Source organism: Dipteris shenzhenensis, chromosome 17 (assembly GCF_047967505.1).
Source record: "Dipteris shenzhenensis isolate YYH24624 ecotype China chromosome 17, Dip_SZ_1.0, whole genome shotgun sequence".
NCBI classification, from domain to species: domain Eukaryota; kingdom Viridiplantae; phylum Streptophyta; class Polypodiopsida; order Gleicheniales; family Dipteridaceae; genus Dipteris; species Dipteris shenzhenensis.
This window is the reverse complement of record NC_141612.1, coordinates 52,692,372-52,764,460: the sequence shown is the minus strand read 5'-3', so window position 1 is coordinate 52,764,460 and position 72,089 is coordinate 52,692,372. Positions and strand designations below refer to the sequence as shown.

Sequence of the window (72,089 nt, the reverse complement as noted above, 5' to 3'; positions counted from 1 at the left end):
TGCACCTGAGTCAACATACGCATCATTGCTTTCTTCTGCACTTGTCACAAAATTGGTCATATGTTGCACCATAAATAAATGCTCATTTCTATCATCGCCCTGTCTATTAGAGGATGCATAATTGCCTTGCTATAATTTTCCATTCATGATGTCATTTTGCTTTTTGTAGCAGTCTAGTCATATGACCCATTTTACCACAATAGTAGCATTCAACATTGTTGCTTGCATTTTGGCCTCTTTGCCATCCACCATGACCTCTTTGGCTCCCCCTACCTCTAAAGTTACCATGTCCTCCTCCATAGGACTAGTTTTCTTAAATTTGTTGCATATTCTGATTTCTACCATGGCCTCTAGATCGGTTTGCTCTACCTCTGCCTCTATCTCTTTTAGCATTTGAGTAGAAGATATTTTCTTTTGAAGTTCCTCCTGAAGAAGATACACCACCATATATCTGCTCTTCAGAAATTAGAAGAGCAATCAACTCCTCAAAATCAGGAAATTTTTCTAGGATGGCAATGGATGTCTGGAATTGTGCATAATCCTTTCCTAGACCATTCAAGGTCACAGAAACTAAATCATCATCTTCCACTAGCGACCTAATGGAAGCAAGTGCATATGCAATCTTCTTCACCTTCATGTGGTAGTCATTGATGCTCATATTTTCTCTCTACACATTATGCAACTCCTGCTTCAGCTTCATTTTCCTAGCTTGTGTATTTGTGTTGTACATTTTTGTCAAAGTATCCCATGCCTCCTTCGGTGTGCTTGCATCCTGAATATGCACAATCATAAAATCTAAATTTTTGATAGACAGCCAGTACATAACTTTTCTGGCTCTCTCATACCATCCTTTAAATGCCTGCAACTCCTATTGATTGAGAACATTAGGAATTATTAGTTCTTGTTCAGCTCTAGTAAGGAACTCCCAATAGCCTTTTCCCTTAAGGAAATTCATCATTCTAAGCTTCCATGCTTGGAAATTGTCCTTATCAAGCTTTTTAGTGACTATCTGTGAAAGAGCATCAGAAGCCATGACAGAACATTGCAAAAATATTCTGTCACTACAAAAAACACAACTTCTGCCTCATAAGGGCAAATCTGCAAAACTCAAGAAAGTGGTATTTAACCACACAGTCACTACCTAGTGATGATCTTGCATCAACAGGCAATAAGAATGATTCTATCACTCCCAATATCTCTACGCACAGGCATACGATGCAATTTCTATGGCAACTTTTCACCAACCTGCAGAACAATGGTCGTACAGTAAAAACAGGGCACTTTTCTGAGTGCCTGCGAAAAACTTCCACCACCAAAATGGGCCTCGAAATGGCCTCGAATCAAAAAATAATGTCACCAAGGGCTTTGCCCTTGCCTGTAGCATATACTACCCTCTCGCTACACCACGAAGGGCGTCCCAATCTGAGACAGTGTACTCTTGCACTTTTCGGTTGTGCTACCTGCAAAGATTTGCTCCCAAACTCGAAAAAGGAAAGCAACATTGATTCTCTTACCACATGCATGCACACACACACACACACACGTGCATGCGTGTGCATGCACGCATGCACATGCACATGCACACACATGCAGGCACACACACACACATACACATGCACACACTTCTCTACCTTGGTCATACATACTCTTGCTTTATTTTATTATTTTATTTTCAAAATAATTTTATGGCTTTGTTATTTACTCCTATTTATCTATAAATTTTGGCAACTCCTAAATTTTTATTTCAAATTATTAATGTATATAATGTTTACCCAACCTAATTATTATCTAAAAGCTTCACTCCAGGCTTATTATGGATTGCACTTTAAAGAATTTTTATATAGAATTCCATTCAACGATCCGTTAACATGATAATCTAAGTTAGTTTGATATGTTTTGTGTTTCTCTTTATTGGTTAGATACTCAAGCCCCAAGCCATGACTTGTAAAGGCAATACCCTTTTGCCTTTGTCTTTCTGGTTATTAGTTGAATACCTAGCCCCAAACCCTGGCTTATAAAGGCCCCATGTCTAGTATTAGAAGGGAGGCAATGTAATAATACATATGGTTAGGCCTCTTTATAAGACACCACGAACTTGGTTTGCTTTCTTGAGCTCCTTACCACGAACCAAGTTCTGATACCATGTGAAGAGAGTGGGAGAGAAGTAAGGAGTCTCACTTGCAGCTTTCTCACATACACAATGGGGGAATACACACAAAGGTGGAGGCTGAAAACAGTTTTTCTCTTTTTAGTTGTGAAAGCCAAAAGAACTCTCTCTTAGTACAAAAGGAATAGGTGAACCCTATATGTGGGTCTCAAACCAAACTCAGCTAACCTAGGTGGCAAACTAACTAAGCCACTAACTAGAGTACATAAAGATAGCTGTCATCCAGCGATTATTCATGTGCGGTGTACCAACCGCATCTGCAGCTAATAAGTCGGTGACATAAATGCACAACGGTCACCTGGCATATCACGAGTGGAGCTCGATATCTTAACAAGTGCCGTCAACTGAGCTCCAAGTGTACTACCTTGTAGACGAGCCCTCAGCATAGCCGTCTATCTACAACTACACCTAAGAGCTTCTCTATAGTCAATGACATGGGCCTTTGCAGCTTGACTACTATCTCTCCTTTGGCCACTGATAGCAGCATCAAGTGCCTTCTACATGGCCCTCTATAGCTCACATGCATCGACAGAACCTCCTTCAAACCACGTAGCTTGATGGCCGACCATCATGCAGCTTGCCTACTTGCTTCTCCCATGGAGTGCATCAACCCGCCTCACCAGACCTCACAGAGAAGAAGATGAGTCTTCAGAGAGAGAGAACCTTGCAACGATGACTGACCTTTAGTACAATTGTTGCTCCAAACAACACGATCGACATGAACACAACAACTTTAAGGCCTTTAAGGCCTCTTCTACCATCCCTTCTGCAAGACAAAAGCTCACAAGACTTCTATGACTCAACAGCTCCCATCAATGCTCCAAGTGTGCTTCCTCTCCAACAAGAGTAGTGGACAACTCTCCAGTGACCTCCACACTAAGCACACAGGTACCTCTACGTTCTTGCATGCAAGTCTTCAATGGAATTATGAGATCCAAAGCTCCAAGCATCGTCCGAGTTGTTGCAAGCCTATCTCCTTAATCGACCCACCTTGCAAATAGCTACATCAACCTCCATCGATGGACCAGCTATTCTCCAATGCCACGACCATCTACTCTCAGCCAAGCCTCTTAGATGGCCTCCCTATTGCTGCTTCTTCACAAAACCTTCACAAAATGAAGCCTTCATGATGCATGCATCGAAGCGACTCTAGCCTTGCTTCTCCATAGCCAAACAATGGCAAGTTGACAAATAGTTGCCTTTTGTCGATGGATCTACACCTAGACCATTGGACGATTCAGCCACCAGTAGCTCTACTCCACCTATTATCACAGCACCAACAGTGGGGTCTACAATGAGATCTACAGCTACACAAATAGTTTCTGCACCTGTAGCAGATCCTGCCATTGCCTGAGCTCAGGCAGAATGGGATAAGAAAGATAAGTATGCATATCATTTGATAAAGAAGAATGTGCAAGATGTCATGCTAGGATAGCTCAACACAATCAAGACATCAAAAGAGGTGGATATGTTCAAACCCTCTACAAGTCCAAGAACACATCTAGGATTATCGAGACTTTGGTTCATCCAGACACGTACCACAGAACCCATACTTCCCCCCGTGGCACATTCGATTGAGCGGGTAATCTTTTCACCTACCACAGAACCCATACTTCCCCCCGTGGATTGAAAGTCCGTAACACCATCTCACACTGAGAAACCAAATCAACCAGAGTTTTCGCAATAACAGCAACGAAACCAATCATGCTTACATACTCTAGATAAAAGACTACAATAATCGACTCGCAGTAGTAGGAGAGACTATGAACCCAAAAGATTTGGTTCAAGTAATCCTGAATGGACTAGGAGAGGGATACGAGAATCTAGTCCAGAGTATTGCCATCCAACAGCAAATACCGACACTAGAAGAACTTCAATCAGTCCTACTTGGTGAAGAACTCAGGATGCAGGCCATTCAAGCTCGCAAAGGTCATTCTAATGAGATCAAGCATTCATAGCTTCAGAAAAAAGTAGAGGCAAAGGTAGATCATTCTAGATAAGTGGTCATCATTAGCAACAACAAAGTAATCAGCAAAGTCAGCATCATCCTCAGCAACATCAGAATCAGCAAAGAGGAAATCATTCCAACCAAGAAAGATTCCAAGGACGAGGGAATGCATCCACCAATGTGTCAAACATTCAGTGCAACTACTTTCATAAGTTTGGACACTATGAAAGAGATTGCTGCAAGAAACAGTATGACCAAGGTGATAAATCTAGTAGTAATCGAGGGAATTTTCGTGGAAGATGAAATCATTGTGATGGACATTCTAGTCACAATCATTTTGCAAATGAACATGGAAATATGTTTCTTGCAAGCGAGGAAATGCAGCAAACTAATACAGTGTACCTAGACATTGATTTCAATACAAAAGAGGATTTTAGCTATCAAGTTGACCAAGTAGAACACAAACCTTGGTATATCGACAGCAGTGCATCATCTCACATGACAAATCATCAAGAATGCTTCATAGATATGAAACCATTAGAAGGTTAGAAAAATGTCATCTACACAACAGATAATACATCGAATCCAATTCAAGGGATAGGTGTTATCCCTATGAACAATTTCACTGGTACGAAAGGTTTGGTGAAAGATGTGCTCTATGTTTCGAAGCTCAGCAAGTACCTTTTATCAATAGGTCAAATGACAAAACACAATTATCGAGTCATCTTTGATGGAGATGAATGCACTATCAAAGACAAATCCAGAAGATGTCAGCTAGTAGCAAAAGGTGTCAAGGAAGGATGCTTGTACAAAATGCTAGCTATAGTACCAGATAAGCATGCCATGTCAGCTCAACCACAACAGATGCCAAGATCTACAAAATGGCACAAGAGATATGGTCATGTCAATTTCAAGTACTTGTTAGATCTCAGGAATCAAAATATGGCAATTGGGATTCCGAAGCTACAGTTTCTTGGAAAAGTTTACGAAGCATGTTGCTTCGGCAAACAAAAGCGAACCAACTTTGGCAGAAGTACCTCTCGTACACAAGGTATTCTTGATTTGATTCATACAAATGTATGGGGTTATGCTCAGATGGATAGCATCAATGGTTCACTTTACTACTTGACTTTCATCCATGACTACAGCAGATATTGTTGGTTCTACTTTCTGAAATAGAATTTTAAAGTGTTTTCCAGATTTCAAGAGTTCAAAGCCATGGTAGAAACCAAACAGGTAGAAAGATCAAAGTCATGAGATCAAATAGAGGAGGTGAATACATGTCTTCAGCATTCATGAACTTTTGCAAAAGTCACGGCATTCGAAGACAATTCACTTGTGCAGATACTCCTCAACAGAATGCAAGAGCTGAAAGGAAGAATGGGACTTTAGCAAACAATTTAAGAGCAATGCTTATTGAAAAGCATCTTCTGAATCAGTATCAGGTAGAAGCAATATCCACTACAAACTATTTGCTTAATCAGCTTCCTACCGAACCGATACAGGGTATGACTCCTTATGAAGCATTCACTAGACACAAGCCACACATTGGGCATCTCCACATATTTGGTTGCAATATCCACTACAAACTATTTGCTTAATCAGCTTCCTACCGAACCGATACAGGGTATGACTCCTTATGAAGCATTCACTAGACACAAGCCACACATTGGGCATCTCCACATATTTGGTTGCATAGCATATGCCCACATACATGATGATCATCACAAGAAATTGGATGCAAAGTCACACAAATGCATCATGGTTGGTTACAATGAAGAAAGCAAAGCATACAAGTTGTATGATCCCATCAACTTCAAGATCATTATCTCTAGAGATGTAATCTTTGATGAGGAATCAGAATGGAAGACCTAAAATACACAAGAAATAGAAGCATCAACTTCATAGTCATCTACAGAATAGGTTGATGAAGAAGAGCAAGAATTGCTAGAAACACCCTGAGCAGAGCCACGGCAGCTCCGATAGTCTACTATGGAAAGCAGACCTCCATCCAAATTGACATATGCTCAGAAAGGCAAAGCAATTCAAGTTGAAACTACCAACTATGCTCTTATGACTACCATCATGGCTACAAAAGAGCCAGTGTACTTCGAAGATATAGTAGACAAGCCAAAATGGCAAACTGCTATGAATGAAGAAATGGATGCTTTGTTTAAGAATAATACTTGGGAATTATGTGACCTTCCACTAGGAAAGAAGGCCATAGCAAACAAATGGGTATACAAAGTGAAGTACAATCCAGATGGAAGTATTCAAAGATACAAAGCCAAACTAGTTGCAAAAGGATTTGCACAGTAATATGGTCAGGGGATTATGATGAGACTTATGCTCCAATAGCAAAGATGGATTCCATATGGTTCTTGATATCACTAGCGACACTCAACAGATGGAATGTGTACCAGCTCGATGTCAAGAATGCATTTCTTAATGGTTATCTAGACGAGGATGTCTACATGCAACAACCAATAGGTTATGTTGAACCAGGAAAGGAGAATAAGGTTTGCCATCTTAAGAAAAGTCTCTACGACTTAAAGCAAGCACCCAGAAGTTGATACAATAGAATCGACAAGTATTTTGCCAATCTAGGATACATGAAATCCAATGCATATCATACTCTCTACTACAAAGTTCAAGGGGAAGACATTACTATTGCACTTTTGTACGTAGATGATCTAATTGTGACAGGAAGCAAGGATAGCTTCATTAGAAAGCTAAAACAAGACTTATCTCTAGAGTTTGATATGATAAATCTTGGACTTATGCACTATTGTTTGAGTTCTGGAAAGATTGAGATAGCACATTCACGAGTCATCTCAAGTATGTTGATAGCCTCTTGAAGAAGTTTCATATGGCAAATTACAAGATTGCAACCACTCCCATGGAACAAAGTTTGAAACCTACTAAATCTTCAAAAAAGCCTACAGTCAATGACAGATACTATAGGCAGCTCATCAGATCTCTTATATATCTAACTATCGCACGGCAAAATATTTATTATGCAGTAAGCTCACTAGCACAGTTCCAAAATAGTCTCACTAGAATGCAGCCAAAAGAGTCTTGAGATACATCAGAGGTACAAGATATTTGGGATGGAATACAGAGGAAGTCATCCACAGTTGCATGGATATTGTGACAGTGACTATGCCAGAGATCATGAGACTAGGAGATCGACACAGGGATATGCATTTTTCCTTTGTCAAGGTGCTATATCATGGTTGTCAAACAAACAATCAACTGTTTCTTTGTCTTCAATTAAAGCCAATTAAAGCAGAATATGGAGCACTCACTATAGGTGCATGTGAGGCTATATGGCTCAAAAGACTATTGTCAAAAACAGATTACTTTGATGAGTCAAAGCCAACAACAATATACTATGATAATCAATCGGCTCAAGCATTGGCCAAGAATCTAGTATATCAGTCAACGACAAAGCACATTGATGTCAGAGAGCACTTCATCAGAGAAAGAGTGTTACTTGGTGACATCACACTACAGCATTGTGATAGCAAAGAGAATGTTGCAGACATCTTTACCAAACCACTCGATAAAGAGCTTTGTAAGAAACATAGACTAGCTCTTGGTTTGATGCAAAGGAAGGACATTCCCATTAAAGAGGTGTGATGGAATGTAATGTTCAGTCTTTCTTCAATTCCCAAGAATCATCATCTTGAGGGAAGGCCTACTTCATGATGTTGATCTCGAGGAAAGGTGTTGAGAGTTCATGGTCAACATCATGTGATCATGTGTGCATAGCACCATCATGTGATCATATGTGCATAGCACTAACCCAATAGAGTGCTATGAAGGAAGGAAAGGGTTAGGTGCCCTAACCCTAATCCTAAATGGGTTTGTATATATTCTACATTTTCAACTAAATCTAGTCTACAGTTAGTCATTTGTGGTGCGCTCTCTAGCTGTGTCCTCTCTCCTCATCTACACTCTTCTCTCCCCTCTTCATATTTTGTCATTTTCACCCTACCCACTTTTTTCACTTGCATTTCTACATCATGTTGCTCAAGTTTGCAGTTAAGCTTCTATTTTATTGTGACCCTGATAACAAGAGAGGGGTGTTTATTACACTTGTATTCCCAATTAAAGTTAAGTTGGTTCTTACCACGTTTGTTGTTGGATGATGGTGGCAGGTGTGTAGACTCTACTCTTCAATAAAATTGACACTTGCCAGGACTTTCTCATGCTCCAATTTGTTACAATTATTTTTGCAAAAACAATCTATCCTTTCTTACCAAAAACTCTTATTTACTTTTTACTAAAATCAGTAAGTTTTTTACCTACTTGCTCTAACTCTTCCTAATGTCTATGCACTTCTCTATCTTTTCCATTGTCCTCACTCTTTTCTCTATGCACAAGTCTTCTCTTCCACACACATGTCCTTTCCCGTGTGACTTTGGACGGTTGCACTCAAACCTAAAGGTAATTATCTTCAACACAAGTTCACCACTTAATCAATTGGAGAAGAAGAACATAATCACACCACAAAAGCGACAACAGGATGGGTACAATCTCCCCCCTCCTAGATGAGTGGCTCATGCTTCCTCATCTAGAGTATTTATGATATTTCATAAAAGCACAAGGAGCCAAAATTATCCCTCTCTTCCAAAATGAGGGATTCGCTTTACATAGCCATCTTAGGGCCCAAAAATGAATTATGTCCACTACAAAATATATTGCTCAAACTTGCAATAATAAAGCAAATACAAAATTGACCCATGGCCATATATAATGCGCTATGCGACATCTCAATCAATACCCTCGCACTAGCTCCAATCCTCGCTATGAGTTTCATCACGTGTACTCAAGCCACCAATTACATTAGTTTTATTAACAATCAATTAAAAAAATCACCAAATCAACCGATCCCAACATAACCGCACTCAAAGCATGATAATCAAGCACAACACCAACAACACTAGCGACATCAGTATTAACATGGAATCACCCACAATACCGACCATCTAGCATGGCAAAACACAAGCTAGTTGGGCGTCCCCAACTAACCACACAAAGTATCCACTAGGACTCCTACCATGTCCGGTGCACTCCTATGAGTACTTTGCCATAGTCACACTTGACTAAAATAATAATGTCCAAAGCAAGATATACCAAAAATATAATTTCCATAACATCCCTCTTACTTGCATTGCAACTAAGCTCAGTTGTGTGTTTGATTATAGGAACTAATGAGGTCTAGAAAAGTTCGAAAGAATGGCTCAGGCATCCATTGAGCATCCTTTCTCGGATGATTCTTAAATTTGAGCAAGTATTTAGTATAGACATTTCCTTTTCGGGTCGAGGTTGATGATCAATAATGCATTCGGGTTCTAGAATTTCTTCTTCATCAACAATCAATGGAGCCTCTTCATAAATAGGATGAATAGGTAAAGGTCCTTTGAAAGGCTTTAAGAGGTTGATATGAAAAGCATTATGTATTTTCCAATTATCAGGTAATTCAAGCCTATAAGCTAGATCATTGATTTTCTGAATCACCTTGAAAGGTCCATAAAAACGAGGGGACATCTTGATTACTAGCCATTTCTCAACACTCTTCAATCTTCTCTTCTCAATCTGAAGAAATACATAATCACCTTCTTTAAAAACCATATCTTTCCATTTCTTATTAGCTTGTTTTGTGTACTTCTATGATTGCAATGGCTTCTCGAACCTCTTTGAGAATATTTTGATAGTCATGGGTAAATGCATGTGTTGCCTCCACTCTATGGGTCAATCGTGTGATAGGAATAGGTAAAACCTTCCCATAGATAATCTCAAAGGGTGCTCTTCCAATTGCAGAATGAGGAGTATTATTATAAGCAAACTGTAAGGTGAAGATATTTGTCCCAAGTCTTTGGCTAACTTCCCGCATAAGCTCTTATCATGTCCAGAATAGTACTATTTGTGACTTCAATTTGTCCATTCGATTCTGGATGAAAAGCTGATGAGAAATCTAACTTAGGGCCTAGATTATGAAAATAATGCAGTACAAAAATTATTGGAAAACTTCAAATCTCTATCAAACAGTATAATCTTTGGCAAGCCATGATGAACAAAGATATGCTTGATGAATAAATGTGCAGCTTGCTGAGTTGTTAAAGCTTCTTGCATGGGATGAAATAAGCTTGCTTACTAATGTGACCTACTATCATCCAAATCATATCATTTTGATTCACTATAGTAGGAAAACCTATTAAGAAATCCAAGGATATTTGTTCCCAAGGTTGCATAGGAATAGGCAAGGGCATTAGCAATCCTGAGGTCTTTCCTTTATAACTCTTAATCTTTTGGCAAGTGATGAATTCGGCTACAAACTTAGCCACATCTTTTCTTATAGTAGGCCAATGAAACTCCCTTGCTATCACTTGTAAAGTGGCAGTCACTCCCGTATGTCCCATAGATGGGGGTTGGTGCATTTCTTCTATTACAATTTGTCTAAAGGGGTCAAGTGATGCATAATTTCTTTTGATAAAAGAGGTATCCATCATTGCATGAATAGTCCAACATAGGATTCCAATTATTATTCTCTGATTTGTTCCATGTATCAAAAAAGTTTGGATCCTCTTGATAAGAATTCTTCATACCTTCGAAAGGCTGGGTCTCTATAGCAGTGATGTGATTAATACTTGGCTTTTTGCTAAGAGCATAAGCAACTACATTTTCTTTTCCAGGTTGATACTGAATCATGGGCTAAAAACTCTGTATAAAGGATGCCCACTTGATGTGCCTATCGGATATTAGTTGGCTGAGTCAACAAATGCTTGATACTTTGATGATCAGTTTTGATAAGAAACTCAACTCCCATCAAATAATGTTTCCACATTCATAAGGCATGCACAACAACGGTTAATTCTTATCATATGTGCTATAATTGCATTCCATTGGTTTTAATTTTTGGCTCTCATATGGCTCCAATTCCATATCCATTAGCGTCAGTTATAACTACAAAACATGGGAGCTTGTGTGAGAGCTTCTTTCAATGCAGTAAAAGATTTATCTTGATGCTCGGTCCATAAGAAATCCTTAGCTTTCCTAAGAAGGTTTATCAATGGATGTGCAATGTATGCAAAATTCTTGACAAACTTTTTGTAAAAGCTACACAATCCTAAGAATGATCTTAATTCGTGTATATCTTGGGGTTTAGGCCATGTGACTATACATTCAATCTTCTTTGGATCTACTTGAATCCCATCAGTGTGATACAATGTGACCCAAATACTCTATTTGATCTTGAAAGAAACTACTCTTTTTAGGATTTATGTACAATCGATTTTCTTTCAAGAATGAAAAGACTAGCTTCAGATGTTCTCATGCTCCTTAATATCTTTGCTAAACGCTAGAATATCATCAAAAAATACTACCACACAATCTTGATGTTTAAGAAAGATTCGGTTCATCATACTACTAAAAGTAGCTAGAGCATTAGTTAGCCCAAAAGGCATAACTAGGAACTCATAATGTCCCGTTTAAGTTCTAAAGGCAGTCTTGTATATATCCTCTTTTACCATAAGGACTTGATGATAACCGAATTTGAGATCTATCTTATTAAAAACCTTGACCCCTTTCAATTTGTCCAAAAGATCATTAATCCTAGGGATTGGATATTTGTTCTTCACTGTGATTTTGTTTAGTGCACGATAGTCTATGTGCATTCGATAGGTTCCATTTTTCTTTTTGACTAATAAGACAGGTGCTCCATAAGGAGAACTATTGGGTCTTATCAATCCTTTCTCTATCAGTTCCTCAACTTGCTTTTGAATTTCCTTTTGCTCTAGTTGGTGGTTAGCTCTATAAGGAGCTTTGCAAGGTGGAGTATTCCCAGTAGAATTTCTATCCTATGATCTTCAGGTTGAGAACATGGTAGTCCAAGCAATAAATCCTCTAAGAAACAATCAAAAATTTGAGAAAGAAACTTTTGGTATATAGGCTTAGTGTTTGGCTGAGTAGTCATCATTACCATATTTAGCAAAATCAGATATGTCTTCTCACATTTCCTAATTGCTCTCTTGGCTTGTGTGTGGTTGAGTAAAGGATTGATCTTAGGTTTCATAGAGCTTTTTAGACATATTTCTTGTTTGTCCTTCTCAATCCACATCCGGTGTGAATCATAATTTATCTTAAGATTATATTAATGTCTCCATGGCAATGCTAAGATGATATCCATTCCCTATAGGAGTGCCACTAGAAAGTCTTATCTATCCTTGTATGGTTTGATTGAAAGTACTTTGTCTTGATAAAAGCAACTTTGACCTTATAGTTGGATGGGAATGACTCTAGGTTTAGCTTTGCTAAGGCTCTTTTCAAAATGAAATCATGTGTACTACCATTGTTATGTAGAATAACAACCTCTTTGCCATTAATAAAACCTTTCATTTTTAGAAGAGCATGACAATTATACTTACCTCCTTCTTGCTTGGTTGCTTCATCGTCGATCATGTGCACTTTCGCCACCGTCGGGGTCTTCTTTCTTTCAAGACATTCAATGGCTATGTGTCCCACCTTATTGCACCTAAAACACCTTATTTCTTTCTTTGGAAAATTTCCACCATTCGCCTTCAAAGAAGAATCTATCTTTTGTGGAACAAAACCATTTTTAAAATTAAAGAAGAGCATTTTATCAAACCTCTTTTTCTTATGAAGGGTGCATGCCATTCCAAATCTTTTCGTTCCTTTAGGATCCCATTCTTCCTCTCACAATTCAATGCAAGAGAAATCGTAGAGTTCAGTGAGCGAGGATGAAACATATTAATCTCGGCTCTCAACTTAGATTTTAGACCTGCCACATACTTCCTTCATTTATCTTGCTCATTCACTTTTTCTAAGGACTATAATTGGATCAACATTTGCCAAAATCTATTCATGTATGTGGAGATTGTTTTCTTATCGAATTGCTTGAAAGTATCCCACTGTTGCTTGGCTTTTGCTTTGAAATGTAAGGGAAGGAAATCTCTCTTTATGAGCTTTTGAAAAGACTTCCAAGATTTTGGTCACCTTTTACTGTGCTTAGTGGTGTTCCACCAAAGTGTAACACTCTCCACTACATGATTTGCAGCACATTTAATCTTATCTTTTTCAGAGAATTTCTCCCTTGAAAAGTAATCATCTAGCTGATTGATCCAAGACAAGACAATGCATGCTTCTTTATTTCCATTGAATTTTAAAATGAGAAAGCTTTTCTGCTTATCTTACTCTCCTTTCTCGAATTATGTACTCTCAGTGTGGCTTTGACTGTCCTGATAATAGGATCATCGTCGGAATCATCATCGGATGACTCATCACCAAATGAATCCCTCTTCCTTTTCTTACCATTGATTTTCTTCTCCAATCTCTCCCTATGCTCACGCTCATCGGCCAACTGTGCTTGAAGTGCGTCTAACTACTCTTGGAGCGTGGGTGGTTGTGGCTTATGCACCATGATAATGCGATAAACACAAATAACGCGGAGTGGAGGGAAATAAGGATAATAAGTGTATGAGAATTAAATGGATGAAAAAAAAATGTGATTCAAGTGTATGGTAAGAAACGGATGGCAGAAGATACTAAGTGTATGAAATATAAAGCAAAACAAATCACTTATCTCGCTCTTTGATCATAGGTAGAAAGACTAGAGTGGGAGATATGTGACCAATGATGTCGCTTATTGTCATCTTTGCGCTCGACCGTAATTGCACGGTGATTTCATGGTTCCAAATCTCCTTCTTGATTCAAGCTTCTTCAGATTTTGCTTTGCTCTATTTTTTTTTTAAAATGCCTTTGCTAGTCGGTGGAGTGGCCTTGCACTTTGTGTTGAAAATTCTTTAGAGGGCCTTTGAACCTTGGGGTCCCTTGCTTTGTAGTGAGTCAAAGGAAACTTTGACTTGAAAAAGAAAACGCTAAAAAATGGTGCAGCCTGCAGGAATGATGTCGCCAACTCCGGCACTACTGATTGTGGTCACCATTGGTCAATGGACAAAGGATCGTATAGTGTGGGCCCATAGATATGTAGAAGGGTGTGTGGGGCAAAATTGAGGCTGCCAGGGTAATAAAGGCAGCACGATGGCACTGCCGTAGGTAGAGGCTAGGTTGCCAGTGACAATAGAGGTGGGCAAAGACGATAGAGGCGGCCTCTATGCAGATGGTTGCACTGCGCGCAGACAGAGTACAGACCCACAAAGATCCACAGACGTTGAGGCTATAGTGAGGTGCACATAGAGGGAAATTCCCAAGACTAGAGGCAGCCATTTTTTTAATGCAGGGCTTGGTACTATGGGTGAACAAGACTGCGGGCGTCAGGCTGCTAACTCGGTGCTGAGTTACTACTTACTGATGACTCTTGAGTGCTCCCAAGTCCTAAGGGTCCTGACTCCACGAGGGCACGGAATGCAGGCTGTGCACTAGGAGTCGACTTCAAAGTTCACACGAATAAAAAGTAAAGGAATTGTTGTAAGGCTCCCGAGATGATGACGCCAGGTTGAATACTTGGTGCAGTCTTCAAAGTTCAAAGCCTAAGACTAATGCACACATCCCTCGATGCAAGATTTCTATCCCCCACGAACTCTGTTTTTGCATGTGTCATGTAGTCCTCTTCAAGACTTCTCTCCCTTTCAATTTCCACACGAGGGAGCTTCTCTTTAATTCCTTCGCAAGAGCATGACCAAAGCTCTGATACCACTGAAACCTTAAAGGTAATTATCTTCAACACAAATTCACCACTTAATCAATTGGAGAAGAAGAACACAATCACACCACGAAAGCGATAGCAGACTAGGTACAATCTCCCCCCCTAGATGAGTGGCTCACGCTTCCTCATCTGGAGCATTTATGATATTTCATAAAAGCACAAGGAGCCAAAATTATCCCTCTCTTCCAAAATGAGGAATTTGCTTTACATAGCCATCTTAGGGCCCAAATATGAATTATGTCCACTATAAAATATATTGCTCAAACTTGCAATAATAAAGCAAATACAAAATTGGCCCATGGTTATATATAATGCACTATGCAACACCTCGATCGGTATCCTTGCACTAACTCCAATCCTCGCTATGAGTTCTATCACCTGTACTCAAGTTGCCAATTACATTAGTTATTAACAATCGATTAAACGAATCAACCGATCTCAACATAACCGCACTCAAAGCACAACAATCAAGCACAACACCAATAACACCAGTGACATTAGTATTAACATGGAATCACCCACAATACCAACCATCTAGCATGGCAAAACACAAACTAATCAGGCGTCCCCAACTAACCACACAAAGTATCCACTAGGTTCCCTATCTCGTTCGATGTGCTCCTATGGAGTACTTTGCCATAGTCACACTTGACTAAAATAATAATGTCCAGAGCAAGATATACCATAAATATAATTTCTGTAACATGCACATAGTACACTTAAGCCCTTATGGCCTTTTTCGACTTCTTGTCTCACTTAATTAAATTTGTTTTAACCAAACTTTGATTTAATTGTTTTACTAATCCTCTTCTTGTCTTTTCAAAAGTATTCCTACAAGGTTTGCCGAACCTTTGTCCTTCCCCTCCTCTATTCTTGTTCGAACAGTTTAAATATTTTTTTCACTTATCTATTCTTAGTGATATTTGCAAACACTATGGCTTCTAACCTCATTAATTTAGATTGATCACGCATGATTACATCTCTTCTAATACCTTTCCTAAACTTAAACTAGATGTATTTACACTTCTTTCCCTTTTCGGTAGACAATAAGTAATCAAAATAGATGATGACCTACTGTTTGACCTAGTGTGATGTACCCTACTGGGGCAAAGGTGGGTACACACACACATGCACACACACTTCCTATTCATTTGTTCCCTTATAGTTACTTTACATTTTTTCCTTCCCCCTCCCTAACCCCTCCTCCCTTCTCTCTCTAAATTCCTCTACCCCCTTACATTTACACTCTCCGTCCTTCCTCTCTGATTTACACTCCCCAACCCCCTTTTTTTCCATTAATTTCCCCTAATTTCCTAACCCCCTATTAATTTTTCCCTATTTTCCTATTTTTTAGTCTTTTCTATTTCTCTAATTGCCCTATTTTCCTATTCTTTCTAATTTCTTATTTTCCCTAATTCCATTTTTTTCTAAATTCCCTATTTTTTCCTATTTTTAAATTTTTCTATTTTTCCCACTTTCCTACTTTCCCTATTTTCCTATTTTCCCCTATTTTTCTATTTCCTTATATTCCCCTAATTTCCTATGTTTGCAATTTCCCTTTCTTTCTCTACTTTTCTAAATTCCCTAATTTTTATTTTCCTAATCTCCCTATTCTCCTATTTTTCGCAAAGCTCTCTAACTACCCTTGAACTCTCCTACGATTAGTCTACCTACAGTCCGGTTTCCCTACACATGCAAAAAGCTGACCTATTAACTACAACTAATTAACTCACACTCTTCCTTTGTGCCCCTTGACTGTTCGCCTTCCCAACTCTTCAAATAACCCCCTACCTGCCAATGCTCTTGTCCCCGATTCTCGACTACCTTGACCTCCCCTCCTATATAATACACTATTCTTTAAGCTATTATGTCCTACCCCACAACCTTCAAGCCTCTCCAGTACACCTCCTCGCACCTCGTGCTCCAAATTTCCTCACTACATTCTGACACGGCTCTAGTGCTGCTATCTACCCCCGCCCGTCACTTTCCTAATCGTCGTACTGACTATCACCTCACTTGCGACTACTTTGTCTCCCTCGACTCTAGTCCACGCCATCACATTGCTTTCGCATGGCTTCCCCCTTCAAAGCTCTCTTGACCTTTGTACTTCCAAGCTCTGCATGGATGTCGCGCTCGCCATGGACTCTCAGGTCTCTTCTTTTTTATTAATTTTTTACTTTTTCATTTAACAAACCCCCCCTGCCCTCTCTCTCTCTCTTACCACTCTCCCCTCGTTATTTCTCCTCTTTTATGCTAGTCCTTCTCATTTTAATCATTTTTCCTCTCTCTTATATTAGTCTTTTCTAGTCATGCTCCTCTCTTAATATTAGTCATTCTTCTTGAAATTTCAATTCTAACCCTTCCCTTTTAGTTCCCGCTATAATTATTTAGCGTTATTTTTTATTTGTATTTCTTCTCACTCCCTGTAATCCTTTTTCCATTAATTCCTTTTTATACTTCTAATTTATCACACAACAAAATCTTTCTTTAAACTTGCAAAATTTATTTCTAAACCTTATCACGGTTTTTTCCCTTCCCTCTTCTTTGCTCAATATTGAAAAACTTTTTCTAAATGGTCTCTCCTAAAAAGTGTCTTTCTCTCCCTATTTTCTATATGTTCATAACCATCAATTTGTCCATTTAACTTAATTTTTCTTTTTCATTCTGCTTACCTCTATTTTTTTTCATTGTACCCCCACTTTATCACCCCCTTAACATAATTCCTCACACCCCTAGTGATCACACCATTACTCCATACAGTTTTGCATCTATAGTTTTTTCAACTAGCTTTGTAAAGTCAGTGGTTTAGTGTTTATTTTTATTGAGACTTCGATAACAAGGGAGGGGTGTTTATGACACCTGTCTCCCCAACTAAGGTTTAACTGGTTCTCACCATGTTTTTCTTGTTAGATGATGGCAAGTAGGCAAACTTCCCTCTTCAATAAAAGTGATGCTGCCAATGACTTTTCAAAGCTCTACTGCTCGCTTTTTCTCTTTTGGAAAGATTGTTCATTCTTTAACGATGTTACTTCGTTTTTTGTGGATATTTATTGCAAAGTATTTCTATTAAAATGTTTCTCTTTTCCACTCCAAATTTGTATACTCTTCACTATGGAAAGGGGTGTTGTTAATGTCTACTACACACACACACACACACACTTTCCCCTGCAACTTTGGATGGTTGCACATAGGACCTTTAAGACATCAAGGCCATTTTTTGGCTTTTTGACTCCTTGTTCTAACTTATTTTTTTCTCCTCTCCCCTCGTTTACAGAAACATTCCTAGGAAGTCTCGCTCCAGGCAAAGACTCTCAACAACCCACTTCCTGCTCCCTCTTCTGCTTCTTAGATTGCCCCTTCTGATTCACCCGAGGTATGCACTACTACTCTTCTCAACAATGGTTTACTGCATTTACAGTTGTCTCCTATTCAAAAGAATCTAAAATATTTTCATGTTCTGTATGCTAATAGAATTCTAACTAAAATCCCTCCCAAGTCCCTTTATAGAAATACTCTACTTTTACATTTCAATTCCTTTTCAGACACTGTTCAAACCTTTGACACTTTTGCCTTTAGTTGGAAATATATGCCTGCCCTTAGATCCCTTCTCTACAAGCCTAAACTTACCTTCTTAGCAGAAAACTTCACCTCGTCTTGTCTTTGCACTTCTCTCAAAAGGTTTAAACCTTTTCTCAAATCCTTTGATAACAAACTTCATATTTGTACCTTTGACCCTAGCTTCTTTCATCACCCTTCTCTGCTCCCACATTCGTTATGGCCTCAATCACATTCCTATCACACCCTTAGATCCATATCTTGCTCTTCAAGCACTCATCCAAACCTTCCATGACATCTGTTTCTCCCTAAACTTGGACCCTACTCCCCTTTTAAAAAGCCTCTCCCATCTTTTTTGGAAAGATTTCCATGCCCTCTTTCCCCTCCTTAAAAGTCTCCTCTTGAAGATAAAACTCATCTTAGGACGAAGTTAACTGGCTTCTTGGCCATGTTTTCATCACTGGTCTAGATAAGGCCTCCCAAACCCCCATCATTCTTTGCAAATTTTTTGTACACACCCTGACCCTTGAAAGATTAAACTCCCTTGAATTTCTACCCTCATCCAACCCCCCTTCCACTACTCTTTCATCCCTTGTTACTACCCTTGAGTCCCTCAATCTTCCTTTTACTTTCAACTCTTTACCCTATCTCATGTGTACCTATAAGGCACACAAACATAGCTTTCATTGGCTTACCAATGCCCATAACTGCATCTTCTCCTCACTTATTGATCTCTTAGCCTCAGGGCTCAGAGAGCTAAAAAACGTCATCTCCTTAGAGGGAGAAAAATGACATTCCACTTATAAAAACTTTATCAATATATCCACAAACATGCTTTGGGGCATTGATTCTAACTTATAGTTCCTCGTTAATTTACCCCTTGAGATTTACTTCTTATATTCTACTGACATAGCAAACTGCTACGAAGCTATTCCCCACTTTGGCCCTCTTAGCCTTATGGAATCCCTCACCTATTTTTGCAAACTTGCTTCAAAAGTAGGCTACAAAGGCTTCTATCTCAAATTTGGTAGTTTGTACCTCACAAAAAGGGTTAATGTAAAAACTCTTTTTAGCTTTGATACATTTCTAAGCTACAACCACCTTCTTCTTGATTCATGTGTTATCCAGGCTGGCTCTCTTTCCTGGACCCAATCTAAAGGCATCCCCATGGGCTTCTCTTGTTCACCTCTTGGGTGCCACTTATATCTCACTTCTTTTGAGTTCAAGTTCATAAAGAAGTTAGCATGTCTTGGCCTTTCCCACTTTCTCTCTCTCTTTCTCCTTACCTTTAGGTATGTTAACGACATCCTCTTCATCAATAATCCCCTCATCACTCATTTCCTTAACCCCTCGAGACCTCTCAATGAGGATGATCCCCTTACCATCTACCCTCTTCACATCATTTCCCTCAAATGGAGCTTCACCTCCTCCTTTATCAACACCAACCAAAATCTCATAGGACTCTCCTGTACCTTTTAAAACACTCACATCTCTCTTTCCCCCCCTTTCTTGGAGATTTTTCTTCCACATTTGTTTGGAAGAAAAAACTTCTCAACACACACCACACACACACGTGCACATGAGCACGCTTTCTACTCTTTCCCCCTTTTCTCTCTCTTTTTTTTTCTTTCGCCACCCCCTTCTCTCCCCTCCTCATATCTTCACTGAATTGTTCCCCCTATTTTCCCTAAGTTACCCTTGGTTTCCTTAATCATTCCTTATTTTTAAGTTTTTGTTCCCTTTTTCCTAAGACTTCCTCCCGATCTTTTTTCCATAATTTTCTTTCCTTCTATTTTTTCTCCCTACTTTTTCTTAATACTTCAAAAAGTAAAATTTCCATTTATTCCCTATTTTTTCTTGAGTTCCTTAAATTTTACTTAAATTTTTTAATTTATTTTTTCTTATTTTTCCCCTTATTATTTCTTATTTTCTTAAATTTTTCCTTTTAAAAAAATCCCTATTTTTCCTTTTTCTTATCTTTTATGGTCCTTAATTTCTCCTTATTTTTTGTTTGTATTTTTCATATTTGTCACATTTTCTTAACGTTGAAACTGATTTACAATTTTGTTTATATATTTTATACTTTTTTCATGTTTATTTTCTTACATTTTTTCTAAGCTTTGGGTGTCCTTTCTCCTAATTTATATTTCTAACTTTTATCCCTTTTTTATTCAATTTAGTTATCCCTAACCCACCTACCCCCCACCCCTCCAACTTCTATGGCTTTCCTACTCCTGACTACTCTTCCCCACCCTGACTATGCACCCTATTTAAACCCTCTTTTCGCTCCTCTATCCTCACTTCCTATCATCACACCACTCGATCGTTTTACCCCTCCCTCAAACCCAAGTCTCTCTACTCCCCCCTGTAAGAAAATAGTACGCAGCGGAAGATAACAACAAAACGCAAGTACACGATGGAAAGCTGGAGAGAATACAAAAATTCTGATATACCAAACTGCTGATACAACTGATGGTTGGCTGTCCACCCGTGCGCTCTATAGACAGAGCTTCGATGGTGATCTAGACAGATGCTGGACGGAGGACTATGAGCGTGAAGAACTGGTGATCTGATGATAGGGGGTGGCCACTTATATAGTGTAAGTGGTTGACGGTCGGTAATAGGCAGTCGGCCTAATAGACAGTCGGCCTGGAAGACCAGCCGACCCTTCAGAAAACATGCCGGCGGGCAGATGAAGGATCGCGCATAGGTCATACCGTCGGGCCTGGGGCTACCGACAGCCCCCGGACCCTGCCGCTGGGGGCTTTGCCCCCAGACCCCCACCGGGGGCCTGCGCCCCCCGGACCCCCTGCTATCGGGGGGGCTATCGCCCCTCCGAACCCCCCCTTTTTGCAGACGGGTATCTACTCTTGGCTCCTAAGCCGTCTCATAACCATCTGGTCTACTCTAAGACCCCTTCCAGTGTCTAAACTGGGGATCCCTCCCAATATCTGATACCCATCATGGCTTCTCCTCATATGGGGGCCTTACAACATTGGGTACACAGAATATTGGTGGGTTACATGAGAGGTGGACATTTGAGCTAACTCTAACACCCCCTCGCAGTCTACTCGCCCTAGCCTACCTCCGCTCTCCCCCCCTCGTAGGTATATGCTATCCCCATGCAGTTTCTAGTTCTGTTCTGGTTTGCATGTCCTCCAAGGGCTCCAACTTTATCTCCATGCTTGGTTCCTCCTTCACTGGTAGAGGCGGGCTCGAAGACATCTTGCGTCCCTTCCATGCGTCACTGAACTAATTGGATAACTCCAACTATCTTTCTAGGGGCTCCTGAAAAAAATCAATGTTCACTAATGTCTCCACTCTCATATCTACATTGGGGAGAAGGAGCGGCTGAGGCTTTGTGTATATCTCCTACGGCCACGGTCCCATCTGCACTGGCAGTGCTAAGAGAAAAACGCGATCCTTTTTTTTTAACTTTTTATTAAAAGTAATAGGTTTTTTACTCTATGACCTTCTGTGTCCTTTCCATTGTCCTTGCTCTTTTCTCATTTCACTATGCAAAGGAGTTTTGCCTTGTCTTCCAAACACATGTCCTTTCCCCTGCAACTTTGGACAGTTGCACATAGTACATTTAAGTCATTAGGGCTTTTTTTGGCTTCTTTACTCCTTTCATTAAACTTGTTTAAACCAATTTTTAATTTATTGTTTTACTAATCCGCTTCTTGTCTTTGCAAAAGTATTCCTACAAAGTCTGCCTAACCTTTGTCCTTCCCTTCATCTATTCTTGTTTGGACAGTTCAAAGCTTTTTTTCACTTATTTATTCTTATCGACATTTGCAAACAAAATGGCTTCTAACCTCACTAATTAGAAAGATTGCGTCCAAGATTACATGTCTTCCAATACCTTTCCTCAACTTAAACTAGATTTATTTACACTTCTTTCCCTTTTCGATAGACAATAGGTCATCACACTAGGTGATGACCTACTGTGTCACTTAGTGTGATGTACACTACTGGGGCACACACACACACACACATATACACACACATAGAGGTGTGCGCGCACACTTTCTACCCCTTCCTTCTTTTCTCTCACTATTTTTTTCTTCCCCCCTCCCCCCTCTTTTGTCCCCTCCTCATATCTTCACTTAATTGTTCCCCCTAATTTTCCCTACTTTTCCTTGAGTTACCCTTGCTTTCCTTAATTATCCCTTATTTTTAAGTTTTGCTCCCTTTTCTTAAGACTTTCTCCCAATCTTTTTTCCATAAATTTATTTCCTTCTATTTTTTCTCCCTACTTTTTATTAATACTTCAAAAAGTACAATTTTCATTTATTCCCCATTTTTCTTCGGTTCTTTAAGTTTTGCTTATTTTTTAATTTCTTTTTTCTTTTTTCCCCTCATTATTTCTTATTTTTTAGAATTGTTCCTTTTTTTTAAATCCCTATTTTTCATTTTTCTTATTTTTTATGGTCCTTAATTTCTCCCTACTTTTCCTTCATATTTTTCATGTGTCACTTTTTTTCGTAAAATCAAAACTCATTCACAATTTTGTTTATATATTTTATACTTTTTTGTATTTATTTTCTTACATTTTTTATAAGCTTTAGGTGTCCTTTCTCTTGATTTTTATCCATTTTGTATTCAATTTAGTTATCCCTAACTGACCTAACCCCCCCCACCCCACCCCTCCAACTTCGATGACTTTCCCACTCTTCCCCACCTTGACTACACACCCTATTTAAACCCTCTTTTCAGTCCTCTATCCTCACTTCTTGTCATCACACCACTAGGTTGTACTACCCTTTCCTCAAACGTGTCTCTCTGCTCCCTCCATGAAGTCTAATTACCCTAGCCTACCTCTGCTTTCCCCCCCGCAACCGCCTGTGCTATCCCCTTGCAATTCCAAGTGTGAGCCTCTCCTATCCATGCATGTTGCTCCAAATGGTGGTGCCAGTGTCTACCCATTACTTTGGCATTACAGCTACCTCTCGCCAATGTCGCCAAATTAACTCGGCCCTCGTGCACCTACATGCCCAGCTCCGAACCACGTGCTGCCACATCCAATCCGCACAAGCATGAACTCATTGGTCTCTTCAATTTTCATTCATTCTCCTCGTTCTTACACGTGGATCTTTATTTCGTTATCCCTACTGTCTAAACTACTTCTTTATCCCTACCTTCTAAAACCACGCTGTAACCCCCCTCTACTTCATTCATTAAAACTACTCTTTTTCTCTCTTTCCATTAAATTCAAACCCCCCTCTCTATGTATATATTTTCCCCTCTTATCCCCCCCCCTTTACCTACTTCCTCTAACTCTTCCTAAACTCTATGAGCTTCTCTATCTTTTCCATTTTCCTCGCTCTTTTCTCATTTTACTATGCAAAGGGGTTTTGTCTTGTCTTCCCCACCCCCCCAGACATACACATGCACGCACACACATATAGACTCTATGTAATCTTCTTGTTCTTACACGTGGATCTTTATTTTGTTATCCCTACTGTCTAAACTAGTGCTTTATCCCTACCTTCTAAAACCACACTTTAACCCCCCTCTACTTCATTCATTATAACTACTCTTTCTCTCTCTTTTCATTAAATTCAAACCCCCTCTCAATGTATATCTTTTCCCATTATATTTTCCCCTCTTATCCCCCCCCCTCCCCTTTACTTACTTGCTCTAACTCTTCCTAAACTCTATGAGCTTCTCTATCTTTTCCATTTTCCTCGCTCTTTTCTCATTTTACTATGCAAAGGGGTTTTGTCTAGTCTTCCCCCCCCCCCACACACACACACATGCACATGCACACATGTAGACTCTATGTATAAATTTTAAAATAATCCAATCAAAATAATTAATAAATTCTCAATAAATTAACTGGACATCTAAAGTAACACAAATACCAAGAACAAAAATCAAGATTAAAATTGCATAGTTAAATACATAATAAACTCCTTATCCTTTTTACCTAATCAATTACTAATAAATTAAAAACTAGAACATCTTAGTAATATCATGCACATCTTAGACATAAATGATAGTTTCATTCCCCTTAAAAAATTATAATAACTTTAACTCTACCAAAATATAAACAACCAACTATATAAAACTACCTTTACAACCAAATACACACACATACCTCCAAGAAAAAATATAAAGATTGAATGAAAGACAACAAGATGGGACAATATAACTAATTAATAATCACTAGAAAGAAAAAACCTAATCAGTAACCAAATATAACCTAGAGATGAGAGGAAAAATAACTAAATAAGGAAAATTCAAGGCAAAAGCTAATAACTATGCAAATAAATGCTAAAATCTACTATGTCTTCCACTTGAGCAAATTGCCTCTATAACCCCCACTACCTTCTACAAAATAAACCATTGATGCCTTTAAAAACCACATGCAACTACTAAAAGTCTAAACACCCAAGCCAGTCAAGAATCCCAAAAAAGAAATGAAGGGTTAAACCCTTCCATCCTAAAAGGAAACAAGGAAATGAGAACACGAATGACTGAATGGAGCTCAATCGATAAACCTTATAACAAAGGGAGAGACTAAGAGCATATTGAATGGGAGTCATGAATATCTTCAAATGATTCCAAACAAAGCAAACCCAAAGGTTCAATGACCTCCTGATGACTCAACTAAAGAATAACTAGAGGCATGCCAGAGCTAAGACCCATGCAAATAACTACCAAAAAGTGAGAAGGCAAAAAGAGGAACAAACATACTTCACTATTAGGCAATAGACAAAACTTTTTGAGGAATGAGATCAACAAAAAAGTCAATTGATGTGTAAAAACCAAGTTTAACTAATTAATATGAATATGATAAGAAATACACTTTAGCTATAATGAACACTAACATTTATCCCACTTTAATTGTAAAAGAAGATCCATACATAACAAATCCTCACATTGATAGATCCTTCGAAAGGAATTCCAAAAAACAAACAGTTAATGTTGATGATTCCATTGATAGCTTGGATTCAAGCATTGGTCTAATCCTATAGTGAGACGTATCAATTACCAAAAAATCTATACAATATGCATATTAAAGTTGTTTTATACAATGACAAAAGGTAGTGGAGAAAGAAGGCATGACAAATAACCTGTAATTGAAGTGATTAATATCAACTAAAATGCTAATGATGTTCCTAAAAATTGAGATGATTATATTCCGTCATGTTCTAGGAAAAAATACAAAGGTGTACATATTGACTATTCATAGTGTCATGAGTCTCAATACGATATTTGTTTGTAGCATGCCAAATAGTTGTTTTCATTCAATATGAATTTTCTATCATTCTATAGTGACAAAAGACAAACCATTCTTGATTCTACGTTATACATGTTAAGATACAATCTTTGAAAGATTGAGAGAATTACATGCATTAAGAGATTAGTTTTTTTAAAAACAAATATGATTAGTCTATGTCAACTTACACAAAGGACATTCATCTCTTAATGCATGTTGTATACATGCATTAAGAGATTAGTTTTTTTAAAAACAAATATGATTAGTCTATGTCAACTTACACAGAGGACATTCATGTTTTAACATGGGAAAATGATTATAGAAGGGGTGAACAATTATGTTGATTTAATTCACACTAATTCATTTTAATTCATGTTAAGGTAGGTGCACTTGGCAATGAACTTAATAAACTAAACTAAATTAAAGAAATTGGACTAAAGAAACTGATCAATGTCAAATAACGAGGATAGGCCACTATAGTGCCCCATGATCGTTGAGAGAGGGGGAAGGGGATAGGGACGGGGACAGAAGGTGAGGGGAAGGGTAGGCAAGGGGGGAGGGATGGGGGACACAGGGCACCGGGCAAGGGAGGGGAGACAAGTGGTGGGCAGGAGAGGAGAGGAAAAAAGTCCCCCCCATTCGTTGTGAACAGCAAGCTGCAAGGCCATCCTATGAGAGGGCATGGGGACGTTTCCCCTTCCACTACTTTCCACTATCGTTCCACTCATTAGCTCCGTCTATGGGCACGAGGATCTATGCTTCAACTTATATTGCACAAGGGAAGGGGGCCAAGTAAGGGAAGGGAGAGAGAGGTGGTGAGTCTAGTTGAAGGGGATGGGAGGTAGGAGGGCTAGGGAGGGGGGGAAAGAAGGGGTTTGTGCGATGGATGGGGAGAGGAGAGCTCGAAGGGGTGGACGGAGGGATTGGTAGGGGAGAGAAAGGGAGAGATTCATAGGTGGAATGCGAATTGCAAGGCGGAGGGCTTGGTAGGGGAGAGAAAGGAAGAGATTGGCAAGCGGAAGCCGGAGGCGAAACACTAAGGGGAGTGAGATGGTAGGATGCGAGGGAGAGCTTAATTTTTCGAGGGGAGGGGAGTTTTTAAATGTAGACTTAAGTTAATAACTTCCAAATTTTTGGGGGGCATGAACTTAGATTAAAACTTTTGATTTTGAGGGGATGGCAACTAATTAATTGGAAAAGTTTATGAGGGGCACATATGCACATAGATTTCCCATCCGTTACAAGGATGGAGATGGAGTGCCTCAAGGGGATGGATGATGGAAAGAAAGGCAATATGACTTGTGTACATGGTATTAATACTATTAGTTAGGGGGCTATGTTCCCATCGTGGAGACTTCGTGCTCCCTTCAAAGTAAAAGCATTTTGAGTGTCCGTTCGAGGGAGAGCTTGTGACAGCTGGCGCCCACCACGCGTCGACTGCCGAATGGCAAGGGAAGCCACGTCAGCGTGAATGCCCTAATAAGTAGCTGCCCTTCAGCCTCCACGTCACATGGGTCATCTCGATGCTCCCAAATCTCGCATTGGCATAGTCCTGCCACTACGTACCCTCAAGTCGCTCTTTCTAAGAGCTGCAATCTTTTAGGTCGATGAACTCGGTCATGCGGGACAGGGCCATGCGACGAGTCTGTGACGTCATCCTGATTGCTGCATCTCTCCGTCAGTTACACATTGTCTAGGCCACGTTGCTGGGAATTGAGGGCAGATAAATACAAGATGCAGCGACATACATCATTTCCATTATGCAGAAAGAGGATAAGAACAGGAGGCTTTTGGTTTCGATTGATTTGGATTGTCGCCTATCTTGGCGTGACAATGGCGGCCTTGTTCGCGACTTTCCTTTTTCCAGCTCTTCTGTCTATATTCAAGTCTCATGGCATCTATTCTCAGCCATATAGAATTCACAAGGTTAGCTCTTAATTCGCTTGCATCCTTTTTCTAGGAGTTTAATGTCTGCAAAATCAAGATATCCAGGCGATTCAATTGTCCGTCTTAAATGACCATCTAATTTCCTATCGACTCTTACAAGACAACTACTTATGCTTAACGAAATTTGCGATAAGCACATAGAGGCGATGTTTGAGCATTGTATTGCTACCTGGTAAACTTGTCGTCATGGGCATAAATGGGCCGTTTGTGTGGGAGTTTGCAGTGTTTTGTTTCGCATGAAGCTTACAGTGTTTTTTAGTTTTCATCAATTGGAAGGAGATGGCTGGTGTTCCAAAAAAATTTCATTTTTTTCGTGGAAAATAGGATGGTATCCTTGGTGCACCCGAATCCCTCGTGCTACACCCGGAACGGCAATCCATTTGAGTGAATTTTCTGTGTGTTTCGAGGGTCTCATCGTTGTGTATTTCACAAAATAAGATTTTGTACAGCTTAAGTCTGCTTTTGTTAAGCTAAAGTGAATCTTGTTAAGCTAAAATGAGATTCACTGTCTTGTGCAGCAAGGAGATCTTGGCAGGGTTGATCGCTTCAGGTGGACTCGAGAGATATCACCACCTCATTTGTCAAGAAATGCACAATTCATGCAAGAACCAGAGGCTTTCGACCATAAAAAGGTGATACCCATCCCATCCTTGGCTTGGACATTGCACAAAGAATAATTCCTTTCATATGCATCCTTCTTGCTTAGTGGGTCTACGCTGATGAAGCTCTACCATCAAAACCTAAACGAGAGACCGCTCACCTGCAATTTTTTTAATGGTTCTAGTCTTATGAAGGTATATATTTAATAGCTTGCTGGCCTGGAAATTCTTCACAGCAGTCCATGGTTGTCTGCAATGTTGTCTTCTATCCAACAATGGCGGCATCAGATTAGATCAAACTTAGAGCACTGATGTTAGAGTAGTGGACGATTATGTGTTAGAAAATACCCAACAGAGGGTACACGCAGCGGAAGACTTATAGTAATGCCTAGGAGCTCACACAGTGTGCGGTGTGGGTGTGGAATCACAAACTTCTTTACTTATGTGCATACAATAGGTGTGCAGACTCATCAATAGACAATAAACCAACCAGATAGAGAAACCACCAAAATATATATTTCCGTCCACAACTATGGACACAATACAAAAGAGACAGATCCAGAGTCCCACCAATTATGTGGTCCCCTGATCTTACCACAAGGTCCTTCTCCTATTTGCTGGCTATCTCTAGACTCGAGCCCGCGTGCTCCACCTCGAGCGTTTGTAGACTTTCTGTCGAGTGTGTTCTTCTCCACCTTACTGCCCGTGAATCAGCCTAGGTGGGCAGCCCCTACCAAGCTTTGTCTGCAGCACACAGGTCCCTGTTCCACTGCTCCAACCTGCTTGTGAATGGCTGCTCCATGATGATCACAACACCTTGCTGCCCTAGAAGACAGCCAAGGTCCCAGCCCTTAGGGAACTCAGTCTGCAGCACTCCAACTCTCCTTTACCTCCAAGATGAGGCTGCTCCTGTCTGCTCCACTTTCTGCTGGATATTGGATAATGAAATGAGGCCACAAGCCTCTCCTTTTATAGGGCTCAAGGCCCCCTTGAACCAACCGACCAGCCAGCCCTAAATGGGCCGACTGGCTGGTCTGTAGCAGCCCTAACCAACCGACCAGTTGGTTGGCTGGTTGGCTGCCTATCCAGCCCTATTTAGGGCCCTTTGCTGGCCCTTTGTTCCATGCAGGGTCCAGCCCCTTTGCTGCTGCTGTCCTGCGACCTGCCAGCCCTGCTTGCAGGCCATAGACCTGCCCATATACTTTGCTAAGGACCCCATCATGCAAGCGCCTCTGCCAGGCCCTTCTCCAGCGCTGTACAGTTCCGTACATTGCTGATGTCATCGCTCCTTTCATAGGGTCCTGCTGCAGTCCACTGAGTGCCTCATGCCAGGCCTGATCCAAGACACTGTGTCCCCGCCATCTTCCTGCACATGAGCTGCTCCTGATGCAGCCTTTCATCCTTGGGATACCCCACCAACCATGAATGCTCCAGATCTGTCCCAGATCCACACATCCAGGTAATCTCTCTTTGGGCACATTCTGCCCTAGGTCTCCCTCCCCCACGCTCTCCTCATTTGGGGGCTTACAGATGGGGAGGTGACCTTTCCAACATTATGCTGATAGAAGAATTTCTTGTTATAGAGATAACGTAGGTGCGTGCTACAGGCACATAATTGGAAATTTGAATAATGGCCAGCAAAATGTGCGAGTAAAGGGGCTACAGATTTCTGCTGAGATGTTACATCTTCTAGGAAACAGATAAGCAGTAAAGAAGCAATTGGCATAATTGCCGAGAGAGAGACTTGTCGGTAAACAGAAGAAGGCAGTTATAAAAACAGTAGCATGCTCAGTGTAAGCCTTGAACTCTGCTAAAAGTTATACAGAGAGAGCTGTTTGCAGACAGCGGCCAATTCATATGCAAGCTTCTTATTACAAGCTTGGGATGAAGAAGATTCTTACAAAATAATTGCCACATTTTGAGAAGCCTCTGTATGCTCAATTGTTAGTACCAGGGTTCCAGGCTTCACTGGTTATTTTCAGCAATCAGTTTCAGGGACTGTCCTCAGCCTGATCATTGTTGGGCCGAGGTCTGATGGACACATTAAAAGTGTGCATCAACAAGTAGTTCATGTGCTACGTTTTTATCTAGCTCAAAAGTCGAATATTTAGACATATGGAGGAGCCTGTCTATACACATTTATTAGTAGGAGGGATCTTCAGATAGAACAAGAATTCAACAAAGCGGAAAGGAGAAGCATGAAGCCAGCACCAAGGAGCAAAGAAAAGAACTCCAATCGGTATGAGGAACTACTCTGAGTATGCAAATTTCACGTTGTGAAGTTTTCGTCCAAGTTGCGGCCTGCTGGTATTGCGATAATTCTTTCTATCTTAAATGGTGCGTTGCCCTATCAGCTAGATTTAGATTTAGATGCTCGTTTGGGAGAGACTAAAATGAAATCGTTTAGACTTCATAAGCAGTTGTAGCTTGAATGAAGAGATTTGGACTACTTTTTGATTAGCCTTCTCCTTCAGTGCTAGCCTTCGTCATGGCTGAGTTTGCCCTTCACCTCCGGAGTGCCGACAAGACTTTGTATAAATGGATGCTCAAGTATGTGTGGGTGTGTGGATTTGTATGTGTGAGAGCATACTTTGATACTATGGTCTACACCCACTGTTGGGCGCTGATGACGTCAGTGGGGATGTCATAGTAGCTAGTCCCTGCTATGCATGATGGAGTTTATGGTTTTCAATCTTATGAGTGACTCTCGTGAGATTGAAACGGCACTATGTTGTGTTTTTAGAGGATGAGTTTGGGAATGTTCCTAGATTCATCTAGGTATATGCTTCTGCCGTATTAGCGGACATGCAAATTTCACGTTGTGAAGTTTTCGTCCAAGTTGCGGCTTGCTGGTATTGCGATAATTCTTTCTATCTTAAATGGTGTGTTGCCCTATCAGCTAGATTTAGATTTAGATGCTCGTTTGGGAGAGACTAAAATGAATTCGTTTAGACTTCACAAGCAATTGTAGCTTGAATGAAGAGATTTGGACTACTTTTTGATTAGCCTTCTCCTTTAGTGCTAGCCTTCGTCATGGCTGAGTTTGCCCTTCACCTCTGGAGTGCCGACAGAAACTCAGTACGAAGACTTTGTATAAATGGATGCTCAAGTATGTGTGGGTGTGTGGATTTGTATGTGTGAGAGCATACTTTTATACTATCACTGTTGGGCGTTGATGACATCAGTGGGGATGTCATAGTAGCTAGTCAGTGCTATGCATGATGGAGTTTATGGTTTTCAATCTAATGAGTGACTCTCGTGAGATTGAAACTGCACTATGTTGTGTTTTTAGAGGATGAGTTTGGGAATTCATCTAGGTATACTTTGAGTATGCCTAGTGACGAGTATAGTTGGCCGAGGTCCAATGGATAGATTGAAAGTGTTCATCGAGTAGAACAAATGCTATATTTTAAGTTATTATTGTTAGAGTTTCAACAAGCATTCTTACACAGCGTATTCTATTATGAAGTATGAACTTCCGATTCATGTGGATGATGATTGTATACATGATGCCAAAACGTTCTTCAAAATGTGCAAAGTGTGTTGCTTCTGTAAGCTGTGAAAAAACTAGGTTTAGCTTGAGAGATTAGACTTTGTTTCCCTGCTATATGAAGCTACTACCTTGGTAGGGCAGGCTTCCTTTGATGCTTCAAAAAATCAGCGAGGTAGCCCGATTTGTGCTGCTGAAGAGCTTGTGGTATAACGCAACGTATGTACTCTGCAGATATTTATAATTGATGGTATGGTTGAATTCCATGAGGTGCCTTCACATTTCTTATGCTTGAGAAACCGATGATGTAGCCCATTGGTTAGAATTGCCATCAGGCTGAAGAATGCACCCAATGTTCCATGCCATTGTTGAACATGACATTTGCACTCTGTAGACAACCATGAATGATGGTATGGTTGTGAGAGGTGCCAATGGCACTAGATGTGACATCATTGTTTTGGTTTCTGTGAGAACTGGTTCATTGATCTAGATACTTGGTTTCTGTGAGAACTGGTTCATTGATCTAGATACTTGATCAAGTGAAATTATTTGTGGGTAGGAGATCCTGTAAATTTAAGACTGCAAAAAATTGAAGGCGATTAATGATCAATAACCTTTAAAGTGGACTACCAAGGAGCTAGAGATGATATATTTTGGTCAAGGATTTTTTTGAGGATATTAAAGCTGGGAAATTGACAGGGATGGAATTAAATGGGGACGGGATGTTTTAATACAAAAATGAATTAGTATAGGGCAGCAGTGTCTGAGACTACTCAGTAGATACCTTTTAAACAAGGCAGTTGGGGTAATATTTCACTTGTCCATTTAATCTGAATGCAAAGATTTGATCCTATGCAAGCGTGCTATTTTTAATCCCTAGTATATCCATATTAGAGTGATATACATTATTTTTGGAAGTTTAGTTGTTACTTTTGGGAAGATTAGTCATTTGTGGCCTTAGTACAGTGCTTCTACGATGCTCAACAAGATGGCATTTCCTAATCTACTTCAATCTTGACATCAAACTTTGCAAATTTGGGTCTTAGCTACTTTTTTTGGGGGGTTGATGAAACGGGGAGTCTAAAGCTTTTATATTGTCTGTTTTGTTTTCTCTTTTCCAAATCTCATTTACTCATAATTTTGTCTAAAGTTTGCTTACAAACTCCTTTCTTTCCTTTGTTCTTTCCCTTGTTCTATAAAAAAATTTGAATTTGTAAGATTGCATATATTCTAGCCTTGTGAAGATATATGTAGAATTCAGCAAGACAACGTAAGATTCTGTGAAATTGTCTGGATGAAATTCTGGATGAAACTGTCTTGAAAGTTCGACTCTTGTGTATTAGCCTGCATCTCAGAGTTTATACATTCGTATGTCGGCATAGACTTGACAGTTGGATTATTTGATGAATGGCGGGGATTGAAGAAGCTTTGGAAGCGTCCACCAAATCGAGGATTTGAACCGTGTGTCCTTCCAAGGAAATCTTACAAGGGTAAGCTCTCTCTCTCTCTCTTCCTCGCAGTGGTGCATCTCTACTACTGGAAACATAGTTAGGGGAAACAAAAACGGAAAACAGGGAAACAAAAATGGAAACGGAAATGTCTCGGGTGTGCCGAAACAGGAAAACGCCACATCAGCAACGGGGTTTAGAAAAGGGAGTTTTGAATTGAGATTAAATTTAGTACAATGAGGTTCACATTTAGAATGCTACAGCCTATAGCCTACCTTTAATTTAAACATAGTGCATAGTACATAATACAAAGTTAAAATGATTGAAGATTCACTTAGCTGTAAGTCTGAAATCAATGAAAAAAGTTGAAGCCCTATGGCAATATAATATATATCACGTATTATATTTTCTGACAAAAGTACAAAACCCAAAAAGCCTTAGGGCTACATTAATGATAATATGAATAGAGTCCAATATTTGGCTCATCCATGGGATCCTTGTCCTCCAGGCTCTGGCTCAACCTCCACCTCCTCTTCCTCCTCCTCCGCTGCTGCCGCCTTCTCCCCCTTATCATCAGGGCGTCATCAGGCTTATGAAAACCAATAAATTTGTTATGTATGTACTCTTGTCTCATCTTGTTAAACAAACACAAGTTTGCATTAACAAAGACAAGATCGTTGGCCTTTGTGGTTTGAGACTGCTCCTTTTCTTTTATGAATATGAGCAAAGCTGCTTTACAAGCACGGAGCTACAATGCTGGCTAAGAATCCAAATGGCAAGCAATTGCAGCGCAGGGGAATCAGCTCCATAATCTTCTCGCCATGTAACAGCCCCAGCTCAAAATCTGAAATTGCAAAGCTCATAAATTTCAAATGTATGCATAGCATTTGTAATGTATAACGAATCATGCTGTGCATTGGCCATCCAAATATGCCCTCCTCCTTGAGATAATTGTCAAGCTGGTCGTTAACCGTTTGTCAAGCATCCGGCGTTGGCACCATCTTTTGAAGAGTGATGTTCCAATCATAGACCACCTCTGCCTTTCTTGCATCACTCTGCTGTGCATTTGCCTTGTGTTGAAACTCCCGGTCCAACACAAAGACAGGAGCATGAATGGGAGAGTAATATCGGTTCCACGTGCTCATGGCTAACTCTCTCAACCTTTGGGGATCTTTCTCTAAACACTCTTAAGATTTTCAATCATGTGATCCATCCTCTCATATACCTTTCCAATAAGTATATCTCTATCAACCTTTGTCAGCAACTTCATAATCAGCTCACACAAAAGCAACAACGTGTGATGCTTCAGCCCAAAAATCATTGCTGACTATATACAAGTCATAGCACACTATCCCAAGGGCCTACTTAGAAGCGGGGCATGCATCCCCCACTCCTTGAATCTCTCCTTCAGCCCTTCTTCAAAGTTCAGCTATCTTTCATCCCCCTCTTTCAGCCCTCTTTCAAGTTTCAACCCTCTCTTTTCTACGTGTGGCCATGGCTTCAGCAATTAGAATCTCCGAGTCTGAGCGCGAGGGAGAATTCGCCCAACTAGATTTTTGGTGGAGTCAAGTTGATTTGCAGGGCACGTACAGCACCAAGAAAGAAGGCGCTCACAAGTTTATGTCTAGGTGGTGTGGATTGAGAAGAGGTGGGGCCCCTGATAGGGTGAAGGCCCAACTTCTCGGCATTAAGGGAGAGGGGATTACAATATGAAACATAATCAGAAAGAAAGGAGGCATTTCCTCCTTCAGCCCTCCTTCAGCCTCTACTCCTTTAATCTCTCCTTCAGACCTTCTTCAAAGTTCAGCCATCCTTCATTCCCCCTCTTTCAGCCCTCTTTCAACTTTCAACCCTCTCTTTCTATGTGTGCATTCAGGAACTAGAATCTCCGAGTCTGAGCTTGAGAGAGAGTTCACCCACCCAGATTATTGGTGGAGTCAAGTGGATTTGCAGGGTACGTACAGCACCAAGAAAGAAGGCGCTCATTAGTTTATGTGCAGGTGGTGTGGATCGAGAAGAGATGAGATGAAGGCAGTTAATGAAGCCATTCAACCTGTGAAGGAGAAATGGCGTTAAGTATGGAGCCTCTTTAGTGCAGATGGTTGGAGTGATGTACAAAGTCACTCACTTGAGGGCATTTTGGTGTATTGTAGAGGATCTGCCCTCTACATACACTCCATAGACTGTGGAGTACAAGAAAAAATAGCGGATGTTTTGATGCAAACATGGGCAGATGCAATGGAATACGTGGACCCATCCAATGTTGTGCAGCTTATTTCAAATGTGAAAATACAAGAAGGCTACAGGTGCATTATTGGAGCAAAGGTATCCTCATATTCAAAGGTTTGAAGAAGAATAGAAAATGATGCTCTATATTTCAAAGATTTCTTCAATCAATGATGCAACAACAACAACAACAACAATAGCAATGGAACAAGACACTTTGGTAAATTAGAAATGCCAAAGTACAATGGACAAGGGATCCTACTAGATTCCTTCAACTCTTCAATACAGCATGTTGTTCTAGAGGTGACCAATGCTCTCTTTGAGTGTTTTGTCATAACTACCTCACATCTGTAATGCATGTTTGTCCAAGGCTTTGATGAGTGTTTCTTGGCTTGTCCATTTGACCTTGGAATTTCTATTGATTAAGGGCCAATTTTGAGGAGCATCTTCCTTGTCTAGATCATGTTGATTGGCATCCCACCCATAGTGATGGGGTACGGCATCAAATGTACGATGTGTTCAAAAGGAAGAAGGAGATTGTAAATACTCAAGGAGGTACTTTTCTTTGAGCAGTTTTGATCTACGCCAGGGATACTATGGCTCCAATTTTTTGCTTATGTCTAGAGTGGTTTATGTTTGGCAAATGTGCATGGAAATCTTGGAAGATCCTGTCCTCCTCTTGAGTGCATATCTGTGAATTGCTGCCAAAAATCACCAATGGGATTACCAGGCATGGGAATCGTGTTTGTATCCTTATCCAACTCTTGTGTGGGTGTTTGATTTGGATTTGGATTATCCATTTCATGATGCTCATTTATGGAATCATTGATGGCACCCTCCATTGGAAATTCAAGTGAGATCTGAGGAATATGTGGTCTTGGGGCTGTATTATCCCATGACTCCCAAAGTATTTTTCTTCATCGTTGGTTAATATGAACTCTCTTCTCTTTCTATCTTAACACTGAGCTAGCTAGGTTCAAGTGAGTACACTGAGCTAACACGGGAAGGAATCACATGAAGGGGGGGCATTTGGTGGTTGGTTGTGCAGGCTCACACTCTGTTGTCGTACCACCTCATGGGTTAACCTAGTACTCCCTTCATAGTCATAGGCACTCACTTAAAAGAGACAACTTAGCATTGTGTATGCATTGACATCTGGAAAAAGGTTGGCGTCTTCCTACTTTTAAGAACTTTCTTCTACCCTCTAACGCTCTCCAAGAATTCAACTTCTTACCAGAGGTTATAGTGGACAAACATGAGATGGAAGCAAGGAGTGAAGTAGAGAAGGGGGAAGTAGGGACGTTGATGGAAAGTGGAGGAAGAGCAGGAAAAATGGAATTTGTGACTTGATAGTCCTGAAGGGAAGGGTTTTCAAGCGGTCAAGAAAAGTCAGGTTACTAGATGGTAGGAGTTAGATTCTTGGATTAGGAGGTAGTGTTGAGAGGCATGGGCAAAGAGGCATAGCAAGGAATATGGGTTAGCATGGATGGAGTTCTTGTGTTGCACATAGTTTAAATAATGTGCTGAAAGACCTTGGCAAATTGCCTTTGAGTAAAGAATGTTATTGAAAGTGGAAGAGTGGTTGGTTGAGTTTATCACACGCCATCATTTTTCTCTTTCTTTACCGCAAGTTTGCAAGAAAGGAGCTTTTGAAGTGTACAGAGACAAGGCTTACCTATAATTTTTCGATGCTTCAAAGACTCCTTGAAATGCGACCTGCACTTAAACAAAATGTGGCAAGCCCAGAGTAGGCTGAAGAAGTGGATGGGTTGAAGGAGGGCTGAAGAGTTGAAGGAGTGTAAGGAGGGCTGAGACAAGCTCCAACAAGCTGGAAACGGTGAAATGGAGGCAGCGGCAAATATGTTAAGAGCAACCAGTCCTAAAGGGCACGTTTCCCCCCTTAAGAAACATTTCACGTCCCCTTCAGAAACGTCTCAGTGCTGTTTTTGTATGGGGAAACAGTGTTTTGGGGAAAAATAGGGGCTAAAAGGATAACTGAGAGTTTGAAAAGTGGCCTTGCTGAGATTGATAGATAAAAATCACACTTTCTTGTCTTGTTGGGGGCCGAATCTACTTTGAATGCCTGAGTTGTATTAGATAAAAGGGAAAGGGATATGCCCATTAGATCCATCCGGATGTATGTTAATTGAATAAGCAGATGGGGGTCTGCCTGTTGGAATCGTCGCCTCCCCATCTGTAAGCCCCCATATGAGGGGAGCATGGGGGAGGTAGACCTGGAGATATTAGGGCTGCCACATGGGCAGCACATGAGCTGCCATGTGGGCAGCTTTCAAGGCAATTGGCAGGGCATGGACCTGCAAAAGAGGCAGCAGATGAGCAGGCTGGAGGCAGCCACGTGGCAAACTGTCTAGCAGAGGATATGGGCAGGCTCGGGGCCTGCATCAGGTCTGACAGGACGGAACAGCCTCTGGCCATGGCGGCCTGCTTGGCGCAATAAATGGGCAGGTATAAGGCCTGCAAACAGGCCTGCAATAGGTGCAGGAAGGGGCAAAGGCAGCAGCCCAAAAGGGGCTGCCAAAGGCCCTTTTATAGAGCTGGTTGGACCAGCCAACCAAGTCAGTTTGTGACAGACCAGGTTGGCCAGTCTGGTCGGCCCAAACAGACCTAGGGGTCGGCCCTACCAGGTCGGTCCATTTCAGGGCCCCTTGGGCCTATAAAAGAGGAGGCATTTGACCTCATTCAATATCACTTGGAGCAGCCCTCAACCAGCAGATAGGAGCAGCAGCAGGACCTACCTTGGGCCTACATTCAGGATGTGAAGGTGACCCAGAACAAGCTGCAGACTAAGCTAGAGGTGCTGCCCACCTAGGCTGGCTTCCGGACAGCAAGGTGGAAGGGATCTAGACAGAGAGTGTACATATGCTCAAGGTGGAGCACGCGGGCTCAGAGATCTAGGAGATCTAGAAGTGGTTGGCATCTAGTAGGAGAACCTGTTGGTATTGTATTCTGTCCTACTTTGTGGACGGACGGAAATATAAAGAGTTGCTTCTATATTTGTCTCTGAGCATTGCCTATTTACTGGCTTGCACATTTTTGCACATTAGTTAAGAAGTTTGTGATTCCACACCCCACACACGCACATTGTGTGAGCTCCTGGGCAATACTATCAGTCTTCCGCTGTGCGTACCCTCTGTTGGGTAATTTCTAACATGGTATTAGAGCCCAAGTAGGAGGCTTATAAGTGTGGGAGCCTGAAGGTGGGGACCTTGCTGAAGGACGACCTTGATTCAGAAGCTCTTGGGAATTGACTTCCATGACTGGAGGATTGTACCCTTGCGAGAAGGAATTTGAGTTTGGTTGACTTTGCTATGTGGTATAACAGCAGAGATGTTGACTGCTACAACCTCTTCAGCCCCTGCTCTCCCTTCCTCCTCCCCTAGTTTTCTCTCATTCACTATCCCTAACTTCGGAGAGTCTGAGATAGGTTTTGTCTAAGTGACAAAACCTTATCCTTCACTAACCGTAGTTAGTGAACTAACTATGGTTAGGGGGGAAAACCTCTAAAGGAGGGAAAAGTGCCCCTAACCTACTTATTACATTACATTGGTCACTGCTAAATTATAATAATAATTCTAACACCCCCCTGCAGTGCCAATGTCATGTACAAGGAAATGATCAATCACCAAAAGGAGATAAGTTCAGGGCACTGCGAAATGCCTCAAACTTTTCACGTGGAAGTGCTTTGGTGAAGATGTCTACAACATTGTCATGTGTTGACACATAGATCATACTGATCTCTCCTGCATGCAACTTCTCTCTGACATAGTGATAGTGAACCTCAATGTGCTTTGTGCGAGCATGAAACACAGGATTCTTTGCCACTGCTATAGCACTCTAACTATCAGTGCGAATCGGAGAAGGACCCTCTAATGAAAGATGAAGATCGGCAAACAAATGACGCAGCCAAACACATTCAACTGTCACTGTGAAAGCTGCCTTGTACTCAGCTTCACATGAGGAGGTAGCCACAGTAGATTGTTTCTTGCTCAACCAAGAAATGCAAGCATGTCCTAGAAAGAAACAATTCCCACTGGTGGACTGCCTAGTATCATAGTCTCCAGCCCAATTTGAGTCACTGTAAGCATACATCTGCAAGTCACCCCCCCTGGGAAACATCAAGCCAAAAGACTTTATACCTTGCAAGTAATGAAAGATGCGTTTTACAGCCTACCAATGCATAATCTTTGGGCTATGCATATACCTGCTCACCTGAGAAACTGAAAATTGAATATCAGGTCGTGTATTGCAGAGATAAATGAGGTATCCAACAGCCTGACTATAGAGCGTGACATCAATTGATTCACCCGCATCATGCATTGTAAGCTTCAGCCCCGGCTCCATGGGAGTGGACATAGGCTTGCAATCATGCATGTTGAATCTGTCCAAGAGCTTTTGAACATACTTGGACTGAGACATAACAATGCCACGTTTCTCTTGAATAAATTGGATCCCCAAAAAGAAATGTAACAAGCCCAAGTCTGACATATCAAATGTAGCTTTCAATTGGGCCTTGAAATCTGCAATTACTTCCTTATTTGATCTGGTGAGCAGCATGTCATCTACATAAAGAATGATGACCAGAATATCCCCCCCATCCTGCTTGATGTAGAGGGTGCTCTCAATCTCAGGACACCGATAGGATTCCAAAATATGAGGCTGAATTCGAGCAAGCTTTCTTTTTACGTAAAAATGAGCGTGGGAAGCGTGGAATAATTGTAGGATTAAAAAAAAACTTTAGTCCAGTACAGCAAATTATAGGGAGGAGAAGGGAATCGATGAATTCAGAAGATACGAGATTTTCTGAGGGCTTTAAAAGACAACAATAAGGTTGTGGTGAGAATAAATTCTCCCAAAACCTTTGAAGAAGCCATGAACTATGCTCATGCCCAGATATATGACGATACCATGTGAAAATCTAGAGTTGGAACTACGGGACAAACTGGTTTTGTTTAAAGATTCAATAAATTTCCCAATTTGAAAAGCAGGGGCAATTTAAGGACAAGGTTTGCCCAAGAAACCTCAAACACAAGGATATCCTCTTTTGGAAAGGCCAAGCAAGAAAATCCTGGCTTTAAATGTTTAGGCAAAGGTCAGAGCATTCCTAATCTTGGTGTATTTTGGACATTTGTAAGTATTTATAAGGCTTTGGGTCATTAGGGATGTAGTATTTCAAGAGACTGAGCCCTATCTAGACAATGAAACAGCTTGTGCACGTGCATTGCTCTTGACGGTGTTCAATCTTAAAGCAAAGGAGCAAAAACAAACTCAGTGAGCTCAGAATGAGATTCGGAAGAAACAGATGAAGAGCCGCGAACGAAGAAAGCTTCTATGAAGGAGAAAAGATTACCTTGGTGGTACATGAGGACCACGAAAGACCCAAGGGTAGCCAATATACTTGAAGCGAGTTCAGATGGAGAGAGAAGATTTCAAAGGACCCATAAAGCTCGAACAATGAACTACTCACTAATGGCTCCTTTAGTGCTAGCCTTCGTCATGGTTGAGTTTGCCCTTCACCTCTGGAGTGCCGACAGAAACTTAGTACGAAGACTTTGTATAAATGGATGCTCAAGTATGTGTGGGTGTGTGGATTTGTATGTGTGAGAGCATACTTTTATACTATGGTCTACACCCACTGTTGGGCGCTGATGACGTCAATGGGGATGTCATAGTAGCTAGTCCTTGCTATGCGTGATGGAGTTTATGGTTTTCAATCTTATGAGTGACTATCGTGAGATTGAAACTGCACTATGTTGTGTTTTTAGAGGATGAGTTTGGGAATGTTCCTGGATTCATCTAGGTATATACTCACTAATGGCTCAACTGAAGAAGATTGATGAGCCAAGGAATTTTGAAGAGGCAAAGGACATCCTTGAGTTGCAAGACGTAACGAAGATTGAGATGGATGCCATTGAGAACAACATCATGTGGGATTTTGTACAAATACCAGTCAAGCGGAAGGTGATTGGAACCAGTCAGTCTACAAAGCCACGTACAAGTTAGGCAGTACATTCGACAAGGTTGGTGGCCAGTGATTACTCACCGGTTGAGGGCCTAAATTATGATGAGACCTTTGCACCAATGGCTTGGATGGAAACAATTCGGACATTGATCTTAGTAGCTGCCCAATATAAGTGGCCTATTTACCAGATGGATGTAAAGTCTACTTTTTTCAATGGAGATGTGGAAGAGAAATCCATGTGGAGCAGCCATAGGGCTTTCAAACCAAGAGGACTATGGTGTGCAGACTTAAGGAGGCACTCTTTTGGGCTTAAATAGGCTCCCCTAGCATACTCGTCAGAGATTGGTCTTTCTCATGTTTGTCCAATGCAAACCTGTACCTTCGTTCAGATGGTGTAGGAGGATAATGGCGATTCTCTATGTGGATGATCTTGACAAGGGAAATCTCAACAAGAAGATAAGGAAGGTAAGACACTCCACTTTGTATGAAGAGTTTGAGTGACTTATCTTGGTCTGTTGCATTGTTTTTTGGGGATTAGATATGGCAGGAATAGGAGAAGACTTTTATCTCTAAGGAAAAGTACTGCTAGGAAATTCTAAAGCGGCTCCAATAGAAGAGTGCAAGGAGAACAGCGCCCAAGATAAGGAAGGTAAGACACTCCACTTTGTATGAAGAGTTTGAGTGACTAATCTTGGTCTGTTGCATTGTTTTTTGGGGATGAGATATGGCACGAATAGGAGAAGACTTTCATATCTAAGGAAAAGTACTGCTAGGAAATTCTAAAGCAGCTCCAATAGAAGAGTGCAAGGAGAATAACGCCCATGGAAGTGGAGAACAAAGCAAAGACAATACTTTGAGCTGGTGGATTCGACCAAGTATCAACAACTTTTTGGGATCTGACTCTACCTCACAAACACTAGTCCCAACATTGCATGCTCAATGGGACTATTTTGCCAATTTTCATCAAAACCCTATTTCGTGGCTTAGTAAGAAATAACCAACACCTGCTCTTTCATCTACAGAGGCAACTGTACCAGGCGGCCTGCATGGCATCATGTGAGTCCTTATGGCTCAAATGGATCCTTGAAGACATGGAGGTTCTACGGGAGGAAGCAGTGGAGATCTAGTGCGACAACCATAGTTGGATTGTGATCGTGAAGAACCCCAAAGAAACACATTGATGTTCACTACCATTTTATCAGGCAGCTGATCATGGATGAGTTGATCGAGATGACTTACTGCCCGTCGAAAAAAAAAGCTGCCGATTTATTTACCAAGTCTCTTTTGGTGAGCAGATGGCATATCATTTGACGTATGGGACTTGGCCCACATTGAGTCAGTGAGAGCGGTGTTAGAGATCACTAAGCCCACCTGTACATGGAGGGCATAGGGGCAGTAGATCTAGAGGATGGGCAGGCTAGGCAGAGTAGGTCAGAACTGCTACAGGCCTCACATTGAGGCTGTTAGCAGCAGATCTAGGTTGCTGCCTACAACCATATATAGGAGTAGATCTGGAGCAGTTTTTGCTCCAGATAAAGGCGCCTGGACAGGTGCAGTCAGAGTGCACAAAAGCCCACGAAATAAGACCTGCTGGTCAGGTCAACTTGCTGACCAGGTCGGCTGGGTAGTGGCTGATCTGGTCGCGGCCAGATCAGGGCAGCTGGTGGTCCAGTTTTAGTGCTGCCTTGCCCTAATAAAAGGTGAGGCCGTTCCTTACGGTTCCTATCCAACTGAAACCCTCCTTCACAGAGACGTGCAGGAGTGGACAGTGAAGATGATTAGCCCCTCTTCATCCCTGTTGTGATGCAGTCTTCCTTGCTGTTGTTTTGCCCGGCCCTTCGCTGGAGTTCTGAGTTCTCTTTGGAGCTCTACTTTCCCACATCTGTGGATGATAATACAAAGTTATACAAAGTTATTCTTACTTGCTTATTTTTTCTTCAATTCATTGTTATATGTTGTTCATATTCAAGGTATTGTTGAGAGTGTATTGGAAAGAGTTGGTCTACGTTATCTGCTGTGCACAGGTGCATTCAAAGGTATATTGAAATTCTGACGAGGAGACCTCAGTTCAGAAGGTGCAGAATTCCAATCGACTCTTATGTCTGAAGGATAGGTACCTTTGTGAGAAGGTAGGTGACCGAGATTCAGTAAGTGTGCCTTGGTCGAGCAGGGATTGCAAAGAGTTTGCATCAGTTGTATTTGCGTTGTTAGGTCTATTGGAGGATCTTCAGTCCAATGGCTTCACATGTGCTGATAGCAAAGTTTGAGAGGCGGGCAAACTGGATGGGGATAATTACCCTATTGGAAGGTGAACCTGTGAGTCATTTGGCAAGAAAATTATGGAAGGTAATGAGAGGAGGGGATCTGAAGACTGACCCTTTGACACAGTGGATCATGCAAATCTATACGAGGTGGAAGAGTGGGAGGAACAGAATGCTGAGGCGTTGTCAATGATCATTAGACGCAATGATTCTGCACATTTAGTTGGCAATGTCTCACAGGAAGCATGGATATCGTGAAGGACTTGTACGAGATGAACAATACTACGAGGATCCTCAACCTCCAAAATCAAGTGTGCAAGCTTAGCACAAAGGTTCTGAAGTTTTTCGGTAGCATATTCTACATGAGCATAGGCAGTTGAAACAGGTCCACTTTATGACCAAGTGCTCCCGATTGATCCTTAACTATCTTCAATCTCATGAGGTAGTCATGCATGGCATCTCCCTCCTCCATCCTTATGGTAAGCAAGGTCAAAAGGAGTTGTCCAAGCATTATGTCTCTTGTTATTTGGTCATAGGCGCCCAAAATGTTAAAATGAATTGCTTTGCTTAACAAATTTTTTTCTTATCTAATCTTAATCTTCTTCTACTCTCCCATTCCTCTTCGCATTCTCCCTTTGTCTTGCTTCTTCCATCTACTCTTATATTCTTTCTTACCACTTTTCTAATAGTTTTACATTTGTAAGGATGGATATATTTGTAGTCATGAAAGTAGATCGATTCATGTTTGTTTAGGATATCTTTAGTTTGGTTTCATGGCTTGATATTTCCTAGATACTTTTGACTGTGTTTTGACATTCTTCATTATTCTGTGGAATAAATGATTGATCCTTGCAGTGGATGTGTAGGCCTCAACTTTACAAGAGGTTATTTGCTAGTGCATGCTAATGGAGGATTGAATCAAATGAGAGCGGGGGTAAGTTTGTTGAGGAATTGATATTTTGGAGTCTAATTTTCCATCTAGAAGTTAGCCGAACGTACTTACTCTTAGCCTCTTATATGTGAATCCTGTAGTGTGCAATTGCATGGTTGGAAACTTAAGGTTCTTGTTATCTTCCCTCATCTTAAGTCACTGTTTATCCATCGTTATTTTCTTACCTTGTCTTACATGTATGTTTATTTATATTCTTTCTGAGGGTTTGCTTTTGTGTATGCTATGGTGCTGTGAATGATGGTGATTTGATGTCCAATCTCTCCAGATATGTGACATGGTGGCAGTGGCACGTATCCTGAATGCGACTCTCGTCATTCCTGATCTAGATAAGAGATCTTTTTGGCAAGATTCCAGGTGAGCACAAGTTTGTGTTTTTCAAAGAGTGCAATTGGTACTTGAATCATCTTTCGTGGGTCACTAACATTGCCCATGACATGCTCACTTGACATTTCTACTGTAGAGAGAGAATTTATAAAGCGTGCCTGGTCAGTTGCTCCTGTAAAGTCTGCCTCTTGGAAGCAGATTGACCTATCCTGTGCAGACCTCAAATCATAGACTCCATAGGAATGGGCGTTGACCTTGCAGGGAATGCAGTGGCAGCAGATTTATCACCAATAGACTGAGTATGATGCTATGGCAGAAGAGTGACAGTTTGGCTATAATTTTAAAAAGAGATGGATAAACAACTAGAACTGGCTAACCAGTTACATGGTGGCTGAATAGCTAGTCTACTTGGAATTATTGATTGCTTGACTTCGTTGGAAAAAACACTAAGCATGCGTCTCTAGACTAGACACCATGTAGAGGACCAGATATACATTTGTATGTATTATATATGTATATGTATATGTGTGTGTGTACACACACACAGACACACAAACACACACACACACATATGACCTTGCATCACCAACTATGAATGCTAAGTCATTCTAATGCGGAAGATATGCCAGGATACTACAACTGTTATGATCTAGTTACGCTAAATCTGATTCATGCTCTAAGAAAGCTACAGGCGTCCGATCCAGAATCTCCTCCCAGCCAAATCGCTTTCTTCCATTCTCATGTATTCTCAATTTCCATTGTCCAAAGTGTGGAATGGACGGACAGAAAATATACATCAACTAGATTTAGATGCTCGTTTGGGAGAGACTAAAATGAAATCGTTTAGACTTCACAAGCAGTTGTAGCTTGAATGAAGAGATTTTGGACTACTTTTTGATTAGCCTTCTCCTTTAGTGCTAGCCTTCGTCATGACTGAGTCTGCCCTTCACCTCCGGAGTGCCGACAGAAACTCTGTACGAAGGCTTTGTATAAATGGATGCCCAAGTATGTGTGGGTGTGTGGATTTGTATGTGTGAGAGCATATTTTTATACTATGGTCTACACCCACTGTTGGGCGTTGATGACATCAGTGGGGATGTCATAGTAGCTAGTCCCTGCTATGCGTGATGGAGTTTATGGTTTTCAATCTTATGAGTGACTATCGTGCGACTGAAACTGCACTATGCTGTGTTTTTAGAGGATGAGTTTGGGAATGCTCCTAGATTCATCTAGGTATATGCTTCCGTCGTATTAGCGGACATGCAAATTTCACCTTGTGAAGTTTTCGTCCAAGTTGCGGCCTACTGGTATTGCAATAATTATTTCTAACTTAAATGGTGCGTTGCCCTATCAGCTAGATTTAGATGCTCGTTTGGGAGAGACTAAAATGAAATCCTTTAGACTTCACAAGCAGTTGTAGCTTGAATGAAGAGATTTGGACTACTTTTTGATTAGCCTTCTCCTTTAGTGCTAGCCTTCGTCATGGCTGAGTCTGCCCTTCACCTCTGGAGTGACGACACGAAGACTTTGTATAAATGGATGCTCAAGCATGTGTGGTGTGTGGATTTGTATGTGTGAGAGCATATTTTTATATTATGGTCTACACCCACTGTTGGGCATTGGTGACGTCAGTGGGGATGTCATAGTAGTTAGTCCTTGCTATGCATGATGGAGTTTATGGTTTTCAATCTTATGAGTGACTATCGTGAGATTGAAACTGCACTATGTTGTGTTTTTAGAGGATGAGTTTGGGAATGTTCGTGGATTATTCTAGGTATATACTTAAGGGATATGAGGCGTATATAAAAAAACCCGTGAGTGCATGCACCTGCCATACCGTGCATTCCCCATGTCTCTAGAAGACTTATTGCTATATTTAGCCGCTTGCTAAGGTTTAAGCCCCTTACCATGCATTCAATCATTAAAGTCCCTTAGGTCTTTTATTAATTCACCAACCACAAGGCACTTACCCCTAGGAGCATGGTTCACAAATTAACCCGTCGAATGTGCATGGGAGCCTTCTAGCCGTCTTGGACCTCGATCATCAAAGACCTCGACAACTAAATCCATGATGAACAATTCTTCATACAAGATAACAATCCATTATCTACATCTATATACATTACCATTGTTCCCCCTGTGGACTTTTTGTCACCTATCCATAAGTGTTGCTTTGCTTGCTAAGTATGTCTTCCTTTTGTTTTTCATAAAAGTTTTTGTTTACCTCTTTTTTCTTCTCTTTCATTTTCTCTTTTATTTTCTTTGTAGATTTTTGATCTTTAGAACAACAAAAATTCTAAATTTGTATGATTATAGACTTATTCTAGTCTTACAAAGGTATATTGTTCCCCCCTATGGACTTTTTGTCACCTATCCATCTGAGCTCATGCTACGTTCTAGCTAGAACTGAAATCTTCCTTGAGGCCAACAAGAGGGCGGTAATAGACAATTAACCAACCAATGCTCTCACATCAGCAAATAGACAACCAGTAGACTGGGAGCTAGAATGCTCCTGCTCAAGACAATGACACAAACTAGCCCCAAACCTAATGCCCATATTCTCAAGAGCCTTCTCCAAAATAGACTCGTCATGCGCGGGTCTTTGTCACAATGATAGATTGAGGCATCCCATGATATTTAAAGATGTCTTGCATAAACAATCTTTCCATGTGATCTGCTGTAATTTTCTTCCTCACCAGAATGAAATGTGCCTGCTTGCTAAACGGGCATATAATAGTCCAGAGGCCATCATTGCCCGTAGGTGTCCTAGGAAGATAAAAAATAAAATCCATGGCAATGCTCTCGTCTCAAAGCTGGCCGATAGAAAAAGTGCTCCACTACCTTCACCATGGCATTTATGCCTCTATGCTCTTTGTACGATGGAGCATGACTCTCTATTATAACCTTAGGCCTCAACTGTTTTTGACACAAAGGCAACCATGTATCATAAGAAAGCCATCCCTGAGAGTGTAGTGCTCATGTTACCATTACACAGCTGGTCATAGGTTCTTACAACATCGATGGACACTGCTGAAACCTGAGGTTTCCTTCATACTGCATTAGCCATAACATTCTTTTTACCCTCAACATGCACAATCTGAAAATGAAAGATGGATAAAAAGCTAACCCAATGCATCTGCTTCTTAGTCAAGTTGGACTGAGTAAGGAAATATCTGAGGGACTGATGATCTGTTTGCATTGTGAATTCAACCCCAATCAGATAGTGTTTCCAAATAGAAAGAGCATGAATTACAGCCAATATCTCTTTCTCATAAATCCTTAAATGTCTCTCAACATCTCGCAAGATTCTACTCTCACAAGCAACAACTTGGCCATCCTGCATAAGAACTGCTCCAAGGGCGTTTTTCCCACATGCATCACATTGGAGATGAAAAGATTTTCGGAGATCTAGCAAGATCAACACTGGATAGAAGTAAGCTTTTCTTTGAGAATTTCAAATGCTGCAATTTGACTTTCAGCCCATGCTCCCTTCTTATGCATTGCATAGAGAGGTGAAGCAATCTTAGCAAAATGACGTATAAAGCGTTTGTATTATGAGCATAAACCCAAGAAGTTCTGATCATGCAAATTTCTCAGCTGTGACCGATTGCGGATTGCTTCCGTCATAGCAGGAACCATACGCATTCCATCCTTGGAGGCAATGTGTCCTAGAAAGTGAATCTCAGGCATGAAAAGCATTAAACAGCCTGTGGTTTTGAGTTTTGTAATGACCATGGCCAAATGCTTCGTATGCTCTGCCTCATCCAGTGAGTATACAATCATATCATTAAAGAAAGTACCCGCAAAGGATCTATGCTCACGAAAGATTCTATCCATTATTCGATTAAAGGTGTAAGGAACATTTGTAAGCCCAAATGGCATCACTGAGAACTCATATAATCCAAAGGAGGTTTTGAAAGCCGTCTTGGACACATCGTCCAATCGAATGTGTATCTAGTGATACCCACTCTTCAAATCTAGGCGGCTGAAAACAGTCGGTCCCTCCAACCGATCCAAGATAACATCAATTCTTGGAATGGAGAATCTATTTTTAATTGTTATTTTGTTCAAGGTGCGATAATCTATGCACATACACCGTGAACCGTCCTTTTGGACTAATAGAATTGGTGAGCAATAAGGAGATGAATTGGGCTGAATCAGCCCCTTAGCTAATAAATCCTTCACTTGGCTCATTATCTATTGCTACTGGGCTGTACTAGCCCTGTATGGTGGCTGATTTGGTGGGCTACGACTTGGTATTACATCTATGCCATGATCTTAGGCCTCTCGGGTGGAAGTTCCTTTGGCAAAGAGTTAGAAAAACAGTCCCGAAACTGATCTAGGAAACTGTCTGCTCTTGATCCAGCTTAGATAAAACAATTTGCGGATTATCAAACTCATTATCCTTTACGAAAACTATGTACGCAGAAATATGACTTTCATTATTGAAGAAATTGCAGAGCCTGGCCTCTCACTCTTTCCCCCCTTATTAAATGGAGCCTTTGAAACACTCTTGGCTTTCTTGCTCTTCTTGAAAGTATCAGATTTGGTGCTTTTATAACCACTTGTATTTCCAAGCAACAACGCATCAGCAACTTGGTTATGACATTGGGATAGAAATGCTCTAAGATGTTGGCTTCAACTGATTTGGCTGGGCAGATCCTAGAGTCCCCCAACTCGGTTGGAGGTGCCGTGTGCTTTGCCTGTTGCTTGTAACCCCACTTGTGCCAAGATTCTGTTGGAGAACTTGGAGACCTATATCAGAATTTCTGTTGTTTTACTTGTCTGGAGTGGCATCACCATGTTTGCATCATTCTTCCACTCTAGTTTGGGGACCCCATTTTTTGCTGCTGTGCCCAAAGAAAGCTTCATTGGTCACTGTGCTGATCTTCTTGTTGGGGGTTAGTCAAGAGTACCTCACCGCTCTCATTGTGTGTGGGGGACGGAGTGGAAATTGATGCGGGAATGGGAAATTGTGAGGCACATCACACCGTTGTTGCTCCTAAGGGCACCAGGCTCTGCCCCTTTACCTTGGCTATAAATTTTAATGGATTGTTATCCCTTCAAACACGTTTTCGGGTGAGTTCTACTTTCTGGCAGCATGTATTGTGTAGCAGCTGTGGTCCACAGAGCACTTATCTGCTTTATAGTCTCTTGGGCCTTTCTTGGACAATTTATGCTGTTTGTAGGTTTCTTCACAATGCTGTCCTAGTATTTTCTCCCATGTTTGCAGCTCCGGGAAATAGAGATGGCAGTTTTATGTCCCAGGTTTTTATTATACAGCATGTTTTTAGCCTTAACGACACACAAGTGAGTCTATGGTTGTATCACAAGTGAGAACAGCTTACCACTTTGACCTCATCGAGGCTTTAAAAGGAAGAACTTATCTCACATTGCAACGAAATTAACGTGTAAACATTTGCAATCATATGCTTAAAAAGCCTTGCAATCATCATGCAGTCAAATAAATAAATCAGGTGGATATGTTCATTCTATGAAATCGGTGACAGTGCGCCTAATACACTACTATCATAACTAAACTCTGCAAGCGCTCAGGGTTTTGTACATTGTGGTGGATGTCTATAGGTATCATTGATCCAATCATTTACCTTCTGGTCTCATTATGATCATCTATTTAATGGTGATGTGAATTATTTGCGGTGAGTTTATCATATGAGATGAATCTGGCATCATGGTCATCGACAAAGACTTATTGTTTCCAATGGATGGATTTGTATAAATTGCCACACCATAAGGGCTGGTGAATGCTTAGCCTTAGTGAGAATCAATTCCCTACCATGCAACCAAGGCTGATGCATCAAACTGTGTCAATGTCATCAGGGTCATTTGCCACTGCAAGTTGAAATTTATTGCATAGGTCTGGGTACAGCAGGTGTTTTGGCTCATATTTTGTGACTGCACAATTGCGTTTCTCTTGTGTATGCCAATGAGAACAAATGCTCTTTTATGATTCAAGAGGTCGATGATGGATTTATTGATTTTTAAATCCTTTTTCAGCCTTTGGAATAGAGTATGTCATCCCATTGCATTGTGTAATTTAAGGTTTTTATGATTGCAGCAATTTTTCGGATGTCTTTGATGAAGGATATTTCATCAAGGCACTGGAGGATGACGTGCCAGTTGTAAAGAAGCTTCCTAAGGAACTTTTGTCAGCTCCTAAGGCTCACAAGCAGTTTAGAAGCTGGTCCGGTGTGAAGTACTACCAGGAGGAAATAGCCCTGCTATGGAAGGATTACAAGGTGCAGACCTCGCGTTGAATTGTACTAAGTAGTACTCAGTAAGCTGGGTCTTCGCAGGGGTCATGTCTTGATAATGCTATCATTTAGATGACATATGGTGCTTTGTCGTGCAGGTGATTCGTGCCGCAAAATCGGATTCACGGCTTGCAAACAATAATCTGCCACTTGACATTCAGAAGTTACGATGTCGTGTCCACTATGATGCTCTCCGTTTTGCTCCTCCAATTGAAGCCTTAGGGAAGGTATGTTGTCACATATAGCTTTCACGTTACTGGAGTTAGTATAGAGAAGACCAAGGACCCTATCAGATGCTTTTGACAATACTGGCAAGTGTGTACAGAAGCTGGTGGAAAGGATGAGATCAAGTGGGCCTTATATTGCCCTGCATCTTCGCTATGAAAAGGACATGCTGGCTTTCAGTGGCTGCTCGTATGGCCTCTCAGATCCAGAAACTGAAGAGCTAACTGCAATCAGGTATGTTTTTCCAGGGAATTACTTTTCTCTGCATTTAAGAAATACTGCTGTCATTTGATGAGTGGCCCTTGCTTTTCTCAGTGTGCAAGGAACTCAGTTGCACTTTGTTGACTCTTGAATAGATCTCCCTCCTTATTTCAAATGCCTGTATTTCTCCAGAGAATACACTCCACACTGGAAAGTAAAAATGATCAATTCGACCGAGCAGAGAATGAAAGGGTTTTGCCCTCTTACACCCAAGGAGGTGGGCATCTTTTTACGAGCTCTTGGATATCCTTCTAGTACAAGAATCTACATTGCAGCTGGAGAAATCTATGGTGGCAGCGGTAGCATGGCAGGCCTTCAAGCTCGTTTTCCAAACTTAATGCGCAAAGTAAGCTGCACATATACTACACTTGCCTCTGTCATTGCTGTTCACAATGGCTTAGGGGGCATTTGACATAGTTTCAACTAATACTAAACTGAACAGATACTACAGTTGCCTCTGTCATTGCTGTTATTAAAGGATTGGGGGATATTTGACATAGTTTCAAATAATGGTAAAGTGCATTATGTGTCCATCATGCTGGAATAATAAAAAGTGCTTTTTATCTGCATCTGTGAACAAAGGATTAGGGGACATTTGACATAGTTTTAAATAATGGTAAATTGCTTTATTTGGGCATCATGCTGGAATGATACAAATTAATTTTTAATATTTATCTGCATGTGCTGTCACTATTGCCTCAGGAGTGGGCTCCTTTTATCCATATTTATTGGAACCACGGTACCACTGCTTGAGTGGAAGAGGTGGATGGAGTGGTGCAAATGTTTGTGAGGATGTCATAGTTTTGGGAAAAGGATATGGAAGTCAAACAATAGAACGGTTTCCCCCCCCCAAAAAAAACACATGGCCAGAAAAAGAACTCCTGGATTAAATTAATGATATTCCATACATCTCGTTTGGGAGAGACTGAAATGAAATTGTTTAGACTTCTCAAGCAGTTGTAGCTTGAATGAAGAGATTTTGGACTACTTTTTGATTAGCCTTCTCCTTTAGTGCTAGCCTTCGTCGCTAGCCTTCGTCATGGCTGAGTCTTCCCTTCACCTCCGGAGTGCCGACAAAAACTCAGTACGAAGACTTTGTATAAATGGATGCTCGAGTATGTATGGGTGTGTGGATTTGTATGTGTGAGACCATATTTTTATACTATGGTCTACACCCACTGTTGGGCGCTGATGACGTCAGTGGGGATGTCATAGTAGCTAGTCCCTGCTATGCGTGATGGAGTTTATGGTTTTTAATCTTATGATTGACTATGGTGAGATTGAAACTGCACTATGTTGTGTTTTTAGAGGATAAGTTTGGGAATGTTCCTGGATTCATCTAGGTATATTCCATACATTTGTGAAGGCACTGGAAAAGCTGAAAACTGGCTGTTGTGGTCTGCTTCTCAATGCTCCTGTTTTACACCGAAGGTAACCGTGGGGCAGGCGCTAACAGCTATTGTCAAGGATTGTAAAAGTAGAGGATTCCTTGATCTGTGAAAATTTAGACGGTGCATGCAGCCCACAAACATGGAAAAACACACACGATGCTTTGAGGTACACATCCACAAATTTGAATTTGATGGTGTGCTGTATATTCTTCGTGACGAAAAGGATCGTCCTCAGGGTCCTTTGATCTTGACTATGGATGGTCGAAAGATTCCAAGTGAGTTTAATTTCTTTTTGTTCATACGTTAAGTTGTGTGTGGATGCACCAAGAGATTCCTCAGCTACCCAAGATGGGGAGATGGCTTTATTAGCCTATCAAATTCTCAATGAGTTTTCTGATTGTTTTGGAGATGAGTTGGCTTATGGATGACCTCTAGAAAGAGATGTTCAAGGGAAGAACCTATGAAAGAGATGTTCAAGGGAAGACCGCCTTATAGGTTGAGCTTTAGACAAGAAGCTGAGATGCATAGGCACCTGGAAGAATACCTCATTTGGGGTCAGATCCAACTCAGTTTCTCACCTTTTACTTCACTAGTAATATTGAAGAAAAAGATGGTACCTTTGGTTGTGTATCGCCTACCGGGTCTTGAAGAATATTACTGTTAAACACAAATATCCGATAACAAGTATAGATGATCTGTTGAATGTGTTGCATGGTGTCGTAATTTTAAATAAAATAGATTTAAAATGCGGCTACAATCGTATTAGCATCTGTGCTCAAAATGTGCACAAGAGTTCTTTTAGAAGCACATTTGGTCACTATGAGTGTTTGGTAATGCCATTTGGGCTTACCAATGCTCTAGCTACGTTCGTCATGTTGATGAATGATTACCACACCCGTATATCGGAAAGTTTCTAATACATTTTATTGATGACATAGTCGTTTACAACAAAAGTCTTGTTAGTATTTAAAGCTTGGAACAAGCCAATCTCTACATGAATAAGAAGAAAATCGTACTGTGCATGGTTAAGCTTGCATATCTTGGCTTCTTTATAATTTGTGATGGGGTTGAATTGAATCCAAAGAAGGTGGCTGCCATTTTAGGTGGCCAGTACCTAAGAATGTGATAGCTATATGGTCATTCTTAGAATTTGTGTAGTTTATAGAAGACATATCAAAGCGTATTCTGATATTGCCTTTCTCAGTCAACCTTAGACAAAGCTTTACATTTAGGGAAAGAATCCACAAGAAGTTTTGACGCAATAAAGAGTAGTAGCTCAAGGACCTGTGCTAAGGATTGTTGATCCCCAGAAACCATTTCTCTTAGGAATGAAGGCACGTGGCATTGCGGTAGGAGCGGTTCTATTGCAAGAACGGAGGCATGTTGCCTCTGAAAGCAAGAAGATTTCACTTTCTCAGGAAAATTGTCCAACTCACAAGCAAGAGTTGTATGCCGTGATCCATGCATTGAAAGCATTGGAGATATTATTTATATGATGTAGACTTTTATGTCGATGTTAACGATCATACTCAGAAAGATTTTTGTAAACAAGCTGATTTGAGTGGCCATCAAGCGAGAACACATGCAGAATTAAGTTCTCACTTGTCACATGGTATCGTCTGGTGGCCACTCAAATCAGTGATAAGATCATCGATCAGTGCCACGATAGCTCATGTGCGGGACATCCATGTATTGAAAAGACATACAAGCTTGTAAAGCGTAATCTCTTTTGGCCAAAGATGGAAAATCATATTCGTGAATATATCACACGATGTTTTTCGTGTCAATTGACTGAGGCGGAACGGATGAAGACACGTGGCCTTTTACATCCATGGAATTATCATTAGGTAAGGGAGAGCATTTCCATGGACTTTATAGTTGATCTCCCATAGACACAAGGAGGGTGTGATTCTATCCTTGTGGTGGTTGACCGCTTACTAAGATGGCTTATTCCATTCTGACTAGAGAGTCGCAAGTAGCGGATTTGTTTCTAAGTATCACATTTCGTCTGCATAGATTACTGAAATCCATGAGCGGACGCAATGCAGCCCGCACATTGTGTAGTGAACAAGATGGATGTAGGGGGCCTGGGAAGGGAAGACTTATTTGGTGGTGCCTATCTTGGGACGTCGTAGAGCGAGGTCGCGTACGTGTGCCAAATGTCCGGATTAGTGATGGGGATGGGTGACTTATTCTTAGGAGAGAAACCCCTGTGTAAAAGTGAGATTACCTCCTCAATAAGATCTGATCACCTCATCCATCCTATGCGAAAGGAAAGCTTGTCTCTTCTGGCATGTCAGGCGATGTGACATCTGCTGCGCCTCAACCCTCATAAGGTACCCCAAAGCTTGCTCATGCTTGAGGTGGGATCTCATCTTTTGATACTCATCATCATACCATGGGTTTTGTGGCATCTTCCCAGTGGGGAGATCGAGTCGTGGGAAATCTAGTAGTGGCATCCTAAACCACTGATACGAAAGTGTCTGAGGCATGGGTGAGGTCTGCATCATCTCCAACGGAGGTTGGCAGCTCTTGGGATAGATGGCTTATAAAAACCGTATCAAGGGCATGATCGAAGTGTATTTGGACACGGGTGAAGGCTGGCAGATCTCGTCTTGTAGCTGGCATGGATGTTAAGATGCTGAAAGTCAAATAAGAGTGGTCAGCGCCTAGTTGCGGGGGGGGGGGTGGGAGATCATGTATATGTGACACAAAGCTGGGATCCCAAAGGTAATCCACTGTACTCGTCCCCCATCCATGTGGTAAGCAGGTCAGCTCTATCCATTGTACTCATCACCCATCCATGTGGTAAGCAAGTAAGCCATATGAGAAGACCGTTGTAGATAATCAAATCATGCACTGCTCCCATATCCAGTAGGTGTTTTGGGGCCCATAGATGAGAGCACAATTCCATACAGCCATGTGTATTCTGTTTTGTGCCCTCATCTATGGGCCCGGACACCGTCAACTTCCCCATCTTTCCTTCCTTTCTTCCCTTTAGATTCTCACTTCCAGATGATCACCTTACCATCTCTATATGCAGCCCGTTTCCCTTCGTGCCTTGCTGCCATCACACTTACCATCCCCTCCCTACGGTGTTCTTGTTGTAGGAGTATGGGATCCTCATCCAAGAAAGTCCTGGTTTCCTTCAATGTTACCCTTTTGCTCTCAAGCAAGGCTAGGCATATCTTGTTGAGGCTGGTGAAAATATCGGATTGTGAGCTGTCCCTACTGAGTAAGTTACCAATCTCTGTTGTCCCTATTTATTTGCAGAAGTGCAGAAATGCAAAAATATATGTCTCCTCACATTTGTGTGTATGTTTCCAGCGATCTTCAATAGCACTGGTCTTGTCCCTCTTCCCTTCCTTTCAGTAGTGCATTGTAGAGAGTTGCTGCTGAAACGCAACAAAAGCTCCCTGTTTGCACTTTCTTGATCCGAATCTTGATTTTCTTGATACTTTTGCTGGTCCAGGGTTGGCTGGAGACCCAGGATAGGCGTTTATGCAGCTAGGTCTTTGTGGATTACTTCCTGTTGCCACGCCGTGCCCCCAGGGTGTCCCTTGGTTTGTACACTGTCTATGCTAGCCCTTTGTGTTTGCCCAAATCTGCCGGGGACCCTCCATCCTTGCAACAACTTGTCTAGTGAACCTCCCTGTCCTCCATTCCTTTGTGAACATGCTTCTTGGTAGGTGTTTCTTGGTTGCGTGTACTTCCTGGGTTGTCTGCCTTTATTGTGAATTTTCTGCCAACTTTTTGTCTCCATACCATCTCCTTTTGGTTGCTTCCCACTGTGTGTGAGTGCTGGGTTGTGTGCGTGTGTTTGTAGGCTATTTTGGTCATTTTCTTGTTGCCTTTACTGCTTTATAGTCTGCTGCTCATTTTGCCCTTTATCGTCTTCCTTTTGTGCTTCTGAAGTTCCTTGTCTGTAGTATCTCTTCTTGGGGTTAGGCGTGTTTACGTTGGCGTGAAAGTCTTAGTGCTCCTACATAGGGAGGCATGTGTGCATCTGAGGTTTGAAGGGGGTGCCTTGCATGGCACAAATATCAGCTGCGGCCTATGAATGGTCGGTTTGTGAACACTATGTGGTGTTTGTGTGGATGGAGGTGTGAGCACTGATTGGTGCATGGCGGTGACGAGACGAGTTATAAGGTCTCTCAGACGGGTGTTGGTGATTTCTTCTTGTCTTGCAACAGTCTGGAGAGTTCAAGCAGCCCTCTCTGATGAGAATCGGCCGTGTGCTCTTTACCTATCTGATATATGCAGCTGCTAATATAGAGTTGTTTTCTCTGCATGATTCTGTGATAATTGTGGATATCAGAAAGAGAGAGAGAGAGAGAGAGATTAGGCCTCGCGGACCTATGGGACAAAGTGACACCGAAAGGGAAAAACTCATACAAGCCACAAAGGGCTGAGGCAAAGGGCGCGCTAAGACCCTTTGCTGAGTACTATGCTGAAATAAAAAGAGTTCAATGGGTCAAATTTCATATCATGCAGATGCACTGAGGCTTTGGAGGGTTCTCAGGTTCACCCTTCTCAGATCTTGGCCAGTACTTGGACAGATAACGATACACACTCTGATGGCCATTTGGGCGACCATGCAGGGATCATCTCGAGCAGCCTCCTCCAGGAGAGTTACTTTTCTCAGAGATTGGAGAGACTCTCCCTTCTTTGCTGAGACTTCTATAGGGTTGAGATGGCATTTTCAGCCTCAGCCTTGGTTTCTTTCTACCTCATTCCTCTGAGGTGTTTTTTATTACATGCTTAGCATGGTGTATTTCCACACAGAGCTTGCTCTAGCGGGTTTCTTTCTTACTTAATAGAAGTCTCTTTTTTGGGGGGAAAAAAAATCATATCATGTGCTATAGAAGGCTGAGAACTGGAACTGGAACTGGAAACTCAGAAACTGAAACCGGGCACTGTGGTGTCTCGTCTATGAGTGGTGAAAATATCTCGAATCTGAGTCTGTCTGGCTGTCCCATGCTGCGGTGTTGGAGGAGGGCGTGGTCTCCTTGATCTCTGAGAGTGACCCCTCGTCTTGGGTAGTCCCCCTTGAGGAAAGCTGTGATGGGCGAACCTCAATCGAGTGTGCTTTGGGCGCTCTCCATGTCGTGGATGGCCTCTACAATCCTCTTGGTAATCCAGACTGGCTGCATAGCAGCTAGCTCCTCCTCCACCCCACTGTGTCGCGGAGCTGACTCGAATGCATAAAAATTTGTGACGTGTCGCTATGTGTGGTCAGCCTCTGCATCGTGTGGTGTGATTGTCTCGTGCTGCTCTCTAATCTGTTGTAGCAGGGTCTCCCCATGTGTCGGCGCATCTCAAGCAGATAGAGCCGAATGCAGACCTGGTCATGGAAGTGGATCAATCATGATAGTGGGCTGAAGCCACTCCCGTCTTTATAGAGACAGTGGTATCGTCCCCGGATCTCGTAGTAGGCTAGGCAGATGCAAAGAAAGTGTTCATGTTTCTCAACCACTCCCAGTGTGCATAGCGTGCAAGTCTGCTGCTCTCTAGGTATACGTGCTGCTCTCCTTGTCTCAATCCTGAGTTGATGGGATGAAACCCGCATCTGCCTAATGGCGATCATCAGTGCATGTGAGACTCTTCTGTCCTCGAGATATAGGGGTCTGATGATGAATTCCTCCTCTAAGACATTCTGGAAGTAGTCACGGTAGAACTATGTCTCGGTGGGGAGCTCCTGATCTCCCCTCCCAAGCCCGGGTTGTGTGAAGCTGGAGAAGATCTAACCGTATGATTTGGTTAATCTCATCTCGCGAGATCGACTCAGGGGGTGCATTCAAACTATATTGAAAGGGGGGGAGCGTGTCCATCTGAATCTCGTGTCTGAAAAACCATGTGGATATATGTGCATACCATGTGTCCGTCCCACCCCCAGCTAGTCGTCTGGATGGCTCCAGAGTCAGCCTCGGTAGTCAACAATGAGGTAAGTCCCACATTGTATGGATGAAAGTCATTGTCTGAAAGATGGCATCAATCTGTAGTGGTTTTATGGCGAACTCTACCTGTACTATCTCATGTGGGACTGAGGGCTTGCTCCGAATCATCCTAGATCCCATGGTCACCTGTAGCCGCTCAAATTTCTTCCACACTACTATCGGTAGATCACATCCCTAGAAGGGTGCTGCATACCTGGTAGTCACTCGCACTAGTGTATTGAAAAGCCAGCACTTCGTTGGTGGATCGTGAAAACGTGCTTGGAAACATTGTCTCTCCATTTGGGCCAAAGCACCCCGTTCTTGTGTGTGTCGTGCCTGGGCTGCATGTGTCATAGTGAAAAGTCAGCTCCCAAGTATGTGTAGGACTGCACTATCTCCATTGGCTCGGCTCGATAAGTGAAACTGAGTTGTCGGATTACTGCATGTGAGGTATTGAAGACCATAACCTTGGTCTTCCCAAGGTTGACTGTCAGCTCTCTCTCTCTACATAACACCTCTAGGCCTCCAAGTGTCTCTACAGCCCCTCCACTGAGGATGAGGCCATTAAAGATGATGAGGTCGTGGATTGCCCCCAGCTCAAGCAAATGTCATCCATACCCTGTCACTAGTGAGGCATCTACAAAATGCCTTACTATCCCAAGCTCAGCTACACCTAGTTCCAGGACTATGTGTGGGTCTCTATCATCATCTGAGAAGTCAAGTAGGCCCTCCGGTCTATTTCCAGTCCATGCATTGAAGTCCCCCAGTAGGAGGGTGTCTCCCTGTCTAGAAAACTCTGTGATGTCATCATGGATCGTCTCATATGGGCTGTGTCCATCTGTAGTGACCTCTCGTGCATAGGATGACATGCCTGGAGGAAAATAGCACACCGCAAGAAAGATTGGCCAAGTATTCGGGAGCTGAAATCGTATCCACATGTGTCGTGCATGCTGCTCTTTCCGAACCATAGATATGAGTGGTCTCAATTGTGGGACAGCCACTCCACCGAAGCCTCGGACTTCGCTATCTCTTCTCAACTCTCTTCTGTGAGCTGATTCCCATGTATATCCGGTCACTATAGGCAGCCCTCGCTCCCAACTCTCATGTGTTTCGGTGTAGAAAATTATGTCCCTGTCAGTGTAGGTCTCCATCTATTTCGTCACTTTGTCATGTCATGTGTCTATTAGTGTGGGAGTTATATTGGGACAGAGAGAGTGAAAGTAATTTTGATGCCCACATTGTTTTGGGTTCATGACAATATTTATGCGTGTGTGTGATCCTTGTGAGCTGGATGTAAGAATCTACGATTTTATGCGTATGGGGTTTTTCCAAGCATTAATAGAAATTTATTCTCTTTGCCAAAAAAAAAGCTACATGTGCATTGCATGGGTTGGAGATACATGGAAGAAGGTCAGTGATTGCACAAGCATATGCTGATGATTCCTTCTTCATTCCCAAGAATACTGAAAGAGATCTTTCATGCCTCATCGTGCATTATCTTTAAATGGTTTGGCAGCTGGCGTGCATGTGAATTTCCAAGTTTCTAAGCTTCTTGCGCTCCATGTGAAAGATTGACATCATATTTTATGGCCTGGGGAAATTGTCTTCCCTACACAGCTTGTGTGTCATCTTGGTTATCCTTTGGGGTGGACAGTTAGTAATTGCTGCAAACAAATGGGTTGGGTGCTTAACAAGTTGAAAAAGAAATTGAAGTATTGGAAGTTACACGTCCGTTTTGGCATAGTTCAATCAATTTTAGTTGTCTACATACAATTTTATTTGCCCCTCATGATGTTTGCTAAGCAAGATATCTCAAGTTTCACGTCCACTATCATGAATCTTTTCTGACAATCACATCAAACGTTGCCGCCAAAGATTGCAGGGTGATCAGCCATGGGAGTACATGACAACATTTGCTTTTGCATTTGTCATTTGGTCAGTGGTAGATTACTCAATGGGATTTTCGCTAGGGTTACATTGAATTAGGATGAAGGGATGCCCTTTTGTCGCTCACTTTTTTTTTTGACTAGAAGTACATCCTCTCGCATCTTAAATGGAATGCCAGGGATTCTCTTGCTGGAAACTCTTTATGTGCGGAATGCCTTCATTGGTCAAAGGTGCTTGCACTGTAGGAGGCCCGTCGCTCTTACCTTATGTGGTCCAAGAGCATATGGATTGTAGGGGATGTACTTAATGATGCCGGTATGATATTATCTTTTCTTGCGGCAGTCAAACTGTTTGGTTTGGGACATCATTATAGACCACTACGGCACTATCGGTGTAGATGCTTCATGACTTTTAACCGGTGCTCGTCTTAAGATTCTGAACTATCTTAAAGATTGGGCCTTCGATCAAATGACCATGCTTGTCGTTCAGTGCTCTTAGCTGATGTCACAGTTGCATTGTTGTATAAGGTTTGGCTGCCTTCTCCTTGGGTTTTTGTTCATGTAAATTGCATCTGGCCCACGGCACATGTGTGGAAGAAAAGATTGCAGCAAATTTGGTTGCAAACTCCCTCTTCGTCAACATATTTTCTCATAGTGAGTTTTGCTTGGGGTTCTTCCATTTGGATAGATCTTGGTTGTCGCCGACATATTACTCCAACTACTTATCACCAATGTCTATCCTTGTGGGAGTCTATGCCTCATCTATTCAGCATTGCTTTGATTCTCGAGATTTCTTGTTCTTGCTACAGCAGCGTCTTCAGGCCCATTCCACTATTGCTTGCTTTGCCAAGCTGTTCTGGCTGTTTGGGGTTCATCCTACCAGGGTATGATCTTTTCTTTGATTGGGCTCTTTATTGGGCACTATGGACCCCATGGAAGGACTAAAACCATAGGGTCTTTGGTGATTCGCCATTGGTTGAGTATCACTCTTTCTGTGCTTCTCTTCCACAATCCTTAGTCGACTACTTGCATTTGCCAGATCTTGATTATTTTGCTTTTTTGTCATATAATGAAATTTTCTAATGTTTTTGCTTGCATGCCTCTCTCTTGGGGACTTTTCTTTGTAATTTAATGACAAATGTTGTTCACAAAAAAAAAGAATAATGTGTGTGTTACATGTGCACACGCGCGCGTGTGTGTGTTTATTAGTTCTTCCTTGCATCCTTAAGGCAATCATTGTATGATTGTCTACATGTGGGGGATATAGATTATCCTACCTTATTGTCATATAATGATAACTTTTGAGAACTTGTAATTGGTTGTCCCTTTTCGTGTGACTATTCTTTGCAATATGATGACAAATGAATTTCACCAAAAAATGTTTGTGTATGTGTGTGTGTGTGTGCAGCCTCTTTCACAACATCAGAGCCATATTGATATTGATTATGCATGGGATGCTTTTGTTGCTAGAATGCAAGCAGTCATTCGTGACTATGCTAAATACTACATGAAAAGCTTAAGGGACACTATTGCTTGGGCCAAAAACACTTGCCAAACATTCATTGAGCTTAGTCATTTTCGGCCTTTGTCTTCGGAAGAAAACATATTCTTATGCTAGGCTAAACATTGTCTGAAATGTAATGATCATAGAGAAATTTCTAAATGGGAGACTGTTGGCTATTGGAAGCTCAAAAATGGAGGTTAGAGGGAGAAAAACAAGATGATGTAATAAATTGCTGCAATACTGTGTGTGGAGGCTCAAGAGAGAGCCAACATAACAAAACGCTAGGGCTAAATGCCCTAACTTGACTAAGTGTCCTAACTGACCTAGGTGGTACATGTACTAACTGTACCAATAGTCCTAACTGACTATAACTAGGACTACAAGACACATACCAAGGAATAAGTGGCACCTATGGATAGCCCATAGAATGACCTACAAACCCCCCTCCATGGTATGGGCTGAAGTGCCCTGGACATGGCTCAGGATAGCTGAATATCTAATGTCATGGTTGCACATGTTCATCCTGTAGGGATATAGCAAACTATGACTGTACAGAGTACAACAGATCAAGTTACAAAAGGTACTAAGTTTAAAGCTTGCCGAAAAGCCTCAAACTTAGGTCAAGGTAGAGGCTTTGTAAATAGATTTGCCAAGTTGTCTTCAGTGGGAACATAAGACCACTAAATATCACCTGATGATAATCGCTCTCTGACATAGTGATAGTGAATCTCAATATGCTTTGTGCGAGCACGGATCATAGGATTCTGTGTAACAGCCAAAGCACTCTGACGATCAGTGAAGATGACGGTAGGAGCAATCTTACATGCATAAAGATCCGCAAGTAGCTTCCGAAGCCAAACACACTCCACTGTAGCTGTGAAAGCTGCTCCGTACTCAGCTTCACAGCTAGAAGTAACAAATGTACTCTGCTTCTGGCTGAACCAAGAAACGCATGAAGTACTAAGCATGAAACAATTGCCGCTATGTGACACAAGAGTGTCCGAACAACCAGCCCAATCACTATCAGTGAATCCATGCATGACAAGTGAAGTATCAGCCCCATAGAGAAGGCCTAAATGCTGACTGCCTTTGAGATATTTGAAGACACGTTTCACAGCATGCCAATGGTGCATAGATGGGCTGTGCATATATCTGCTCAACTGTGAGACAACATACTATAGTTCAGGTCTCGTATGGCATAGGTAAATCAACCAACCAACTGCTGTTGATACAGAGTGACATCGCATGTACCGCTGCCTTCCTCGGAAGAGAAGTGAAAACCAGGCTTTAATGGTGTGTATACGGGCTTGCAATCCTCAAATTAAAAACGCTGCAAAAGCTGTCCAATGTACTTGGATTGTGACATCAAAATGCCCCTCTCATTGCTAGCAAATTGGATGTCCAGATAGTAGTGCAAAAGACCAAGATCCGACATAGCAAATGTCTTCTGCAAATCAAGCTTAAAATCTACAATTTGCTTAGCATTTGTCCCAGTCACAAGCATGTCATCCACATAAAGGACTAAAATCAGCAAATCGGTCCCATGCTTGCAGATGTAAAGAGTAGCCTCTGTAGGGCTGTTCTGATAGCCAAGTATGAGCAAATGAGTATGAATCCTGGAATACCAAGCCCAAGGTGCCTACTTCAATACATAGAGGGATTTTTTCAAGCGGCATACATTTCTTTCAAAACCTTCAACCTCAAAGCCAGGAGGTTGGGAAACATAGACCTCTTCCTGTGAATGCCCATGAAGGAAAGTTGTCTTGATATCAAGCTGATGGACCTCCAAATGAAAGTGGGCAGCAAAGGCAATAACAATGCAAATAGTAGTGATCCTGGAAGTGGGAGCAAAAGTCTCTTCAAAGTCAATGCCTTGCTGTTGAGCATAGCCCTTAGCAACAAGACGGGCTTGGTAACGGTCTACTGAACCATCAGCTTTCTGTTTAATTTTGTAAACCCACTTAGTTCCAATGGCATTCTAACCAGAAGGCAAATCACACAACTCCCAAGTGTTATTCTGATGGATAGATCCAATTCAGCTTGCATGGTCTTCAACCAGCAATGATTCTGAAAGGCATCTTGATGACTAAAGGCTCTTCATTGCATGCGGTAGCAACCAATGCATAAGCAACAAAACTAGCATGCTCTTTCCGGATAGCTGGCAGAGGAGTATCTTGTTTGCTGTCTTTTAATGTGTCAAGGAGCCAACAGGGGACCTTTTTGGGCTCCTGGATTTCAGCTCTTTCTTGGTCAAGAGCTATGTGCAAATGATCCTGATCAATGAGAGGCATATCAAGCTGAATATCTGGCTGAATATCTGGCTGCACATGTGGCTGCAAATGACCAACAGATGGAGGAGGTACAACCTCAGATGGAACATCATCGTGAGCATTGGATGGAAACAAAGGCATCAAGTTGTCAAAAATATTTGGGCCATCAACAATGGGCTGTTTTTTATAGTCCAACAAAGACAGTGTGGTAGATTCATCAAACACAACATCCCGACTGACAAAACACTTGCCCGTGCGGGGCTGATAGAGCTTATAGCCCTTGCTTTCTGAGCTATACCCAATAAAAATGCACTTGACAACTTTATCATCCAACTTGGTGCGTGTCTGTGAAGGCACTTGACCGTAGGCCAAGCATCCAAAAGTCCTCACGTGAGAAATGCGAGGCTTACGGCCTGTCCAAGCCTCATAAGGTGTGATAGTCTGCAATGCCTTTGTGGGACATCTGTTCAAAATGTAATTAGCACATGACAGCATCCAACCATAACTTGTTAGACAAATGTTTGCCTTTCAACATGCAGCTGGCCATCTCCATCACTAACCCATTCTTCCGTTCAGCCACGGGATTCTATTGAGGACTATAAGGCACTGTGCATCAATGATGTATGCTACGTGGAGCCAAAAAAACAGCAAACTCTTTTGACATGTATTCACCCCCCCTGTCTGTATTAAGGTGAGCAATGTGCAGCGCACTCTCATTCTCAGCCAAGGCAATAAAATGCTTGAAGCATGGAGAAACTTCAGATTTGGATTTCAAGGCGAAAATCCAAGTGTACGTGATGAAGTTATCAATAAAAGTGATAAAATAATAGAATCCCCTAAGAGCTGCAACCCTCATGGGTCCACAAACATCACTATGAACCAAATAGAGCTTGCGTGAGGCACCAACTCTCCCATCCTTGGGAAACACAGCATGGTGCACCTTACCAAGCAAGCATGGTTCACAAACATGCTTTGAAAGCATATGCATTTTGGGAAGATCAACAACCATACCATCCTCATATAACTTCACCAAAGCTCCAACGTTGAGGTGTCCAAACCTCTCATGCCACAAATGTGTATCTGCCATGGAAGAATCAAGAGCAAAGGCATGTGCATCTGCAAGTGCAGCATCATCCAAACACCTGTCATATGCATGAGGTCTTAAAGACCTCTAGTCAATGTGCCAGTCAAGACCATCGTAAAGGCATGTGTAGCATCATACACTACACACCTAACACCATAAAAAGAAGTTGAAAGCCACATGTAGCTATGGCTGAAATAGAAATGAGGTTCTTGCGAATGCCAAGAACATAAAGCACATTCTCTAAAGTAACAATACCACCAGAGTGCCTATTCTTGAGATCTTTGATCGTTTCAAATACCAGGTGCTTCAATTAGATAATAATGTGCGCCTTGTATTGCCGTTGGCAAATATTACGGTTACATCTGTGCGTTCTCCCTGGGCAGCTCCACATGTCAATCACATTTGGTCCATGGCACGTTGACGTCGCTGGTGGAGGAAACAATTGCAGCATATTTGGGTCTCCAAAGCTTCCGCTACGGCAAAAGGTTTTTTAGCGGGCTTTGCTTGGGGTGCTTCGTGTTGGAAAGCTTTTGGCTCGTTGTCGTATTGCCCACTTGTCGACGTTGTTTCTCTTTGTGGGAGTTTGTCTCTCATTTGTTCTAGCATTGCCCTATATCTAGTTACTTCTTCACTTGCAGCTAAGGCTTCAGGCTCATTTTTCGATTGCTTGTTTTGGCAAACTTTTTTGGTTGTTTGGCTTTCATCCTCAGAGGCGAGGATATGATTTTTTCTTTTATTGGGTTCACTAATGGGCACCCTGGACCCAATGGAAGGACCACAATCATCGGGTCTTTGGTGATCCCCCCCTTGTTATGTATCACTACTTCTGGGCTTCTCTCAGGGAATCATTTCATGATTGTCTTCACGCGCGGAAACTTGACCATCCTGCCTCCTTTGTTGTACTTGGCTGTCCCTTTCTTTGGGATTGCTTTTTGTAATATAATGACAAATAGCTTTCACCCAAAAAAAAAAAAGTGTGTGCAGGCACTCATGCAAAAATATAAAGAAATAAACCTGGACAATAATAAGAAGAAAATACAGTAATATAGATAGAGATGTATGCATGTATGATATATAATGCAACTCTTAGCCTGCTTTTGTGCTTTTCGACTTTTAAGAAGCTTCTCCAGTTGCATCCTTAACAACGTTGCCATGTGGAACACCTTCAGCCCCCTTCTGTAGTTTTAGATATTGAGGAAGCTTGTCATTTGATGTATCGCTCCGTATAACACCATTTCTATGCTGCGCTGAAGATTTGATTTTTGAAAAGTTTGGAACAAATTATAAGCTCATGGTTCTTGGTCTTGTCCTGCTTGTGCTCCATTTTCACTACTGCTTCTTTGTTCACATGGGTATGACTGTTCACCCAAATGCTCCACTTTTGATACTTCTGTGCTTTCCTTCCACAGTATTTGGAGTATTTGGATTGACCTTATTGGGATCGCCAGGCCTCATGCTCGTGTTTAATTTGACCATGACTGGTCTCCCCTTTGTCCTGTTCATGGGCCTCTTGTCTCTTCCTCTCTTTGCTTGCTGCCTGTTCTCAAGTGTGGGGCTGGTTAGTCCTTTTTCTCTGTAAGGGTGTGGAGTTGTTGCCTTTTCAAATTATTCTAATATAAAAAATTCCTTAAATTTGAACAGTCTTTTCTCTGTGATTTTGGCATGATCCATTTCTAGCTATCACTAGGGGTTTTAGTCACTTTCAGTTACAGCCTGGAAAGAAAGCATGTTTGGATACTTTGGTAGAAATGACTAAATTTGTATTGCAGAGAGAGCTTGATTGGACGCTTCGATAGGAATAATTAGAATGCATCATGCGTTCATGACTGTGTAGTGGGATATAAAAGAACTCCATGACACTGTATGCTTTGTGGTTATTTTTGGGCTGGCATGGTAGCAAAATTTTCTTTACTGTCTTTCATAGAAAAAGTGTGAAGGATTGTGGATTCTTCAGCTCACATTCTGATTACTGATTTTCTTTTTTTTCTCTCAAAAACCAGGAAACTATAGCGACTCCAGAGGAGCTTGCACCATTTACACATCATGCATCTCAGATGGCTGCCCTAGACTACATTGTTTCAGTGGAGAGTGATGTGTTTGTTCCATCTTACTCTGGAAACATGGCTCGTGCAGTGGAGGGCCATCGGCGCTTCTTAGGCCACCGGAAAACTATTTCCCCAGACAGGTAGCAGCATAAATTATGTTCATTGTCAGTGTAATTGCCAGCCTCCTTACTGCATGACGCGGTTTGGCTGCTTTGACTTTAAGTCGGTGAATCTGACAGGAGACAGCTGGTCCCCTTATTTGACGAGCTTGACCAAGGAACAATAAATGAAGGCTTTGAACTTTCAGCAATTGTCACCAAGATACACAGCAAACGGTAATGTGGTCCACTCCACAACAGAATCTGGATGTTTTCTAATGCAAGTGCTGACAGGCTTTCTTGTGGATGTTTAGAATGTCTAGGCTGATCCCAGAGGCTAGATTTCATCCTGGTCAGAGTCTGCAAGGTATTTGTGGATTCTATATGTAGATTTTATCCTAATCAGAGTCTGCAAGATATTTGTGGATTCTATATCCTGTGATAAGAGCTGATAGTTTCCAGTCATCTCTAGTAATGGGTTCTCTTTACAAATGATGCAATCACAACTACAAGATCGGTAGTCCGGCACAGACTAAAAGAATGGGAGATTACGGATTTCCATATTAGCTGATATTTAACTCTGTAGAAAGCATGTGTGCTGCTTCTTTTGTGTGTGTATGTATAGATAAACTACCGTGTAATATAAAAAGCAACTAAATCTTCACTAAAAAAAGTGTGTATGTATAGACACATTCTCAAAGGGTCATGGCCAAAACATAACACTCAAATGTTAGAATCTATGAAGTTAACAGTCCTGTTGTTTGCGACAGTGAGCTTATTTTTCCCTAATGCCTTACATGTTCAGACAAGGAGCACCCAGGAAGAGGAAAGGTCCATTGCCAGGCAGCAAAGGGCGGGACCGGTTCAGAACCGAGGAAGCCTTCTATACAAATCCTCTGCCGGACTGCTTGTGCCAGAAACATAGTACAACTGATGTAGGTAATCTATTGAATCGGAATGCAAAAAGAAACACTTATGGCCCCGTCAGAAGTGAAACCTCAACGGAAAAGATTCAAGTCTCTGCACATGTGCAATAAAAAGCAAATGGAAATATTTGGTTGTGTTAGAAGCCGAATGGCCACGATCTTTCACACTTGCCATTGAACTTATGCTGCTAAACCTTATTTTCTTGGCTGTACCCACATTCATTCATTCTTCAGTGGAAAAGCTTCGAGTCTTTGCACATGTGCAATAGAAAACAAATGGAAACATTTGGTGGTGTTGCAAGCCCAAGGCTAAGAAATGATCTTGTATGTTTGCCATTGAAGCTACGGTGGTAAACTCTGTATTTTCTAGGCTGTACCTCATTCATTCATTCTTTCAGCACATGTAATAATAGCTTTCTATTGTCTTTGGAAAACATAAGCAAGTTTGCAGAAACAGTTGTCTTCTTTTCTTGATAATTTTTTGAAGTATGTTGCCAGATATAGCTTTGTGACCATCTATTTGCTTGGGTGTACAAACAGTCATTGATCTTCAAAAGAACCTAATTCATGTTATGAGTGTCAGGGTTTGGAGGGGTCTGCCTTGCTGCCTACAAAAGAGATTGCAATGAGGATGAGATTGGAGTTGGGGTTGGTCTATGCACTGATGTGTGTGTGTGTGTGTGTGTGTGAGAGAGAGAGAGAGAGGAGGGGGGCTATAGCTCATAACAATTATTTGTGATAGTAAAATAGGGAGACTTCTTTGTAGATACATTCTTTGATTTGGTGTTGTAGAGCACAAGAGTGTTGATGCTTTGATCTGAGGCAAGATAAATATTTTCTCATGCGCCATGAGCATAAATTTTAGCATCTTTTACATACTGAATTCTGGATGGAAGTATTCGCAAAGAGATCGCAGTGCCCCATGAATGATCAAGTTTTGGAAATCCTACTATGATGATCTGTATGATGTATTAAATCACGCTTCATCCAGCTTCACCAACGTCCCTCTTCTTGGCCACGTCTTGCCTTTAAAAGATGCCATTTAAAAGTTGTAGAATGTCATAACCAATGATTCCAAGCACTTAGAAGTATGTTGCAAGAGGAGGATGGAAGCATGCCTCTTTCGCTCTCTAGCTTGGGATGCACATTGAGTACAAATTGGAGGGAAAGATGCTAAGTATCTTGTGGTACCTAATGGTGGCAAGGGGGTGCTAAATTGCCATGTAATGATCCATTAGTACCGCAATTCACCTCGAATTTTCTAAAGATATCTTCACAAAGTTCTTCCCATATGGAATCTAGGATTGCTATGAATTGAACCAATTTGGGTTGTTTTCATGGGTCACATGAAACACTAGTTTTGAACTGATGTCAATCGCACTTAGGATTTTCAAAAGGGGTACGGCAAAAAATTCATATATATAGAAATGTGATTCATATCTAAATTCACTCATATCATGGTTCTTATAAACTATGAAAATTTGTCCAAAAAATAGCTTGATTTGGCAATACTATATAAATATAAATATACATGCATACATACATACCCATCTCTGTACCTACTTACGTATGTACATACGTACGTACATATGTGTGTATGTCACATACTTTTTTATTATTATTAAAAAGTATTTTGTACATTTTTTGGTAAGCTCACACACACACACGTGTGCGCGCACACACTGTAATTTTGATTAGTAAAGGTATCTCACATATAGACACTTATTTTTATACACACACACATGTATACTTCTTCAACTGTGAATTATTCTTTTATGTATCTCTCATGAAATCTTTCCTTTATACTCTCTTTTTAACCACCCCACACACTAAGCCCACTAATCCTTCCATTTCTCTTCTAAACCTTTCTCAACCCATGCACTCATTCGCTCCTTAGTTCACTTGTGACTTAAACGACTTCAACTTCAATTGTGACTTAAACTTTTTTTAATTATCTAAGAATCCATATGGTTGTCTATTTTCTTAGGTAAAGCGATAACAAGCTGGGGAAAACATGCATTACGTGTCTATCCAAACGTAATTATGTTCTAGCATCTAATTTGTTTGGATGGTGGCATGTAAGTAAACCTCGACCTCGGAACTTGGACTGCTTGAGGATTTGATATTTTTTTTCAATATTGTGTTTGTAACTCAATATTATTAAACTCTTAATTTTGGTCGAAATTTTTATAAACTCTAGTTGTATTTTTCAACTTAGACGTCTCAAACTTCTTTTTTCTTATATGTTTCTCTTTTCTTACTTTTTATCCAATTGATGAAATTAATTATAAGGCTTAATTATTGATGGGACTTTTTAATCTAAACACATTGATTTTTCAACTAGCGTTTGGTCAGGCTAGTGTCATACAGTTCATTCACATCCATTAGATAATTCTTTAGCATGGATAATCATTAGTCATTTTGTGATCCGCCTAATTTTTACTAACTTTTATATCTATTTTGCAGAAGTGGTTCATGCATTTACTATTGGCATCATTTTTTTATTTTTACACTTATCATATGGATTCGCCTTTATTTACTTATTATGAGTAGGTGGGGAGTAAGTTCCATATGGTGGGCTTACTTCCCACCTATTGGATATTTCTTTAGCATGGATAAACCCTAGTCATTTTGTAATCTATCTCATTTTTTACTAACTTTAATATCTATTTTGTAGAAGTGGTTCACGTATTTACTATTGGCATCATTTTTTCATTTTAACACTTATCATACAGATTCACTTTTATTTACTTATTATGAGTAGATGGGAAGTAAGTTCCACACGGTGGGCTTACTCCCCACCATGTGGTCTCACCCTCTGGGTTGAGGATGGATCACACACACAAAAAATAATTTTGATTAGTAAATGTATATCACACACAGACACTTATATACGCGCGTGCACATACACATTTTTACTTCTCCAACTATGAATTATTCTTTTATGTATTCCTCGTGAAATCTCTCGTTCACACTCTCTTTTTGACCACCCTATACACCAAGCCCACTAATCCTTCCATATCTCTTCTAATCCCTTCTCAACCCATGCACTCATTCGCTTCTTACTCCGCGTGTGACGTAAATTTCACTTGTGACTTAAACTTTTTTTAATTATCTAAGAATCCATATGGTTGTCTATATTGTTAGAGAAAGCGATAACAAGCTGAAAAAAACAGGCATTACATGTCTACCCAAACGTAACTATGTTGTGGGGGTTAAAGGTCACTGTGCCTTAACCCCAGTTATGTACAATACTCAAACACATATATAAATGAATGAAAAAGAAGATTAGGGTGGTTCTGCACCCACCAAAACTTGTGTGGCTCTCTGTCTCTCTCTCTCGCTCTCTCTCCCTCTTCCGTTCTTGCTTCCG

At 41.2% G+C, this 72,089-nt stretch overlaps 1 protein-coding gene across 4 annotated transcripts; it reads left to right on the top strand.

Annotated features, from left to right (window-relative positions):
• The first annotated feature begins 26,841 nt into the window (after nucleotides 1–26,841).
• LOC147892284 (O-fucosyltransferase 38-like) lies at nucleotides 26,842–69,122 on the top strand. Of its 4 annotated transcripts, none has more exons than XM_087387889.1 (12): nucleotides 26,842–27,514; nucleotides 28,054–28,167; nucleotides 33,051–33,114; nucleotides 44,406–44,473; nucleotides 44,757–44,845; nucleotides 50,895–51,075; nucleotides 51,189–51,317; nucleotides 51,407–51,549; nucleotides 51,709–51,922; nucleotides 67,648–67,832; nucleotides 67,932–68,027; nucleotides 68,596–69,122. In XM_087387889.1, exons 1-12 carry the CDS (start codon nucleotides 27,323–27,325, stop codon nucleotides 68,825–68,827), a joined length of 1,707 nt encoding a protein of 568 aa, XP_087244015.1. In that variant the 5' UTR covers nucleotides 26,842–27,322; the 3' UTR covers nucleotides 68,828–69,122. The 4 variants fall into 4 exon arrangements, with proteins under 4 accessions (XP_087244015.1, XP_087244016.1, XP_087244014.1 ...); XM_087387890.1 differs by having other exon boundaries at nucleotides 33,048–33,114; nucleotides 51,416–51,549; XM_087387888.1 differs by having other exon boundaries at nucleotides 33,048–33,114.
• Nucleotides 69,123–72,089: the final 2,967 nt, after the last annotated feature.

Bases quoted from the DNA above. Each gene is read 5' to 3' on its own strand.
- LOC147892284 (XM_087387888.1), top strand. From the start codon at position 27,323: ATGCAGCGACATACATCATTTCCATTATGCAGAAAGAGGATAAGAACA. The intron at 44,474-44,756 runs GTAAGTTTGTTG...CAATCTCTCCAG, and splicing joins TGAATCAAATGAGAGCGGGG to ATATGTGACATGGTGGCAGT. The intron at 51,550-51,708 runs GTATGTTTTTCC...GTATTTCTCCAG, and splicing joins GAAGAGCTAACTGCAATCAG to AGAATACACTCCACACTGGA.